A 54,361-nucleotide genomic window follows, 5' to 3' on the forward strand; every position below is an offset into this window, starting at 1 on the left:
GATAGGGAACCTTGCACAAGCGAGCGTCCTGCTGGAGCGGAATCCTAATGGGCTTGAAGAGGCAAAAGGCAGTTCACACTTTATCCTTGTCTCCTTGTCTCACAGACTACAGGGCAAGCCTGCATTCACACAACCCTTCTCTCCAGGGGTTGTATTGGCTTCAGTTTTCTAGCCTTGATATACGCCTAATGCACTTCAGTTGGCAATTCCAGTGAGAAACTTTGTTTAGCCTGTCCCACCCAGCTTCTCCTCCCCAGCACACTGCAGACTCTCTTGTGGGTGCAAGTCACTAGATCTCAATGTATTCTGCACCGGAGAGTCAGCGCTTGCTCTCCTGCCATCACAGCTCCTCAAGGAGTTGAACTGACCTTCCCTTTGGTAGTGGTTTAGCTGGAATATTTACTGCTGGATCTAACCCCACCACCTCTACTGAAATGTGAGTGCCATGATTTTAGAAGCACTTCTCAGAGGGATCTGGTAATCTTTCCACTGCAGACACTCAGACGGCAAGGAGAAGCTGCAAGTATGGCCAGGCGGACCTGGCCTGGCCAATGATTTTGGCTGGGGGCAAGTTGCTGGTCTTAACCCGGTGCTTAGGTTTTTGGAGTGCTATGCTCTGTGAACGCCTGGCGGATCTGAAGGATGCGTTGCCAGCCTCCAGGTGGTGGCTGGAGATCTCCTAGAAACAGAAATTAATTCCCCTGGAGAAAATGGCTACTTTGGAGGGTGAACTAAATGGCATTATGCACCACTGAGACTCCTCCCCTCCCTGAACTGCACCTTCTCTAGGCTCCACCCCCCAAATCTCCAGGAAATTCCTGACCCAGAGCTGACAACCCTAGATCATGTGTCTTAGCGGGGAACAGAGCAGGAGGGCAATGTGTGGATGCCCTGTCTGGGGCAGGTTGCACAGTATTAACTGGGAAATGCTTTACCAGGCAGGCAAGCAGGTGATAGGCATCCATGCCAAAGGTCCCAGCAACAGTTCAGCAGTCACCTTCTTGTTTAGGTGGAAGTAGAAGAAGGTGGCCAGAGGGAGGGGGTGGTCTGGAGTGAGCAGCTTCCTAAGGCTCATGGCCCACCTGCTGCTTTGCCCCACTCACACTCCCAAATCACCCATATACGAGGGTTCAGGCAAGTGCGAGCCTTTTTTTAACCACTAGCAGATTTATTTTTCATATGTTTCTATTAAATTTCTTAGCACAGAAAACCAAGCATATGGAAAGAGCCTTTGAATGCCATCCTTCTGTCAAAGCCGCCCACAACCCATTTGCTGACAACCCTCCTGGCTTCTTCGTTCACAGTTACGCAAGTCAAGTGTAGAATGTTTCTTCCATCTTTTTTTTTTAATGCAGGAAGCCCCTCTCCCCCGCCATCACACGCACATGTATGATTGGAGAGTGTCCCAAATGTACGTTACTGAGTGTCTGGGAGGTGATTTATTAACTTTTAAAGTTTGGATTGCCCCTTTGGTGGCAGGGTGCTCCTCTTCTGCACTCAACTTTCCATAATTTCTCTAGGATTCCCCTTTGAAATTTTTTTTATCGTGCAGGCTGCGTGCTGCTCCACTTTGCAAAGGCACAGTCTTTCTTCCTCAAGAAAACCCCAAAACTGGGACCAGCAGGATGGCTTCTCCCCTGTATTTAAAGAAAGGTTGCATCCTCTCACCCAGTCTCATCCCACCCCCATGCATGCAGACCATTGGGACTTGGGAGTTTCACACATGTGATTGGCCAGAAAGATCAGTGGCTCACCAACCCCTTCTGGCTACTTACAAAGCATGCTGGAAGGAAATGCAGCTGGGTTCAGCCAGAAAAGACCCTTCTTAGGCAAGAACAGAGCTCAGGATCCCGTAGTTGGGCATGAACTGTTTTGCGGACCAGCGTTGGTTCTCTGGCTTTATAAACCAACAAAAGCTGAGCAAAGAGGGACAAAAGGAAGGAAGGGAGGCTGATGATTCTGTAGCCAGCATTGTTTTCTTTGTTCTGTTGTTTGCTTTTTATTTTTTCTGTTTTGCACTAATAAAATAATAAAAATTAATTTTAAAAAAGGCTGATGTTAACATATTGTTGGAATATTCCAGACAACTGCCATGATCTGAGTGAAGAACTGACACACATGCCCTTTTTAGAGCCATGTGGCTGCGCCTGAAGCTCTCTTGTTTTGCTGCCTGAAGGTCCTTCTAATCCGCCCCAACAAATGCATCTAAACTGGGCACAAAGTAGGGTTGCCAGCCTCCAGGTAGTGCCTGGAGATCTCCCGGAATTACAACTGGTTTCCAGGCCACAGAGATCAGTTCACCTGGAGAAAATGGCTACTTTTGGGAGGGGACTCTATGGAATTATGCCATGCCAAGGTCCTTTCCCTCCCCAAACCCCACTTTTTCCAGGTCTCTCCAGGTTTCACCCCCCAGATCTCCAGGAATTTCCCAACTTGGAGCTGGCAACCCTGGCACAAAGTCTGCCTGTCTCTGTCAGTATCCATTTCTTGTCAGTGGTACAAAAGAAGGGCCAGCTGCCCTTGTCTGACATTTCTTGCAGCTCCACAAACATGGCTGAAATGCACAGGGGTCCGGTTTTGGTTTGCTGGCCTTGGTGGCTAGTTTCCATAGCCAGGAATCAGGGCTGGGGCAGGCAGCTGGGGGTGGTGGCTGAAGCTATTAGGCACTCCCATGCTACAAGTGGGAATATCTCTAACAACAATTTGACAACAATTTAGCTCTCCTTCCCCAAAAGATTTTGGCCCAGAAAGAGAGGAACATGTTGATTTGAGATGGTTGGGATGCTACCCAGAAATGGTCTACTATTTTTTTTCCCAATCAGAATAAAGTTCTGTAGAACTCTGATACTTGCTTCTCTGCTGATGCCATGTGCCCAGTTTGAGTCAGTGTGGTATAGTGGTTAGGACTAGGATCCCAGACAAGGATCTGGGAGACCCAGGTTCAAATCCCCACTCTGCCATGGAAGCTCAATAGGTAATTTTGGCTGAGGCACACATACTCAGTCTAACCTACCTCACAGGGTTGTTGTGATAAAACAGAGGAGGGGGAATGATGTAAGCTACTTTGGGTCCCCATTGGAGAGAGAGGCGGTGTATAAATGAAGCAATTAAAAGTTTTAAAAGATCATTTTCTGACCCACATTGGCTCCTATCCCAAGGCAGCAACTACTCTAAAAAGTAAGAAGGCAAGAAGTGTTTTATCAGGCTCTAGTTGGTTTCCAAATAATTCAAGATGGGTCGACATATTAGTCTGTAGCAGCAAAATAAAATAGCAGACCAGACACCTTAAAGACTGGAATGCATTCTATTAGTCTTTAAAGTGTCACTAGGCTTCCGTTTTTTGTTTTCAAAAATATAATGATTAAATTAAGTTATTCATATGAATTGATAGGAACTGAAGTTACATTATGTGTTACATTAAGAAGAGATTGATAATGCTTTCTACCTTTTTTTGTAAAGGCTCACATGCCTTTAACAGGGGTTGCATCTACTTATAATGTGTGACCTTCACCAAAGTGTCATCCTAACTTGGGGCTGCTCTATGCTTTCAAGTCCCTCTTAGAAGATAGGAAACCTGGTCTAGTAAGCAGATGTTAACAGACTAGCAGGCTAGTTTTGATGTCTTGGGTAACCTGGGCCGTTCCCACACTATTCACCTTCATCCGGTTCTAACTCGATAATGTGACAGTTTAGATTCTTGTATATGGTATTTTAAAATGTTTTGTTATTATAGTGTTGTTGTAACCAGCCCTGAGCCTGCTTGTGGGGAGGGTGGGTAAAAAATCAAATAAAATTTAACTAATGCTGCCTCAAAGCAGAAAATCCTGAAAGGCAAAGCCACAGAATGGCCTTTGCCTCCTAATCCTGTGGAAACAGACTCCTTAGTGTATGTGGAATCAGTGTGCCATTCAAAGCCTGTTTGGGGGGAGGCGGGATTGCTTTTGCTATTCATCATTCACAAGAAAAGCCCGTGAATTGTCTTTTGTTGTTGTTATTAACATCAATTTGATAAACTAAGCAAAAAAAATGATAGGATCCAATAGATACTGCTTTTTGTGAAGCAGAATGATTGTTTTTCAGCTGACCTAAATTCTTGTTCTACTCTTTCTTGCTGCCCCTGTATCTCTTTTAACATAATTTTGCAGCCCTGACAGTGGTTTGCTCCTGATTGTTTCTTTTAACAGCCTCTGAAAAAGAGAGACAGGGCAAAATATCAGGTGCAGGAACCTGCAGCCCTCTGGATGCTAGCCACAATTGATATAAATAGTGTTGCTGAACTTTAAGAAATCCGAATGCATTGTCATTCCACGGCTCTAAGACCTGTTAAAGAAATCTGAGCTGAACAAGAACAGCTGAATCCAAGATGTGGTCTTGAGGAAGGCTTTACTCTTCTGTGCTGGAGGAGTGGGGGACACAGAAGGGCTTGCTTCTGCATCTGCTTAAACCCAACTCCTTGCCAGACCATTTGACAAGCTTTGCAAAAATAGATTCTCAATGCTTGGTTCTATCCTTCATTTTCTTCTCTTAGAAACAAAAGCAGTCCCTCACCTGGGGGTTCCTCCTCCTGCTGTGGAGACCTCCTCTCATCACAGCTCTGTGGTGGTCACACTCGAGGATCTGGACCTCTGGAACAAGTTTCACCAAGTCGGAACTGAGATGATTATCACTAAGTCTGGACGGTGAGCTAACTCTTGACAAGGAGAGGAAGCTGAACCTCTCAAAAATGACAACGCTCTTCACTTTCCATCATAAGTCAAATTATCCTTGTTGGGGAGCAACATTATTTCCTCAGGCCATCTCTTAATATTCATCACCTTTGACTATAAATTCAGAATTTCTTAATGTAATTTTTAAAATTGTGTTTTAAGACACAAAGCCAGTGCCTAATCAAATGCCAGGAAAATGTTATGTATTAAAAATCCAAACATAATAATAATATTAATAACATTTGATTTATATACCACCCTTCAGGACAACTTAATGCTGCACTCAGAGCAGTTTACGAAGTGTGTTATTATTATCCTCACAACAATCACCCTGTGAGGTGGATGGGGCTGAGAGAACTCTGAGAGAGCTGTGACTGACCCAAGGTCACCTAGCTGGATTCAAGTGGAGAGGTGGGGAATCAAACCCAGCTCTGCAGATTAGAGTCCCACCACTCTTAACCGTTACACCAAACTGGCCCTGTCAATGGAAAAGTAAATTTAAAACAATAAACAAAATTCCAGTACAACAATAAACCCAAAGAAAGGAAAAACGAAATTATCCAGAAAAGCACTGATTAAGCAAGTTCCTCAGGTATCTCCACGGATGGTAAACACTGTAAAAGTAATCGTTTACAGTGTTTTTAAAAACTGGGAAAAAATCCGCAGGAGTGCATGCACAAAGAGAGCTGCTGTAGCATAGTGGTTAAGTAGTTAGGTTGCAAATCGGCTTTCTTCTGATGCGAATCCCACTACTGCCACAAGCTGACTCCTCTCAGCCCAGCTCCCCAGTTGTATTGTGAGGATAATAATAACACTGACCTGTTCACTGCTCTAGGTGGGACACTCAGGGCTTTTTTTCAGCTGGAACGCAGTGGAACGGAGTTCCGGAACCTCTTGAAAATGGTCACATGGCTGGTGGCCCCGCCCCCTGATCTCCAGACAGAGGGGAGTTTAGATTGCCTTCTGTGCCGCTGAAGCGGCGTGGAAGGCAATCTAAACTCCCCTGTCTGGAGATCAAGGGGCGGGGCCACCAGCCATGTGACCATTTTCTCCGAGGGCAACCTACTGAGTTCCACCACCTCTTTCCCCAGAAAAAAAGCCCTGGGGACACTAATCTGTCAAGAAGAGTGATATATAAGTGCGCTGTTATTGTTGTTGTTAGCAGTTTCACCTTTAGATGATCAAAAAATCATCTAAGGGGGACTAAAAACAGAAGTAGCCATATTGGTCTAAAGCAAAGTCCAATGCCCAAATCCCTCACCAAACCCTGCCCTCCCCAGGCACCACCCCCAAATCTATGGGAATTTTCCAACCTGGGGTTGGCAAGCCTACAGCACAGTGTGCAGGCTTTTGAGTTTTCCAGAACTCTTCATCAGGCTGGGTGTTAAGAAACAAAAAGGGGAGAGCAGAAAAAAAGATCTCTCATCTGGCCACGATCTTCACGTGTCCTTTTCAACCTCTATAGAATGCTGAGGTGGCTTTGGTGGACATGGTATCAGGATGCATCCTTGGCATATTGGGAACAAGATGCAAAAATCTGAAGCCCTCCAGCTGAAAACATAACATCCAACAGTTGACATCCAAACGTCTCTCTGATACCAAATGGTACAAACAGACAGGCCAGGAGGAAAGTATGATTCCTTATATTTACAGGATGCTGACAAAGAGGTCTTTTATTATTATTTTTTTGCAATTTAGGACTGAGAAATATTCCCCCCCCCCAAACATCCCGTCTGATGAAGAGTTTTGGAGAAAGCAAGCAATGAAAAGCTTGTATACTACATTATGGCCTTAATAAAAAGGTATTACATGGCTTCTGTTTTTGGATTAAGACAAAAGGGAATCCCCAGAGTTGTACTTCTTTCTCTGCTAAGATTAAGGTTAAAAAGAAATCAACAGCAGCTTCGGTTTCCTGTGATAAGTGTTTCTGATAAGTACAAAGTCTGGGAGGGAGATTAGTATTTTTAATTTCAGTCCCTGGAGAGAAATTGTGGGTATCTTCTCACTTTTTTGAGGTTAAACCATTTCCTCTCTGCAGTTTTGGAAGGGAAGTCTACCGTGGTTCTTAGACTGTAAAGAAGGGGCTGCTTTTGCTTCTACTTCTCTCTGTTTTCTTATTAGGCATTTTTAATAGTCCTGAGGACTAGAAACTTGTCTGAACAAAAACTAAAGCCATATTTTATGAGCCTGAAATCTGTGTGCAACAGCCATCTACTTTGTTTTTAAATACAGTTACATCGATCCAAAAGTAAGACAGATAAGAAAAATCTTGGCTAGTGTGTCTGTTAGGGGAAGTTGCCATCAACCTCTAGGGTCCCTTTTAAAAATCTAATACTGTTACTTCTGTCACTGTCTTTGCTTCCTTCTGCAGACGAATGTTTCCCCAATGCAAGATCAGAGTCTCTGGCTTGATCCCTTACGCCAAATATCTGATGCTGGTAGATTTTGTGCCAGTAGACAACTTCAGGTACAAGGTAAATTCGTTTCCTAGTTGGGTGAACATTGTGGCAGAAGCCACCAGCTAGCTACAAAGACAGAGGATCTGACCCCTCTTCATCCATTGGAGGGCTCAGCTTATTGGGGGAGCTTATTTCAAGCTGTGTGTGTGTGTGTGTGTGTGTGTGTGTGTGTGTGTGTGACTAGCAATTGGAATTAGTGATTAGTTGTTATCAGAGGAGGATTGTAAGCAAATTCTGAGTGGATTAACAACTAAAGCCCATGGTGTTTGCAGCACCCAAGTGAATGTGTGGGTATTGACCCTGAGGCTTTGTTTGTTCACCAAAATACTTTGCAAGTATTCTAATCTTTCTCAGGAGGCCTCTGGGAAGCATGAGTGAGTGTTATTGGGATGTAGTACTTCATGAGGCCAGTGACACTTCTTTTAAACCACAATTCCTCCTGCCCCCTGATCCCCTAGACAGAATTATTTCTCACATCTATGCTACTGAAGACACATTTTGTCTGCCTTCAATTCAGAGAGAGACAGAACTATTTCTTGTTTAGGAAAACCTGGGGTGACTTCCCTGGCTCCATGATTCCCTAAAACAGCCATCCATCACCTGGGTGATGGAGTCTGTATGAGGCCCACTGTCCAGATGAGCAGTGGCTTGAGAGCTAGGGTTACCATCCTCAAGGTGGTGCCTGGAGTTTTCCTGGCATTACAAATGATCTCCAGCTTTGAAGGGCAGCCTCTATGGCATCACATACCTGCTCAGCCCCCATCTTCAAACATCAGCCTCCCCAGGCACATACCACCACTACCTCCCAAATCTTCAGGGATTTTCCAAGCTGGAGTTGGCAACTCTAGGAGTTGGGAGGAGTTTCTCATGGGCCCCACACACCCTAGAGAGAAGCTTGGTAAAAGGCCATTAATTGTCTGTTCTGTAAGGAGCATTCTCCCTGTGTTTCTGTGTGAGTTGCTGGCTGAGGTTCTTCAGGGTTGGGTAGGCAAGTTTGCTGCATTTCTGTATCAGCAGTGGTAGAATGACCTAGCTGCATATAATGCAGAGCTGCAATTCATGGATGCAGACTGGGATGCATATGCAATGGGCAGCCTCTTTCGTAGGCAGTCACATTGCCGTTGAGGGCTTGCAAAGATGTAATTTGTTTGGGTCTCAGGCTTGGGAATAAATGGTGGCCTTGATTTCTCCTAACAACCTACTCGGTCTGCAGTCCTATCACTTCTTAGCTTTATGTTTCACAACACATCTTGGTGCTTTTCCTCAGTGGAACAAGGACCAGTGGGAAGTGGCTGGCAAAGCTGAGCCTCAGCTGCCCCGCCGGACATACGTGCACCCTGACTCTCCTGCCCTGGGCAGCCACTGGATGAAGGAGCCCATCTCCTTTCAGAAGCTCAAACTGACCAACAACACCTTGGACCAGCAGGGCCACGTAAGCTGAAGTCTGGAGTGAGGTGTTAGGTTAAATGGCGGGGGCTGGCCTCCTTCTCAAGCCCTTTTATTGTTTATTTACTTCATTTATATCTCATCTTTCTCCCCAATGAAGGCCCAAGGTGGCTTACATCATTCTTCTCTCCTCCACAACAACTCTGAGGTAGGTTAGGCCAAGAATATGTAACTGGCCCAGGGTCACCCAGCAAGCTCACTCCTCACCCATCCTACTGACCAGGTCTCTGTCTACTTGCAGACGGCAGATGCTAAACAAATGTGAAATATGAGTGGTTCTTTGATCCTAAAAATGGGAGAGCTGGCAGGCTCTACCAGCTCTTTCGAGAAATAAAAGGCCCCATTTTTCTCCTACCCCATCAGCAAACACGGCTGTTCTGTAGGCCTGGAAGACAATCCCAAAGTGAAGCTCTCTGTGTGCAGTGCCTTCTCTCTCTCTCACTTCCAGACGGTCCTTCACTCAATGCACCGTTACAAGCCTCGCTTCCACATCATGCAAGCAGATGACCCATTCAGCACTCGCTGGAGCTCCTTCCAGACATTTAGCTTCCCAGAGACAGTCTTCACCTCTGTCACTGCATACCAAAATGAGAAGGTGTGTGTGTATTTCTGTGCAAATATAACTCATGCTGGTCTTCCCTTCTTTAAAAAAAGGCCTGTAGCTAGCACCCTGTGAAAATCACTGGCAAACAGAATGGCCTTGTAATGCTTCCTAAAAACCTTTGGAGATACCCCACCACCCATATTCCTTAGGGAGCTCTTTCCATAGGAGGAGAGCTACGGGCTGCGATCAAGGCCAGATGGGCTTCCTTAAGCAGGGGAACAGGCTATAGGTGGCAATCTGAGGACTGTAGTTGGTGCACACGGACATATGGGTAGAGATGCTCTTTTAGGCTGCTTCTGCTGTGTTTCAAATGGACAGTGGGCATACTCTGTTGGAAACCTATGCTCAAAGCTCCAGCAATTTGAAACCCTGAGGATAGTCTCAGAGGCAGGGCTTTTTTTCAGCTGGAATATGGTGGAATGGAGTTCCGGAACCTCTTGAAAATGGTCACATGGCTGGTGGCCCCGCCCCCTGATCTCCAGACAGAGGCAAGTTTAGATCGCCCTCTGTGCCGCTGGCGTGGAGGGCAATCTAAACTCCCCTCTGTCTGGAGATCGGGGCGGGGCCACCAGCCATTTTCTCCGAGGGCAACCCACTGAGTTCCACCACCTCTTTTCCCAGAACAAAAGCCCTGCTCAGAGGTATCATTGTGCATGAACCATTGCTGATGTGGAAGTCATTCCTCCCCACCTCATGCAGCTGGAGGGGGCCTTACGACAAAAGTTCAACCCCTTCGGCCAGAAACAAGTGGCTCAGAGTATTACTTAAACACAGCTGCACAAGGCTTGGCCAGCTTCCCATAGAAGGGGGCAGAAAATTAGGGAAAATTAAGCACATCCGCTAGGAACTGAATAATGCAAAGTGTGAAAAAGTGAACAAGTGTGGGCAGGGGCAATAGATGGCATGCATTAATGAATGACAGCTCTGCCTGCAATTTGGTGGAGCACAGAAGCTGGCAAGGTAGGGAGGTGAGCTCTATTCTTAAACCAAGTTGTGCACACTGTGGGTGAGGGGAGGACACCAGCTCTATGGGGACTGATGCTTAGTGCTAGAGTACATGCAGATGGCCTCAGGTTCAATCCCTTTAAAACATCTTGATGTCATGCAAGACTTCCGCCTGAGACCCTGGAGAACTGTTGTCAATCCAAATAGACACCGCTGAGTTAGGAGGAGCAACAGACTGACTTGGTGAGGCAGCTTCCTGTATGTTCAACCTTCAAGCACAGAGATGCAGAGGAGTTAGCCGCGTTAGTCTGTGGTAGCAAAATCAAAAAGAGTCCAGTAGCACCTTTAAGACTAACCAATTTTATTTTAGCATAAGCTTTCGAGAATCAAGTTCTCTTTGTCAGATGCCTGATACAGAGACTGGTCAAATACAGAAGAGGAGGAGAGAGAAGAGGCAATTAGGGGGGGAGGGGGAGGGAGCAATCAAAACATTCCTTTGCTAGTATATGTAAACATCAAGCACAGAGATGCAAGTGGGTTCTGACTCAGTCTTATTCTTTCTTCAAGATTACAAAACTCAAGATCTACAACAACCCATTTGCAAAAGGCTTCCGAGAACATGGGAGGAACACACGCAGGTAACAGGCATCTCTGGGTGTGCTCCAGATGATGCAAACATGCTCATGTGCTGCTCCTGTTTGCTACCCTTCATGGTAGCAAAATCTTCCCTCTTATTTGCCTCTTGCTGAGCTACTTTTGGGGAGCCCTATCTGCTGCATCTCAGGGTCTAGTACACCCATTTGCTGGTTGCAAAGAGGCAGATTTTCCTACCCACACCCCTATGTAACAGTATGGCATACAGTGATGTTGGAAATGAACTCCTAGAGGGGGGAAATGCCCAGTCCTGTGGTAGCTTTACCTGTGTCCTGGATCACTTCCCTCTGCCCTTAAGCTATCAGGACCAGGGCTTTTTTTCAGCTGGAACGCGGTGGAACGGAGTTCCGGAACCTCTTGAAAATGGTCACATGGCTGGTGGCCCCGCCCCTTGATCTCCAGACAGAGGGGAGTTTAGATTGCCCTCTGCGCCTTAGCAGCATGGAGGGCAATCTAAACTCCCCTCTGTCTGGAGATCAGGGGGCGGGGCCACCAGCCATGTGACCATTTTCTCCAAGGGCAACCCACTGAGTTCCACCACCTCTTTTCCCAGAAAAAAAGCCCTGATCAGGACCATTGAGGTCCAGAACCCAGGCCTAAGCGTTTGGTGCTTTTTCCTCAGGGAGGGGAGAGGCCAGAAGAACAGTCCAGCCAAAGGTCAGAAGAGACCAGTGATGGAAGAACTCAAACCCGATGTGGAGGAACTGGGTAATATTATCAAGGCAACAAATGAGAGAGGCATTGGGTGGATGTGCAACATGTCCGAAGAGACACCTGCCCCCCCACCCCATTTCCATGACATCTGGCCCTAACCTTCGGATATAATGGTCAAGGCTAATATTGGTGCTGTTTGTTTGGTCTAATCCTGCATCTGGCCTGACTCCACTGAAGACTGGACTTGTGAATAATTGCACAGGGTGGGGAGAAGGGGGATGTGATTTTTTTAAAATGCATATAGAATCACAATTCTGTATAAGCTGTTTGAATACTGTCAATCCCCACTCCATGCTCAGTTCCTGCAGATAAATTATTTCATTGGCAAATGAATTTGTGTTTGTAAAATTGAGCCGGTTAACACAGATGAAACTGTAGTATTTCTCAGTCATTTTTTTCCGAAACGAAACCTAATTGGCATCCATTCTGGATCTGTATACTTGTATTGGGAATAGGACAGGGATCAAAGCTCCAAAGGCTGCACACCAGCAGCAAACGTGAGAGAAGCTAAGAAGGCTAGTCTAAGGGGCAGTGAGTGGCCTTGACAGCCCAAGGTGGTGGAAAGTGCCATCAAGTCACAGCAGACTTACGGCAACCCCCTGCTGGGATTTTCAAGGCAAGAGAGGTTCAGAGGTGGCTTGCTGTTGCCACTTTCTGCATAACAATCCTGGACTTGCCATTCAAAAGCTAACCAGGGCCTATCCTGCTTAGTTTTTCAGGGCTGAAGAGATCAGGCAAGTCTGGGCCATCCTAGTCAGAAAGCCAGGGATGTCCAGCCAATCCCTGCCCTCTGATGGATTAATTTCATTACCACATTAATTAGATTTTCTCTCTCTAACCTATACTGTGACTTAACAATGGGAGTCATTCCAAGTTTTGTTTCCATTACTGAAGTGATCCCATACTGTTTCTATTTGCCGAGGTAACCCAAATTCAGCTGTAAGAAAAACTGGATTGTTATGACTCCTGCATGTCTTACTTTGCATAATTAATTCTGCACCTGTACAGAGTGTCTAAACTATATCCCCACTCAAGTGGGAGGTTTCCAAGGAAAAGTAGCAGGAGATGAAACTTACCACCTGGAACTGGGAAAGGGAGTGTATAATTTATTAATACACAGTGTAGGTCTCTGCGGCTGTCGCTGCAAGCAGACTGGTTTCCTTCCTCTCCTGTTGTCCTCACTCATTTTTTGTCACTTTGTCTGCCAGACTTAGACAGAAGTGAAAACACGGTGGTGAAGGAAGAGAGCCTCATCATTCCAGTCGGTAACAGCTGCCCCTTCTGGGTCTCAGAGCAAAACAGCGCCCACACCATCCCTGCACAGTCTCCACCTCCAGGGGAGCACACAGAATCACCTGCCCAAGAACAACACACGCCAGCACCACCATCCTCCTCCCAGGCATACAGGCAAGAATCAGCATGGCACTGCTGGACACAGCAGGGGGCGGGCGATGTGGATGGAATCACCACCGTGGTTGACTTACAAGAATTTGGCCAGCCTTCTTTGCAAATACCAATTTTCTTAAAAACTTCACTTCTTGTTGTAGCATGTCGGGAAAAATATTGGGCAGAGACCTACCAACTGCCATTCTGCTTTCTATGACTTCAGGAGCCCTGGGGCTTCTTTGCAATAGGGTTCTTCCGATAGCTAGCTTTGTGGAGCCTATTTTGCAACAATAGGAGCTCAGTGATAAGAGACCCTTCTTCTTTTTTGCAACCCTCACCTGCTTTTCTTCCTCTTCCAACATCTTCTCCTATACCACCCCCAACTTGTCTCTTTACAACATGGCAAGATACAGCCCTCTCTTTACATTCCTTAGATGAAAATTCTGACCATCTTTAATCCTATTACTTCTTTCCCCTCAGCCACGTGACTGCTATCTAGTGCTCTGCTGCGAAAATCATTCGTCTTTGTTCTGGCCATTCAACCCCCCTCATTAAATCCTTACGTTGGCCTCCTGTCCACTCCCAGATCCAGCCCAAACTCTTCACTCTTTCAAAGCCTTCCATGACTCTTCTCATATCCTGATACACCCCTGTAATATGTGCTCCTCCACCCACACCCCCATCTGTCCAAAGGTCTCCTGCCCCTTCCAATGATTCTGCCATTTAAGCTTCAAATACCTATGCAATGCTTCCCTCTAATCCCTCTCAAATGCAACCTTTTCTGTTAGGTTTTTGACATACTAGAATTCCTTCTCAGCCTTACCTTCTGTAAAGCATCATGTACTTTGATGGTACTGTAGATATATAGTCATGTATAGTAAAGTCATATAAATGTATTAATAATAATCCTGGCAGATCTTTCCTACAAGAAGCAAAGCAAAAAGATTCGGGCTGAAAGAGTCAAGAGGACCCAGAAATGGTAGGGGGCATAAGTGAGTGGTTGACTGGAGCCATTGGAGACAGGATGAAGGGTAGAGTGGGAAAGGAACTGCCCTATTTGGAAGCCTCACCAGCCTAGAGCTCCAGTGTTCATCTTAGGTGTGATAAACAACATAGGATGTCACCAATATCTCAGACTGTCTTGTTCCAACCAGGCAACTGGCCCCAAAATTTCTAGCCTCAAGGACCCTCTGCTTCAGTTTTCTCACCCTGAGATACAAATGAACTCTTAACTTCTGTCTTTAATCCCATCTCCCTTCCCCTTTTCCATTTAGGTCCCATGAGATGGAGGATACTGCACTGCCAGGCCCTACCCAGGATGTCATTCCTCTGAATGAGTTTCGGGCCAGACCCCGCACATTGGACTTAGCTGTGGTTCCTGAGCAAGATGCCAAACAGCTTTCAGAAAGTTTCACCAATCTACCACCACTTTCCATTCCTTTTCCACCTCCACAGGATTATTCTGGGATGGTTGATCCTGCTGGGAAACCAGGACTCCATAGGCCTATGTACAGTCCCTATGGCCCTGATCAAAGCCTCAACCAGTGGATGGTTCCTCCACCTGCCCAATATAGGGCTGTTACCTATTCTGCATTTTCCACAGACTACAGTTCCCAGGGGGCCTCAGGACCTGCCCATGGCAGCATGGCAGACTGGGGCCAATACTCTTTGTTCCCCTATGCCTGCTGGTGAAGGCAAGGAGGCAAGTTCCTAGTATGGGAAATATCAAGGACCCAGCAACAGGAGCCATCCGGAAGGTGTTGCAGTTCACTTAAATTCACTGTATTGGCTCCACCCCACACACTGACAGGTGTTAATTTGAAATTTACAGCCAGTACATTTGTACTAAGAACCCCAATGTCACTTTTACCTATTCTCATTAAAATGATGGAATGCAGCAGTGCCCTCTTCCTTAGTTTTTGCAATGTGACAATGTGAGACAATAGACAAATTAATTTGTTTCCCTATTAGAATGGAGGCTTTTGCATCCTGCTTTTTTCTGATCCCTGTATTTTCTGCTCTCCTTACATATGACCCAAACAAGACAGTATAAATTTCAGTATTCTGCCTTAGAACTGGGGCTGCTATTCAGTAGATACAAGATCACATCTATTGTGTCTTTGCCCCATTGCTTTTGCCGCATACACCAGTGACTTGTAACCTGGTGTAATACATGAACGCATGTGTGAGACACTTTTGTGAGAGCATACCAGGAGCACAACTCAGAGTCAGCTGATGGAACAGAATTCTGAGCCACTTGTTGCTCCTCACGAAATGTAAGATTTAAGAAGGGCAGTTGTGGGTTGTCACACTTTCCTGCTTTCTTCTCACACGAACATACAAATCCCCAGCAATGGATGAACACTGGGATGCTCTGGATTAGAAAACCTTGGACACAGCATACTGTATCAGAATAGGATCTGGGAGACACAGGTGTGAATCCCCACTTTCTGCCATGGAAACTTGTTGGGTGGCCTTCTGCCAGTCACATATTCTAGTTTACACATTCACAGGGTTTCTATGATGATAAAATGGAAGAGAGGAGAATAATATAAGTTGCTTTGAAGCCCACTAGAGAGAAGGGAAGGATATAAACGAAGTAAGTAAAATGGAAAGTTCTGTAATTTATGATGTGAAATGTCCACATTGATTTCAAAGGGGAGGTGAAGAGTTGCCAGGTCCCGGAGAAATCTACAATGCAAGGGTTACATTACATGTAAACAGTCAGCCTTACCTTAATTCTGTAAAAAGCATATATTTTAAACAAAGTTGTAAGAACAGCACATATCTTAGTTTCCTAGCAGTAGAGCAGCAGCCTTAAGAGCTGGATCACCGACCATGGCAAAACAGTGCTTTGTGAACAGACACTTCCACTTCACGTCTCCACAGCAGCAACAACAAAATCTCATGTATTATTTGTTGGTTTAACATTCCTTTATGACAGGGATATTTAAAATGTATTTTGTCTAATCTCACCTTCTCTTTCTGCTCTCTCACCAATCCTAACCACAGTGCTGAAAAGCAGACCCAGCAATAGAAGCAGAAACCGTCTACTCCCTTAAATGTTCTCACCAGAGGCGAGTTTTGCCCCCTGCCCTTTTCTGTAGCCTTTGCTGCAGATCTTTGTACAGCCTACTGAACCCATGAGCACACCTAGGCTTCATTAGATTTTTATCCCACCCGTTCTCTGAAAACCCAGCATGGTGGTATGTCACACATACCCCATCCGAAGTTGGGCTGAAAGGTGACTTGCCCCAAGTCATCCTGACTTCAAGGCAGGGTGATGATTTAAAGCTGAGGCTCCTGGGTTCATTGTGTCCTTGTGTATGAATTTCCCTTAAGACCAAGATTCCTGCTGCTACAGCAAAGTTTCGGCACATGAAGAAAATGAGCACTAAAGACGACGACTGCTGCTGCAAGGTGATGTAGGTTTTATTGAGAATATACAAACTGGGCACTGAACACTGGATTGATGACAGGACCAACAGCAAAGTAAATTAAGTAAGACAATGAAAAGGCACTAATCTTAAGAAAGACACTTCATGTGTTCTAAGAATATAGTTAATACTGTTAAAATTTTGTAGCACAAGAAAACAAAACAAAACAAGCTATGATGATCCCCCAAATAAGACAAAGCATAATACATTATTGCCTGAAATTCAAATGATACCTCAATTACATACAACTGTTTGCACAGTAAAGACTGTTTTAAGTACAAGGCCACCTTTCCCTCTGTAAAAATAAAACATATTTCCTAGTTCCAGACATGCTTGCATTTAGTAACACAAAGTAGGAAAACAGGACAGTTTTAACAGCTAGGCAGAACCTTCTACTGGTCCCACAAAGGAAGCCTGCAGTCATGTGTCACTTTTTGTTGGAGATGCTGGACAACCCTACTACAAAACAGAAAGGACAGCCTACTCAGTCCCAGGATGTTAATTACACAATACAAAAAATTACTGTAGGCACATGAAATGGCACAGAGAATGCTTTCTATCCCTTTACAAAATAGGGGTTGCCCCCCCAAAACCCCAACCAAAACAGGATATTCCCTTTTACATATTCCTGCCTGATTTGTAAACAATCCTGATTTCTTTTAGCGCTTTAGCTAGTGGCACCAGTTCCCACTCCCCTCTTGCTTAGAGGCACCAACTGGTATTATAGGAGTGGCAAACTTTCCAAAGACTTTCTTTGAGAGCACGGATTTAAGCCAATTACCAATCTGAAACCAATCCTACATACACTTACTAGGGAGCAAGTCCCATTGATCTCAATGAGACCTGTTTTTGAGTAATCATGCTAAGGATTGCACTACAAGGCTTTTTACACCCATGTAATAATGCATAGACTGAAGAGCTCTCAGGATTACCCGAGACACAGCACAGGTGTACAAAAGAGCAAGGACAGCCTTAATTCCGTCCTTGGTAACCCTACAGACCAGAGCAAATGCAGCATTTATTTTTACTATTAAAACAGTGAAGAAAACAGTGATGTAAGTTTTGCCAGTGATCAACTTAGTGTGCTACACTTAAGCAGCACCGATTAGCCATGAAACAGACCATTCCCATTTAGGCTTCAGAGGGATGTGAGAGTCAACCTCTGAAAATCCTTGAGAACCCCCGACAACTGTGATCCTGGGAGTGGCTCAACACTTGCTTGCATAGATGCCTCTCTTTTTTTGCAATCCTAAAATGTGTTTAGTAGAGAATTCTGGATCAAGTATCTATATGGCAGAACGAAGGAAGCGTGTTTGGAAAGCACCAGGAGCAAGCAGGCAAGTTAAAAGCATCCACACAGTGTTCTTAAGAAGAGTCACACACATTCTTATCACCAGACAGTGTTAGGCCAGCTGTGTAGCAGGACTATCTTATGGCAGACTGATCTTTAGTGCAGCTTAAATATTCATAATGCAAAGCTCAGTAGTACTATTCTGCAGCAACAAAAGACAAATCAACAGGGACAACTGGGGATTCCACTGAATAGCTGCAGAACTTTCCATTACAGAAAGCAAGGGGTCTCTACCCCCAAGGTGGAAACACTTCCTGGAGCATTGAGGCTAGTCTAATTCACAGTATCTTTGTTTGGCAGTAAAATTGCTCTCTCCTTTTTTGCCAAGAGAGCTTTCTCTGGACAAGTAGCCATAGTTTTAAAAGTCAATGAATGAAAACACTTTTCTTGAGACTGAATACGTTCAGTCCTGAATTCTTTGCTGAAACTGCACGCCATCAGCGCCTTTCATTCTCAAATTAAGGCACTTTAACACTGAGTTGAACCTGGGGCTTCTCAAGTCCAAAATCCTTAAGATTTAAAAATGAGACTTTAGGGAGCCATTCCTCAATTGCCAATTCAACTTTCTGCATTTTCCACTCCTGGTTACACTGTTCAAAACCTAAAGCAGAGAAGCTACAGTTCAGTTAACACAGCAGGGCACAGAAGAATTAAAAATGTCTAAATGATATCTTTCAATTTACATTTGTATTCTCTATTAGTGATTATCAATGCTTGGTGAGGAGTTTTGTTTTTGTTTTTAAAGAGGCAGAAAGTGCCATTTCACCCAAGCTTGTGTGTATGGTGTGAGAACTAATGTGTTCTAAAATTTGTTTAAAAATCTAGGGACATTTGAAAGGTTATTTAAAAATTATCCTCAATAATTTTGCAAACAATCCCTAGATGCAAGTTTAAATGCTAGATTTTAGTTAGGGATGTGACAAACAGACACATCACACTTATAAATAAAAGCTTCTACTGCGATGCAATACTTTAAAATGGTTCTTTGCTGTCATCCCAAATTTGTTTCTAGGTCAATGACAAACTCACAAAGACGTGTCTTATTAACACAAACTCCGATTATACAGCCTAGAGGTTATTATTCCAAATGCACTGCTGCTTTAACAGTTTATTCTCTTTCAAATCAAGTCTTTCCTTCTCCAGAGGGAAAAATAAAATTGCATTTTTGTCACTGGTGCTCTGTGTTGGTAGAGATGCTTAGAATTCACTTCAGAGCAGAACGTTGTCTTTGGATGCCTCAGCAGCAAATGCTGATGTTTTGCCCCCCAGCTGCTCTGCTGGGGTGGCACCACTAATCTTCTGCCGCTGAAGGTCCAAAATCCTTCTAGGAGTGACTAAATTTTGAATTATGCAACTGTCCACATGAGCACCAACAAGCAACATCAGTTGTATGCATTCCAAACAAACAACAGGTCCATCATATCGTAGCAAGCTGGGAAACAGGCAACCGGCAATGCTTACCACATGCCATTAACAATTATCATTCCACTTCAAACGATGCTCATGATAGCCAGGAAAACGAAGCAGCAATGCAGAAAAGGGGCAATGCGCATCACTCATTTTCATCTGGATTCTGAGGGTCAATTATTTTGACGTGTGTGAAAGGGAAGAGACCTTTCCGACCGTTGACTTCACCTTCCCACTGACCATTTATATTCATCCTTGTGACCTTCACAATATCACCAACCTGCCAAATACAAAAAAAAAATTCAACTGAAAAAAAAAAGCTTAGGATTATTGAATTAAGAGAGAAAGGAATCTTCATTAGATTTTTACCATGGATCTGCATGTAGAAGTAAAGGCCTGAAAAAAATTAGGGAGAAAAAGCTTTCCTCGCTCTGTTCCTCCCTCCTTAGACCTGATTTTACTATTTTTTCCAGTGAAATTACAATACATTACTAAGAGTTCAGTGTTTTCAATGTTACAAAGTTTAACTTGGTATCTAAATATACTGGTAGTTCTATGTATTGCTACTGTGTGTGTTTTGGTACAATTAATGTTATTCTGTTTATTAGATAATTAATTTTCCACTTTCAACCTTTTTTCTCTACCTTCCCAGTTGAAAAAATTAAGGAACGTGCTAAGGTAGCACGTGGTGCAGCAGTTTTGCAACTGTCTCTCGTATACTTGCAATTTTTCTTATAGAAAATCGAAATAGGTATACTTTTAAATTCTGTAAATATGCCACATAGTACGATTTATATGTTAATTTTATATGCATGAAGTGGAGCCAGGGTGGATAAAAATCAATGATTTTTTTTAAAAATCATTTTTTTAATTTAAATCGTTTTTTTATTTAAATCGGATTTTTTTAAATAAAATGCTTTTTGAGGAAAATATATTACCATCCAAAGGTTATTCCATCATGAAATAAAGATTAGTTTTTAATTATGTAGAATAAGGCTGTATATGTTTAATTTTTTTGGTGAATAAATTCCATTAATCCATTCACAATGTCATGCTCTTCCAGAGGTTTTTGTAAGATTATTGGGCAGTTTCTCTGCCTACAAGATATTATCACAGGCTTGGTTTTGCAGTTCTCAAAACTGAATTTGTGTCAGCTCAGCAGAGATCACATGCCTCTTCTTCACAGCAAAAATGTTATAACATGAACAGAGTTGAGAAAAAGACCTTAATCCTATTGTTCTACAAACCTATGAAGACAGAATCAACCCCTCCAGTGCTAAGTTTCAAAAAGTTCAGTGAATAGAAACAATATTTTTCTGATTGTTTGGAGTGGAATAAATCTGCACAAGAAGAAACTAAGTGTGAGGAGGGAGGGGCAAGCAGTACAAAATGAAAGTGAAACTTTTTGAGCACAATACTGCACAAGTCTTTGGATCTTTTGTGTGTATGACCTGAGGTTTATCACATTCTTTCCTTGGAGGAAAAAACCTATAATGGCAGCAGGCCGTAAAAGAGACCCAGTTTGGGAATACTTTAATGAAGTTCCTTTACCTATCGGTAAGGCAGGCATCTACTTGCATATTAAAGTTATACCAGCAAGAATTAGTCTTTATGTAGAAAACTATGATTTAAATCAAGCCTTAATGACTAGTGATTTAAATCGCGATTTAAATCGTGATTTAAATCAGTTTGATTTAAATCAAATCCACCCTGAGTGGAGCCAACTACAAAATGTGAGGAACTGAGATTGTGCATAAATCTGATAGTAAGGCTTCAACAACATTTCAAACAGAAGCTCCATTCAACAAGACGCCTTTAAAATGAACAGAGTGTTTTAATTATTTTTTTTTGCATACACACAGTATAAGTATACACCTCAAGCTAGCTAAGAAATCCACAACTGGCAGTATCTCTTTATTCTGCAAGCACTTAACCTGGCTGTACCCTTTACGTGAGCTGGGCAAAAGCCCCACCCTAGACCTCCCATATTCTAAAAACACCGTTCCAAATGATCTATAAAGAGGATTGGAAGTGCATTATCCAACGTGCGCAGAATCACTCAAGATCAGAACTTTTACTCTAACTGGCAAACATTCTAGGTGACTTTCAATTTCCCGTACCAGTAAGCCTTTTAATTGGGGGGGGGGGTTGCTGTTTTTTAAAAAACCCTTTCCTGTAAAAATTGTCTAAGTTTGTTTCTCAAAGAAGAAATGGGGAATAAAAAGAGAAAGGAGAAATGGAACTGCATAATGATTAAGGCAAGCCTGGGTGCTTACCAGCCCTCTGGATCCTCCCATGGCTATGGCTTTTATTGCATTTGTTCAAAGTCCACTCATGTGGACTTTGGCTTACAATGGCTTCACCCACTTTTTGAAAAGCATAGTAGATGCCAAGAGAAGTACTAGCAGGTGCCATGGCTCCCACTGATGCCACATTGAGAACCTCTGGCTTAGATGGCCCTTTAAAACTACTAGAGACTAAAAAACAGTATCAGTATTCTAGAGCTCCTTGAGCTAAGTATGTTACAAAAGGGATGGATATCCTCAATTACACGACAACCATGGTACAGAGAGCAGTCAGTGAGACTTCAATCCATGCATATGACCAATGAAACCTGTTTAGAATTGGGCAGTCAGAGGGCTTCCTATTTAGAATGAACTGAAATAATTCCACAGCTATGTTATTTATGAGGACATCTGGCTATTGATGAAAGAACAAACTGGAGAAGTGCAATTTTTTTCCCTAGGAGTAAATGTGACACAGAGAACAATCAAGACTTATCTTTTGAGAATTTATCCAATGTTTCTCTTTTATTTTTGAGGTCAAATGTAGAATGGACAAAGCCTTGTTCTAAGCATTAGAACTATTCACATATATTGTGTGAAAAAGTCAGGCAGCTATTGCACTAGTTGGTGTATTAAGAAGCATGTTCTGCAGACCATCAACTTTCCCAACAATAAGCAATACCTATCTGATCCACAGAAGAGCTGCCTGAATACCAGCTTATTTTAAACCATTAGACCTGGCCTCAGTAATAAGCAACAAAATAAAGTGCAACAGACTGACTTGGATCTTTGTGTTAACAGTTGACAATGGCCACATTGGGAAAATGCCCTTAAAGACTGACCCCTGTGGAATATCTAGCAACATTTTCTTCAACCATTTCCTCTAAAAGGGCCAGAAAGGAAACAGGAAAGCTCAGAAGTCAAAGGACAACAGCCTTCACAGCAAGACCAAAACAACAGTCTTGCTGTAACAGCACCTGTCAAAAACTGCAAAGTTGTTTCTTCAGTGTGTAACACTTAGACATAGTATTCTGTTTTGGAAGAACAGCTTACCTTTAATTGGAAGAGTCTCAATGGCTTTCCAGATATTCAACTTATTAAAGTAAATTGTATCCCAAGCGAACATTTTATGAAGAGAATTGTAATGAGCTCTTTCAATGTCAAGCCAGATGAATACAATTTAAATTTGGGGTGGAGGAAGGGAAAATGGAAAATGCAACTGCAGTTTATTTGAGAAGACATCAATTGAAGAGATTGAATACCTTTGCTAGCATGTATGATATAGAGAACACAACACAGAATCCTAGTGTTCAGTCAGCTTGTCCCCACCCAAATGATAAAACTTTGGCACATTTGGGGCAATCTGCCCTTTTCATCAGGTGCCATACATGGATTTCAGAGTCCTGAAAGGAAGATTCTTGGAAAAGAGTCACTAGGTTACATGCACAGTCCACACATTGTCATTGTCCTGGATGAATGCTTAGTGCACACCATTTCCTCTGAAGCAAGGCTTGCTTGTTCACTGACAAGTCTCTTGCCCTCAGTCCCAACTTCCTGCCTGAACTGCAAAGACTAAGCTACAGCCACAAGCCCCACAGAAACAAATAGGAATAATGCAAGAAAATGGTTGTGCTCTAGCACAGTTCCCATTTATTTTAAAGGGGCTTGTGAAGGAGAAAATCACATTGGACTGTGCCCCAAACAACCAATTTGCTTTTAGAACTCCATGGAGGCATTGAAGTTCATACTTGCAGGCAGCAGCAAATATGATGAAAACACTCTTGACACAACTGAGCCCAAGGGCTGAAAAGTATTTACATACATTAGCTCTTCCAGCTACCTATTTAAATACTTTGATATTAATGGTCTATAGACAAAGGTGAAAAGGAATAAAATTGCTTACAATGGCATTAAACACAAAAATGCAAAAGGAACCACTTAAAAGGAGCTAGCCTCAACTCCCTGGAAGCTTGAGGCTTCTGATAGCACAATATGGGAGAACAGCACTGGAAGAATAACAGCTGCCTATTCAGACTATTAGAAAAATAAACCTAAAGTTACATAAATTTTGGATTCATAATTTGGAAAAAGAATGAATATTCTTTTTAAAAGGAGCCGCAGATGAGCCAAAATAGCATCAGACAAAAATGTTGCTTAGAATGACCTAGTCACAGTATCTCTGGTAATCTCCAAAATCTCCATGGGGCTGCCCTTGAAAAGTCATCCAAAACATCAACTAGTTCGTATTGTCTAGGAATAACTACTAAGATCCAGTTGCAATGACATTAGTTTCTGAGAACAATTCAAAAGTGCTACCTTTAAGCTTCAGCGTATTAACCTGTTTGGGACTAGGATACCTAAGGATAGTTCTCTCTGAAAGTAATGTATCATTCTGGACGGATTCCGTAGTAAGATCCTGCTTTATGTGCTATAAGCTTGACAGTCAGTAGCATGTAACAGAGTTTGGGGGTAGCAGCACCAATGTTATGGAACAGCTTCTCTCATCAAGTATTACTAGTGTCCTCCTTTACAGGTTTCAGGAAAGGCTGCTAAAACCAATTTGTCCTGTCAAGATTTTGGCTTAAATTATTTTGGTCAGTATTATATACTGTATGATTGTTTTTATATAATTGAGAGTTGCCTTGATGGCACTGCTCACTGAAAGGCAGAATACTAATGTTTTGACAAAACAACCAACATTACAGGTATCTGTAACTACCTGCACTGGCGTCCTCCCTAAAGAAAGCAACTGCAAGACAATCTGATATTTGACAGAATTAACCTAACTTTTTGCGCAACTGTGTCAAGAAGTGCTATATGTGGGCACATTCTGCTCTACTTGCAAGCTTAGACTTAATTGTTTTCTCTAAAATCTAATTGCTCTAAGCCCAGGAGAAATTTTGATGTCTTTCGTATAATTAAGGTGAAAGGTTTATTGCTTCATCCAAAAAAAGAAAAAAAAGCCCCGGTTAAAATTAGAAACTCACACCCACTTCCAAAAGAATGTTTTAGTTTGATAATGCCCACAACATACATGTATAGTAAAAACTGTCAGCTATGTTCTCACAGTGCTAACAAAAGAACTTCTAAAGAATTGTAGCTTAAATTGCTGCTTCTATGTTAATAAATTCCTGCAGATGGATAGTCAGTTTTCCACTATTTATTTACTTCATTTGTACCATATTTACGTTAATACAAGATTATATTTTTAAGGTTTCAGTGGCTTTTTAAGGGGAAATGATCTTAAATTTGGATACAAATACAAATACCAGGCCCCTGCAGAAAGAGGCAAGAAGGCATGCAGCTTAGTGATACACGCTGAAAGTACTGCTGGTACACTCTTTTCCTTAAAAGTTTTTTGGCCAAGCATGTAGCTGCCCCATTGGAATCATTTTTAAAAACATACAAGAAACTTTTGAAGAAATCTAACCAAGTCATCTGTCCAACTAATGACTTATTTATAGCCTCAAACATGCGGCCTCAATGTGAGCTTCTTAACTGAATTCCCACTCCACTTTAACCATCAAAACCAACCACAATACAGGCATAACAGAGCTGTCACTGTTCAGCCCAACACAGATGGATGAGATAGCCATATGAACACGGCTGGTTAAGACTGATATAAGATATCCAGCCCAAAACACCTCTTCAACAAATATATATTTAATAGGAATCTGCTTAGAGAAAACATTGCCTTTTGATGGCTGTTGGAACTGGTTGTGTATGGCATGGTATGTTATTTAGACTCTGTTTACACAATGCTATTTTTATTTCACTTGGCCTCTGGTTCCCCCATTCTATTTAATTCCTTAGCTTGTGAGACACATGGTGACAGAAGTATTTTCATTTGAAAAAAATGCTGAAAACCTCTGAATTCACAGAATATAAATCTAATATGTGAACAAAGTAAGAGTAAGGTCAGGCCCACCAAAATCAAAGACTAAATACAGAAATAGCTAAAGAAGTGACAAATTAATTGCTGCCATTAAATGTTGTACTAAGCAGCCTCAATAAAAAGCCAGCTGAAAAACTTACCTCTAATGCCAAGGCGGTTTTGTCATAAGCACATGGAACTCTCTTTTGAATCGCTTTGGCATAGACTGGTCCATTTTGTGTTGATGGAAGCGGATTGATCACTGCCCCAGGAGCACTAGATACATTGGGAAGAGGATTTGTGGTCTGAGGCTGAGCATAAGCATGGGCAGGTTCAGGAATCCCATAGCTGTTGGAATTCCTGTTCCCATGCTTCCCATGTGGAGACGATCTCACAAGCTTCTCAACATAAGGAACAGGAATCATCCCAACACGGCCATCTTTGTTTCTGGCACTCCACCACTGTTCTTCAGGCTTGTCTACAATGACCAGTATCTCTCCCTTTTTAAATGGCAAATCCTCTGCATCATTTCCAGGGAAGTCATAAAGAGTCCGAACGTATTCCACATTCTCTTCTGCAGCAGGCACAGTAGGGGCTGATCCAGATCCCATTAGTGGAGCTGGATACCTGAAGAGGACATGAGTATTAGCAGAAGGCATTTAATCTTTCAAATGATGTTTGAAATATGTTTGGGAAATTTCTTGTTGTCATCTCCTCCTCTTGCATGTAAGTCAATTTAGTTGTTGCCAATAATGTAAGATTTGCATATTCTATTAGGAATCAAATTTAATATGAAATCCTTAAGAACACCACAGTACCCAGAAAACAAAAGGATTTTGGAGAGAGACGATTACTTGAAATATAAACATTTTAGAATTCAGAGTAGTCCTCCTTATCTGTCTTACGTTTTGTCAGTTTGCACCAAATACAAAGTTCTGTGTTGCCTCTTGAAATCTAGGGAATACTTTCGATACAACAGGCACAAAGTGAAGTTGAGTAGCATTATGATTCACAGCAACGATTATGGAGCTGAAGGACCAGTTCAGAGTGGATTTTAGTTCACACGGATGATCTTCCACTCTTATTTTATATCCTCTAGTTTTATTTTATTTCTTCCAGCTATCTGAGCTTCACAATGCTTTCAGTTCTATTAGGAATATTTATGACTCCACCAACCAAATAGCAGGGATGTTAATGTACCAGCAGGCCTCGTACCTACCACCCATGCTTTTGGAAAGTCTGGAGTACTTGTTACTCAGAAATGTTCCACTTTGGTCAATCGGTTTCACTTCCAAAGAACTGTACACAGGATCACACACGCAAGCATTCCCAGAACATACTGCAGCTGATCTAAAAGTAACTTCAGCAAAAAAAAAAAAAACCCTCCAAAAGTAGACTCAAGCATGAAGCTGCTGAATTAAAAATGATTTGTTTTGACATCTCCACAGGACTTAGCAAGGACCTGAAATTCATCAGTCATTAAAGGTGTTAACCCACTTAGCAAACCCAGACAAATTATATTATCACCAATTACAGTTACTGCAACAGCCACTGTGCCTACTACTGATTACACTAGAATTTTACAGAATTCTATGTGCACTGTACTCCCTGCACTTTATGCCCCTTGACCCTGCTGTTTACAAGTTTTTTTTCCTTTACTGCCTCATTTTTATGTCTGTCACCTAAGCACCCACCACCTGCATCTGATGAAACAGGCTGTAGTGCATGAAAGCTTATGTTAGGACAAATATTTGCTAGTCTTTAAGGTGCCACAAGAGTCCTCTTTAATAGCCTTTCAAGTAAGCAATCTTGCCAAGTCCCTTGCATTGAGTAGAGAGCTAAGTAACATACAACCCTGTACCTGCTACTTTTCTTGCATGTCTTGTTTGCCTTCCTGCCCATAACTATTATAACTGAAAGACATGTATGAGGTAGCACCTGTGATTAGACAGGTTCTACTATCTTAAGTCACGTGTTCCCAATTACAGCTAAAAATAATGTTATAGTAAGACATTTTAGAGGAATAAAACACATTGAGAGGCATGGGAGACAAGGTCCCTGAGAACAAGATGAAAGTATGCTCCAAACAATTTATAAGGCTAGTGTTCAGCAAAGACACATTGGAGAACCTGTACGTTGATTAACTAGCACACAAGATAGAACAGCATGCAAGGACCATATCAGATAACTGGGAAAAGGGTACATAAGGCTCCAAATTTCAGAAAGACAGGCATAAGATAGCACATACTTAAGAATGCTTTTCATAATGGTGCATGCAGAAAAATAAGGTCGTATCGAGACATTAATGCTATCCACATAGTGCAAAGAAACAGAAGCCTTAAAGATGGTTTCCTGCGTAAGCAAGTTTGAAGTTTATAAAATAGAAGAAAAATATGGAAGTATATGCATTTCCAGGCACAGAAACAAAGAAATTTATTTACTGTGCTTGCTAGCTTCCACAGCAATAATATCAACTATAAACACCAGGGCCTTTCAGGTGACCACACAGTGCCATATGTACACCCATGGATACATTTTCACAGAGAGAGAGATGTGCAGAATTGTATTTGTTTTTTGTTTGGAAAGGGAAAAACTCTAACCCATGAACACTGACAAGGATTGTCAGCCTCAAACTATTTATTGTCTGGAGACTAAAAATACCTACATCCCTGTATACTCAGCAGGGAGACTGAATGATGGCGAGTATCCCAAGCAATAACTATGAGAACTCACACATCACATTATATCTGCCTCTTACAATACACAAAGGTGAGAAAAGTTATAATCTATTAGCTCCATTTAAATGCTGAAATTCTTCAATGACAGGGTGGTGAAGGTTTGGGTGTTCTTTAAATAGCAGGACAACACTTTCCCCCCAACCCTACCCTTCTACACTGCTGTAGCACACTGGTTAAGTGGCTAAGTTATGAATCAGCACTCAGATAGTTCAAATCTTGCTACTGCCATGAGCTCAACAGGTGGCCTTAGGTAAGCCACTCCTCAGTCCCAACTGTATTGTGAGGATAATGATAACACTGTACACAGTTCAGAGTGGGGCATTAAGCTGTTTAGAAGAGCTGTATATAAGCGCACATTATTATTGCATTTAACAGCAGCTTATTATATAGAATTATATAATAAGAACGTGCCCTTCTTCCTTTTCAGCATACGGTTAGGGAGCGATTCTGCCTTGCTATCCTAGAGCGCTAACCCGTCTTAAGACCGCAGAGAGAGACAGTTTGGGGTCGAGGGGGATTCCCCTCTTAGTTCCCAGGGTGATCAGGAAGGCAGGCTCCAGGCCGAGGCCTCTACCTGCTCGGACCCCTGAGGGAAGCGAGGATAGCACCTAGCCTTTCGCTGTCACCAGAGCAGGGAGCAGGCCGGCCAGAGGAGGAAGCGGGGAAGGAGCAGCCCTCCGAGGGGAAGCGGAAACGCCTGGCGCCCGGCGGCCATGGCAGCGGAGCCGCGAGCCTGACCTGGGCGCGGGCTCGATGAGGGTGGTGGTGTCCAGGTAGTGGATCTTGTAGAACTCGAGGAGGGCAGGCAGGTGCTCGAACTCCTGGTCGCCGATCTTGAAGCGCCGCCCGGGCAGCGAGTTGATGATGTAGTGCGAGACGCGGGAGTTCTCCGAGACCGACAGGACATAGTCGCCGGGACAGGTGGACGAGTCGCGCACCAGGAAGGTACCGTGGCGCTGGCCCTGAAGCCGCGATTGCGCCTCGGCCCTCGACAGCGGGCCCGCGTACCAGGCCGAGCGGTCCGACGCGTCAAAGCGGGCGGCCGACGACATGGCGGGCGGGCCTCACGAAGGGCGGCGGGCGGGCCTGGGCGCGTCCCCTCAGCGGCGGTGCATCTCCTCACGCTTCCTCCTTCAGGCAACGGCTGCAGGCTGGACCCGGCCCAGTTCGAGGAGCGCCGCCGCCCCAGCTCCGGGCTCCGCTTGCCAAACCTCAGCGCCAAAATGGCGGCGTAAGCTTGAAGGGAGGGGGGAAGGGACAGCCAGAGCCACGCCCCCCGCGCAGGCGCACAGCGAAAGCGACGCATCCCGCCGCCCGCCAAGCCTAGGAAGTAGATGTGGGCGGGACTCGGCTGCAGGAACCATAAAGCTGGAAGTGGTAGAACGGCTCGCACTTGACCAGTTTCCTCTTCGCGCGACTTAAAGATTGGCGTAGGCGGTCTCCGCCTGAAGTAACCGGTCTCTTTGAAAGGAGGCGCGGCCTAGACATCCCAGGAGTGAGCGCAAGACCCGCCTTCCCGCCCTGTGAATTAAACGGGGCGGCGCTCTGCTTATCCGCGCCTCGATGGCCTTAGACGAGCACGGAGGAGGGTCGCCCATTGGTAGCTTTATCTGTACCCTCCCCTCAGAGTTTTGTCGCGGCTGAATAGCTTCAAAAGTGCCCTCAGCCGAGGACTGGCTACTCCGTTAGCAGCCTTGCCTCGAGAGAGAAGGTGACTGACGGGCGAAGGTGGTAGGCAGAAGACGTACGGGAAGCAACAACCCGGGTAGAAGAAAGGCCCGTGAGGGACTCCGCTGTTCAGCCGCCCTCTGCAGGCCAGTAGCTAGGGTTGCCAGGTCCAGATTGGGAAATTCCTGGAGATTTGGGGGGGTGGAGCCTGGAAAGGATGGGGTTTGGAGAGAAGGGACCTCAGTGGGGTATAATGCCATAGAGGTCCACCCTTCAAAACAGCCATTTTCTCCAGGGGAACACATCTTTGACCCCTGGAGATCAGTTGTAATTCCTGGAGATCTCCAACCACCCCCTGGAGGCTGGCAACCGTAAGAACCTGGAGATCCCCCTAGAGAAAATGGTTGCTCTGGGTGTGTGTTGGGGGGAGTGGACGCCAGCATTCTACCCACCTGAGGCCCCTCTTATTCCCAGGATTTAACCCCAAATCACCAGAAATTTCCCAACTCGAAGTTGGCAACCATAGAAGACCCCCCCCCCCCGGTTGAAGGATGCTTAGGATCAGCTGCTTGGTCCTCCCAGACAGGGAGCTTAATGGAGCGCTGGGCTTTGCATCATGAAAGTGTGAGGTGGGCGTTGCGGCGCAAACGGCATCGCGGCTCATTCGCTGTCGAACTGCACGGACGGCACACAGACGGATCTTTGTTGCACTAACATCACAGATTTTCTCAAAAGAAAAAACTGGGAGGTAATGTGCGAGTCCCGACACCGACTACCAAACTGAGCGGGGCAACAGAGATTCTGGAGCTGTGGTTAGTTCCTTGACGAGTCGCAGGTAGTCCCGAAGCTTGTTTAGGCTGCACCTGAAACTATATTCCACTGTGCCCTGATACCAGAGGGTGAGCAGCAGCAAAGGGGTTAGAACCCTCCCTGATTGTGAAAGATGCAAAGACCACCGTGCTTGCTTAGAAGCTGTGGTATCCTGCTCACATACCTTCCATGGGGTTCCTTCCTAAATTAAGTGCAAAGGGGCATAAAGAGGTGTCTCGCATGTAGAACAACAGCTTATTTACTCATAAGTAAGCCATATTGATCAGAAAGGTACTTGTGTGAAAGCCTAATAGTATTATGGTTGTTGTGGGTTTTCCGGGCTGTATTGCCGTGGTCTTGGCATTGTAGTTCCTGACGTTTCGCCAGCAGCTGTGGCTGGCATCTTCAGAGGTGTAGCACCAAAAGACAGAGATCTCTCAGTGACACTGAGAGATCTCTGTCTTTTGGTGCTACACCTCTGAAGATGCCAGCCAGCCACAGCTGCTGGCGAAACGTCAGGAACTACAATGCCAAGACCACGGCAATACAGCCCGGAAAACCCACAACAACCATCGTTCTCCGGCCGTGAAAGCCTTCAACAATACACCTAATAGTATTGTTTGTATACTCTGTGCAGGGAATAGTTGGTATCAATCTCTAAATTGCTGCTTGGGGTAGCAACTAAATTACAAATAAGTTATAATTTAGAGATGTGAGTGATTGCATAGCTGTATTGGTGTAGAGACCAGCCAATATCATAAGATTCCCCCCCCCCCCCCCAGTTATTAGCAGTAGGACAGTGATCTCACACTCATTTCTGTGATCTGGTAATGGAAGTGGTAGCTGGTATGCACAGATGCAGAGCAGAAAAATTTCTAGCAGTTTATTTTTCCATGGAAAACGTTCAGTTTCTGGAGTCTTTTTCCCCATGAAATTTGTAACATTGAATTGACACCACTACAACATTAAGCAAGCTTGGTTGTTTCACAGTTGTAACTGTGAGAGAATACATGTATGTTTTAAAAAGGGGGAGGGTAAACAAAATCACAAATACATATTTTTTTAAATCAAGCTATAAATTCAGCTTTGGTTTCAATTTGTTAAGCACAGCCAAGTATCTTATTTGTGTTCCCTCACATAGTTGAAGGGATAGTCTTATCACCAACTAACAAATGATGCTATAGGGAGCAACAATAAGACTGAAGTACCCCCATGACCTCTGCTCAAATGGATGACTAGGCAATCATATCAAAGGCATTTCAAAGCTGGTATGGTGGAGTTGTTAAGAGTGTAATAGTGGGATCTGGTAGACCCAAGTTTGTATCTCTATACTTCCATGGAAGCTTTCTGGGTGAAATAACAGCCACTGACACACATTCAGCCTCCCCTACCTCCCCGGATGGTTGTAAGGATAAAATGAAAAACAAGAGAATAATGTAAGCTGCTTTGGGTTCCCACTGTGAAGGAAGGTGGGGTATAGAGAAAATAAGTTTTGAGCATAGAAAGAGTATATTTTTATATTGTCTTTAATTTTTAACCAGTCTTATACTGATAAAACTTTCAATAAATCATTTTGTTTGAACATTTAAATCACAGTTAAATCCCCCCCCCAATATTTCTGCTCAAATAGTTTTATGTCCTAACAACAACAAATAACATAGGAAACTTCACATTTTATTTACTAAGTCAAAACAAACATATTAAATTAGATCACACTTGATTTAGGGGATCACTGTTTTCTAATCTCCCCTCCCCAATTCTTTTTTTCCCAGAACCTCTCATCAATGCTGTTATACATTTGATGCTTCTGCTACTTTGGACAGAGTGGTTGTCTCAAACGTCCCTCTTTTCAATATTGCTGTTTGGCCTCTTTCACGTTGTTCTCATTTTAATGGATCTCAGTAGAGCTCTTGTTGATTCTGTCTCTGTTCCGAGGCAGGTCCCCTCCTCCCAGTCAGAGTTGCTTTGTACTGCTTTCTGTCCCAGGAGTTGGGACTTAAACCAGCTGAGAATGTACTTCTGATCTCTCCAAGAATTGCTGAGACAGACAGTAAGCTCAGCAGATACGTGTGACAGTTTCCTTCATTTTACCAGAACTCATTGGCACTGAGAAATTTCACCCTTAGAATGTGCCAAGCCCATGGCCAAGGATATATGCTGGTGAGAAGACAAGAGTAGACAACAGCAGTGCGCTCATGCACAGAACAGTATGCCACTAGTGTCTGTAGTAACTAGCCAGTCATTAAATGCAAATGGCATTTTAAGTAGTCACAAAGAACATGATACAAGTACTTCTCAAGAAAAACATTCCTAATTGACACACATTGCAACAATTTCCTTCTTTTAAAACCCTAGCTGTACAATATTGTCTTGTTTGCTGTATATTTCTTTTGCTGTTACTGTAGCTCTAATGAATTTTCCTGGTGTCTGGAGGTCTGAAAGAAAGCCAGCCATGACACCTGGGAGGGTGAAGTGGAAAAGCCAAATAGCACCTCGGTCCACCCCACCCATTAACTTCTCCACAAGACCCACTAAAATGAACAGCTATGCAGCTCCTGCTCATTTCAACAAGGTTTGTATAAGACAACTTCCTGCTGGACTGTGCCTTCTGGGGTAAAGCTGACTCCCCCCATTCTACTGACATCAATGGAACCTAAAATGTAACAGTTGATGTGGCTGCCTTACCATCAGGGCACCTACTTAACATCCCAAGAAGGCTGTGATCCATGGGTCAGGCCTGTCACTCATTCTCCTGCCTTTTATGGTGTCCATAGTTTGGTGCTTGAGCCAACCACCCCAGCTCTTGAGTGAAAAATAAAACGTTGCTGTGAAATAAGCTTATGTCTCAAGGAATTATAATAGAACACCAGGGAAGCAACCAAGCATAAGACTGCAGTTGTTGGGAAACATCTGATACAACAGCTGAGCATCCAATGATTGTCAGAACTGGTTCCTGGTAGGGGAATGCTGCTCAGTTCAATCATAGGTATCTTTTACCTTCATGGATACTGGTCATCTTGTGTTCTGCAAAACCACAGTCTTGTCCCTGTCAGTTGATAGGGCATAGTTGCCCTGGAACACCTCTGCTGATGCAAGTGGATTTATTTCATTAATACTTGTTTAATCTCTTTGCTATTCTTTGTCCCTTTGAATAAGATACACACTGAGCCCAGAGGAGTAGTTGCAAATTATTTTCTTGTGGCTCGGTTCTCTTGTCTACTACTTGAATCAGCAGGCTGGCATACCTACCTGAGCAGATAAGTTTTTTGAGAAGATGTCTGCCCATACAAGGAGCATTGTGGGATGGTCATTTTTAACATGGTGCTGATATTCTTTGAATGAAACCAGGAAGCAGAGCTCTAACAAGGTGTGGGCAGCAGCAGCTGCATTCTGAGGGTACACTAGAGCTTGAGCAGGTCTCGGGACAGTGGCATACACATTTTCTAAATAATTTGCAGGGAGTGTTGCTTTAAAAAAATCAACAATTTGAGATCCTACTTTTTGTGCAGGACTGAATTGCACTGTTGAAAACAGAATGGAGATGAAAAACTACTTGTGTTTGAGAAGGGATGGTGGGGGAGCAGATTACTAGGGCCTCTCATTTCTTTTCGACAGGTCACTATGCAGAAGAAGGCAATGTCAAACTACCTCTCTTTATCTCGCTCACCAGCTGGTCTCATGTGGCAGGCCAGTGGTCAAAGCCATCTTTGTACCAAATGCTTTTTCAAGTCAGTAAATAATTTAATATAAATTCACAGTTTACTGATAAAGAACACAGAAATCCTGTTCCTAAAAGCCTTTCCTTACCAGGGGTAGACTACTTGCCACCCCTTTGTGCAAAGTGCCCTCACACTGAAGGCCACCCAGCCCTTTCCTAGCCTTATTTTCAGTAGGCTCTGGCCAGCTCTTTCTGCAAGGACTGTCAATGCAACCAAACTGCCTCCTGTCACAAGGTGTAAAGGCAGCAAAGCTTGGTGACAACAGTGGGGCTTAGCAAAGTGAGAGTGGGTCACATTACTTGGCTCAGTTACAGCAAGGGGAAAAGCAAAAAAAGTCAGAAAAAGAGTCCAGTGCCTTGGGTTAATCTTCGTCCAAATTATCAAATTCCTCCCAATCAGATAGACTCATGACTGTGGAAGCAATATCCAGGGGATTCTGCAGTCTGCCACATTGCCACTCAGGGTCCCACCTCTCCACATCCATTAGGATGGACCTTGGCAGTGTGAGGACACAGGCAGCCATCCCAGAAATATCCTCTTCTAACTGTGGGCCTTCTTCCCAGTCATCTCTTTCAGCATCATAAATATGCACGTAGTCCATGCGGATGCCCCGGTTATGGGACCTGCCCCCTAAAACATAGATCTTGTGACCCAAAACAGCGATGCCAGGTTCTCCATGTCCTGCAGGCAGAGGGCGGACACAAGTCCACTGAGCAGTGCTCGGTGTATAGAAGGCGATCTGGAGGAAAGCAACATTAAAAACAAAGCGGCTTATCATAAAAGGAGTATCTCCTCAAACTAGAAGTAACCTGTGGAGTGCTGATGTTCTCCTCTTTTACTACATAGGCAACCACTACGCAGAACCAGAAAAGTTTGGGGCTGGTTCTGGTCAAATTCTAGGAATTTGCTTTATTATAACCAGCAGACTCACAATCAACACAGGCAGAGAACACTGTGTTTTGATGTAAGTCAGTACTAGTCGCACAGACCTATGGTTGACTCACCTGGTGAACGTCTCTTCGATAGCCAGAGTCATTGTTACTACCTCCAATCACATACAGCCTCCCCAGCAGTGCAGCCATCCCGTGCCAGGCCCGTCGGACTGGCCCATCAGGCAGGCTGTCCCAGCGATCAGCCGCTGGATCGTAACAATGCAGCTCTTTCAGGTAGTCCTCCCCTCGTCTCCCACAGGTGATGTACATCTTCCCTTCCAAAGTAGCTCCTGCATGTGCATATACCTGCATCAGAACATGAAAAAACTATCATGTATAAAAAGAGAAATCCATAAGACTTTGTAATACAGCACAAAAGGAAGCAGCCCAGAATGGTGGTGTTTTTATTCACTATCGTACATCTGCTGCCTGAACTGATTTGAATGTTTTGGCACAGAATGCACAAATTGTGCAATCAGAATTTTTTTTTAAATGAACAAACTATTCTTCCAAGATTGTCAGTACTTATTTTGGCATTGTAACGGTGACAAAGCAGGCTCTGGAACCCGCTTGCCCTGGAACCTTTTTGCAATCTCATCCTGGTTCTCTGCCCTCATTTATTTCCAGTTTTCATAATCATAAGAACTATTACTGTTCTCCCCCCCCCCCCCGCCCCAAGTTTTAAAACTTAAAACTGCATGCTTAGGAAGTTTACTGTTGCAGCAGACCTGCAAAATACCTGTGGCCCCAGCTGCTTGGTTTGCAGCTGTCTAGTAGTTATCCTCCAGTTGAAGAAACTAGAGAGGGACTGTGGGTTGGTGGTAGAGCATCTGGCTTTGTATGCAGAAGGCCTCCAGGTCCAATCCCTAAGATCTCCAGTTGAAGATCTCAGGTAGCAGGTTTTAGGAAAGACCTTGGAGGGATGTTGCCAGAGACACCATACAGAGCTTAGTGAAGCAATGCCCTGCTGACAGGGTAGCTTTATAATGGATCAAATAGGCACCTTCCCTAGTATAGATCTAGAAAAATCCCTAGCACCAAGCTGCCTTTGAAAAAAAAGAAACCCCAAAAAAGCTTTGACTCGGGACAAGATATCCCAGCCATTCCTCAGTGGCTGACTATCTCTGGCCCTGCAGTCTCTTGTGCCCCTAGCAGCCAGTGCAGAAAGCAAGAACAATGATGTAGAGAAGAAGCCTGTGCTATGAGCTCCATTTCCATGATAGTCAAGTATAGGATGGTAGTAAGCACAGCTGTGCCTTCAACTGTACACCCAGCCTGCAGGTGTGGCCTTAACTAAGAACAGTTAAGGCTTGGCCCCGAAATCCTCATTGCAGGACTGGCAGACAGATGTCCTTGGGAAGCTTGCCCGTGGAACAGGATAGAGGTAGCCTTCTATAAATATTCTGTGACTATCATATGATCAAGTGAGCAGGCATTTGAGGCCAAGGAGCCAGAGTGCTTTTTACAAAGCTCACCAGCATGTATACTCATGTATACCACAGTCCTTACCTCCTTTTTGAGGGGAGCCACATATTCCCAGGTGTTGGTTTGGGGGTTGTATCTTTCCACCTCCCGCAAGTCTTCATGGTAGTCCCGTCCTGCCACAGCATAGATGTACTCGCCCACAACACAGACACACAGGTCTGCGTGCTCTTGCTGAAGGGGTTGGATCTGGAACCATTTGTTGTGTCGTGGGTCATACCTTGCAAAGGAAGATGAAGCACTATTGCCAGATTGCAATAGCAGAAGTGTCTGGCACAGCCATAGGTGTCAACAGTAAGAAAGCTTTTTCTTGCTCTTTCTTTAGCAATTGCCTCCAGATGAGCAGCCAACAGGCAAACTTGGCCTGCACCCATCCTTCTACCTGCTGATACTCATTAGTCTCCATTGTTTTTCAAAGCTGAGCCAAACAGCTTCCGTAGGACAATGTCTCTTTCAAAAGTCCAATAATGGAACACTATGAGTAGCTGCTAAGAAGAATGATTGTACTCACAGTTTGAATGCTCACCTTAAATGGGCAGGCTGATAGCTGTCTTCTTCCAGATCCATATTCATTCAAGAGGGTGTCTGCTACAGATCTATTATCCAAGGTGAGGCAGAACCCATGTATTTTACTGGTTCCTCCCTCATGTAATTGGGGCAAAATTTTGTCTTCCATAGATTTATACTCTACAGAGGTATTTCCATCTTTATGCATTTATAAACACCAATCTACTTGCACTTTCATTTTACTAAGTCCTACATATATGGTCAGAACTATTCCCATTTTACAGATAAAAACACAACAACAGACCAAAGGAGAGTGCAAAAGATTTCTAGAGTTCACCAAAGCAACAGGCTAATACAGCCAAGTGTGGCACAATGGCCACGGTGTTGAATTTAGTTATGAAAAATCCATATTCCAATCCCTGCACAGCTACAGTGCTCACAGGGTAGTCCATTTGGGCAATGCTGATTCTCTTAGCATTGTCTACCCCCAAATATTGCAAGCACAAAACAGAATTCTGAGCTGCAGGAAGGGGGTACAAATGTCATAGTAGGATGATCAAGAATAACTATCAGAATTTGCTTACTCTAGGAACCTCTGAATACCAGTGTTTGGAGGCAACGGGGGGGGGGGGGGGGCTCTGTGCCCTGTGCCCTGTGTTGGCCCTCTACAGTAACTGGTTGGCTACTGTGTGGGACAGGACATTGGACTTAATGGACCCACTGGTCTAATCCAGCAGGGCTCTTTTTTGTACAAGTGAACAAGTTTCCCCCCCCCCCCCCCAAGAACTGGACAGTTGGCTGGATTTCCTCACTGGCAGGTTTCCTGTGCCACGAAAAGTGACTTCTTGATCAAAGAAAACTAAAACGTGCTAATTCAAAATGAAGAAGCAGCCTCTTTTACCTCCAACATCTGAAGTCTGCTCGAAAACCTCGCACGTTGTTATCTCCCCCAATTAAGTAGACAAAGTTGTTGAGAACTGCAATTCCCTGGTTGGACATTTTGCGGGACAGCGGTGCAGTGAAGTGCCTCCATTCACCCAACAGTGGGTTTAAGTACTTGGCTTTGTTGCTAAGAACTCTGGATGGAGTAGAATGCATACCCCCAAAGCCCACAACGCACTCAAACTCTGACCTCAGCTGTGTATGCATGTTCTGAAGCATTGGTTGAAGGCATTCATTCTTGTGGTACATCAATGCATTAGCCACTGTCTCTTTTAATGGACATGGGCTTAGTTTGTCATGGAGCCTCTGCAGAATATGGAATTCCATTAAGGGAAAACGGACTGTCTCCAGCAGCTTAGGAGGTTCCATCAAGGAGACCTGATCCGTCTCCAATTCCTCTGGTGTGTAATGGTAAAGGAGTGCCCCTTCGTAGACCTCATTCTCAGAGGTGACCTCTAATAAGTTGCTGCTGAGAAGGGCATAGACCTTTTCAAGGGGCAGCTGGCGGTACATTTCTGTCTTTGAGAATGTAACAAAATTTTTCAAGATGTAGGAGTCCAGCTGCTCACTCAGATGGCTCAGGTCAAAAAGGTCTGCTAATCTATACACATCCAAGATGTTCTCATCATCCACCCAAGACATGAGGAAGTCGCAGCAAAACTTGATCACCTCAGGGATCTGTAACAAGGAAAGCACAAGAACTCCATTGATCTGTGAAGGGATCCAATGATAATTTTGCAACAGGGTTGTAAACCTCTCTGAACCTGCGGAATGTTTAAAAATGACCCAAAGCCCACAATCAAATTTTGCAGTTAAAATAGATCAATATGTTCAATGGGCAAGTTTACTTAATTTGCAAGTTTCAGCATGGTTCCAAAACTTGCAGATATTTATTTATGGGATGAGGGAGAAACAAGAGGAGAAGACGGACAGAAAGCTGGTAGCCACAGGACACTGGTACAGGTGTTAGTTTGGGACACAGAGGAAGAGTCTCTCTTGAAAATAAAATGTTGCCCAGCCAACACAGTGATATGATTGGCAAGGTATAGCAATCAACTTGCCTGGAGCACAGCTGACTGCAAGGGTGGAATAATGGTGCAGGTCTAGGATAAGGGGGCAAAGTTTCCCCAGTGCAAGAATACAGTACTGTTTTGAAGTGTGCATATTCTGTAAGTGCTTATCCCCAGACTCCCAACCTGGATATTGTTAAGTAGGGGCCCAAAACAAAGAATGCTAAATCTGCCCACTGCTAAGTTGACAGGAGGTCATGGCTCAGCCCTTGGGAGGTGCTTCTTGTGTTCCTTTGCAAACACATTTTTTGGAACCACAAACTCTCACCTGAAGTTGACATGCTGCAGTGAGTATTTCCTGCACGTTGTGCAGGCCGAGCTCCAGCTCAGAAGTGTATATGAAGTTTAGGATTTTACACATGGCATTGTAAGATACACCCTGGATCTGGACCTCCTCTTGTTCCATTTCTCTTAGTCCACCTGCAAACATTCCCCTAAACAAAATAAGAGAGACGGTCTAATAATTCTTTTCAAAAAGAAAGTTTGTACTTTCACAGCACGTGCTGGATCCAACGTGAGTACATAGTTTCCTAATACCCCCTAAAGATTGAATTGTTTACCACATTTCCCACCACTTTTTTCCATGAAGCACAAGGCAGCTGATGCTGATAGATCTCATTTTATTTTCACAGAAACATCTCTGGCCAAGGAACTTTAGTGAATTTCACATCTGAGCTTTGAGAAGTGACTTCATTGGATACATGCTGCTGTTTGGGATTTGGCCATGAAACCTGGCATGCTTCAGTCTCATTCATCCCATAGGTAGGTCATTTATTTAAAAAACCTCATGTACAAATGTACTTGCTGCTATGACTGACTACAGGTTGGTGGGTGGTTGCTGAATGAGGTAATGGTGGATTGGATATCACCATGCCCCTTAGTGAGCATTAGATGATGCTTTATGATGCTTTGTAAAGATGTATGCACATTTTAGAGGACATTATGTAAACTGAAAACACATTTTACTACAGGAAAAGGAAAGGATGAAAGAAACTGGACATTATCCTAGATGTACCATTGGACTGATCCAGCATGTTGCTTCTTACGCCTGGCCCTTATTTATTGTTATAAAATAAATAGCTTGAGATCCCAGAAGCTACTTCTGCTATAACCAAGGCCTTGGACACACTCAGTGAAACTGCCACCTTTTCTCCCTTAAGCCATGGCCATCATATCACAAAGACAATGTTTAATCCTATCCCTCAGTTACAACTAACAGGCAGAAATATGCTACCTAAATTGCATGGGCAATGCCCATAGATACCCTAATTGAAGAAGGATAGTAGTGTGCTCAAGTTTGTGCACACTATTGCTGCAGTTCTAATGTGGGCACACCTGAAGTAATCACATGATGCAGCCAGGAGGATGCGGTGAGCTTCAATAGCCTTCCCCTCCACAAGCAAGATGACATCGAAGAGGATACCACTGTCTCGGAGAGCTACCAAGCCATTCAGCAAAGCCTGTGAGTGTTGAGCACTGCGATACGTGTTGCTGGTACACTTCTTGATCGAGGGCTCAAGAAGAGTCTTGCATGGCTGTGCTGGCTCCTGATCCTCCGCCATCCCTGGTGGATAGGCTCAGTGTTTCAAAGTACACCAGCACCCGGATTTCCTAGAGAGCAATTGATACAGAAGCTGGAATTTCTTACTCGGAACCATTGTTGCAACATGAATATTTGCAAACTGTCCCCTTAAGACAGAGAGGATGTGAAGAACACCAGGGCATCAAAGCACTTTCATTATGGTAAAGGAAGCTCACCTGATGCTGACAACTGAAATTGTTCACCTTTTGAGAGTTCTTCAACAAAGTCCCTCACCAAGGCAGACTCAGCAACCAGGAGGTTACAATGGCAAGACTTTCTATGGCTTGGAAATTAGGGTCAAGAATAACGAACAAGCCAATATATTTAGCTTTCCACTATTGTGCAAACAAGCAGCTCCCTGAAGAACGGTTATAGGTGATTTAAATTAGTCATGATTGAGCCAGGAGTAACATAAGCCAAATTCACAAATGATTCAGAATTATGCAACTGCAAGATGACTGTGAAGAGCAAAGCAATGTGAAATGCACCACAGGAACAAAAAAAAGTAACCATTGCATCTTCATGAGTCATGTGGCTGCCTTTGGAAAACAGAGAACAGAAAATGAAACTTCTGCAATTCGTTATCATGCGGTATTAAAAGCATGTGAGTGGTGGTAGCATGGGCTTCTGAAGCGCAATCAAATTATTTTTAAATCCTAAATTGACTCCTGCACTGTTGGACTATAAATCACCTGGGAAATAGATCTGGGTAGGAAGCACTAAATTTTACAGTACTGAGAAATGGGCAAGGTTGGCAGCAGGATTATTAGGAAAGCATCAGAACCCCCCCCCCCAAATCAAACTATGTTTGGCATGTGACTGACCAATTAGCTTGTCTGCTGGCCCTCGACCATGAGCTCTCATGGCAGCAAAGAGCAATGCAAGAGCAAGCTACAATAAAGAGGACTTTTACAAGGATAATTTTAGGCTGCCAAGTGTTGTATGCAACTTTAACAATCTGGCTGGGTTTTTAATGATTTTTATCATCATCACTCCTCCACTTGCAGCCAGCGGGGTGACCTTGGGCTAGTCATAGCTTTCTGGAGCTCTCTCTCTGCCCCACCCACCTCACAGGGTGTTTTGTTGTGGGGATAATAATGACATACTTTGTAAACCGTTCTGAAAGGGCATTAAGTTGTCCTGAAGGGTGGTATATAAATCAAATGTTGTTGTTGTTGTTATATCATCATCAACATCATTATTATAGCATCATCATCTACTACCTTTATTAGCATAACTGATTTTTTATCACATTTGGCTCTGTGAGCCACCTCGAGCATGTCTCTGGACAAGAGGCAGCATATATATTTTCCAAAATAACAGTAAAATTTGTTCACTCAATAAACATTTTAATATAAGAAATAAAAGCTAATGAAGCAAGTAGAAATAAAACCATATTTACACATGGAGAACAATCACATCACCACAAACCCTACACCACTCAAATGCTTAGACAAATATTTTGATTCCGTCCAGTGTCTAGACCTATATTAAATCAGGTGCAGGCAAATATGGGGGGAGGCGGGGAGGTGTTCCACAGCTGAAGAACCATCACAGAGAAGGCTCTCTCTCTCTCTCTCTGTTGCCACCCTCATATCTCCCCCAGCAGGCCAATCCACAGGCATGGAGCAATTACTAAGAGGGCTGCAGAACTTATCACAGTTGTGAACAAAGTGCCTCTAGCAGGTAGCAACATAGAGCTGGTGTGCACGTGTCTATGCATGGGGAGACTGTCTTTCAGCCAAGCAGTTCCCAGGTTATGAAGAGCTCTAAAAGTTAAAGCTAGAACCTTGAATCGTATCCAGAAACCAATACACAACCAGCATGATTGTTGTAAAACCAGACTTATGCACATGAGGTGTCCCACCCCAATCAGGAAGTAGATGAGTACCTGTATATTCTGCACAACGTTTCCAAGTTATTCAAGGGCAGCCCAACAAGGTATACTATAAATAACCCCATGTGGAGGTTAAAAAAACAGTCATCACTGGGGCAAGATTGGTGGAGTCAAGTAGAGGACACAACCGTCAGCTCAGATATAAATGATAAAAAGCATTCTTGGCAGCAAAGGTTGCCTGCTTCTCTAGAACAGGCCACCTCCAATATATTGTGTTCCAAGGAGACACATGTCAGCCAAAAGGCCTCTCCACTTGTGGCCAGACACACAGATGGCAAAGAATAAGGAATACGTATTAAAGTGAGATAGGGTAGGCATTAAGGTTATCTGGTGAACAGGACAGAGGAGAGGAATTAAGAATCCGATTTTCATTCAACTAACTGGGAATTACTTCCCCTTAGTGAACTTAGCTTTTCTAGCTTTGAGCTAACAATTTCCTGCAAATTATTTTTGTAATTTGAGGGTACATGTGTCAGAATAGGGCTAAAATGCCTCCCCCCATTCTCCTGATAGAAAAATCTGAAAATCAAGCAAGTTTGGGGAATTTTGGAATTTCTGACAAAGCTAGAAAGTCTGAAATCCTTAGAATTTTTGCAGAGGTTAACAAGAAAGTCAGAAATATTCTTAGAACACCAGAAGCACCCACCGCAAAAGAAGAACTGTGTGGTTTTCAACAGCTTGCTCAGAACATACACAGAAGCCTTCGAAAATTGCATAAGTACTTAATAGACATGCGCAGAAATATTGTTTACTTTACTGTATAAAAGAGTTTGCAGACTACTGCCTCTGACTATTCTAGTTGAATAAAGCTGAACTGTCTTTGGTCTCGGCCTTGTGTGATTGATTGGCTAAAGTCCCACCAAGGGAACTCATAGCAATATTTTTGCATCATGCCAACTGAAGATTGCCTATTTTGGAACCAAGAGGAACTGACCTAGCGAAGTCTTTCTAGTTTTGCTTTTGTTATTGCTGAAGCACACTTCTGGTTTTCTGATGTGGTCTAAACTACTCTCCTAATACTTGCTCTCCTTTTCACCTACGCTGGACCAATGAGAAGGACACTAAACACTGGCTTTTAAGGCTGCAGGGAACAGGGAATAGCACAGGCTGAGCTATTCCACAGGTCATACCTTAAGAGGAGGTTGCAAGCCAAGCTTCCTATAATGGAGGCAGCTGTTTCCAAATAGGTGCTCCCTGCAGGCCTAAAGAGGTGATGCCTCTTGGGTTTTTCTGAAGCACCGTAGGCTCAAATGAGGTGAAGGAAGGCCAGGACTGGCTCTTTGCTTTGGGAAGGGTTTCTTATCAAAGAAGCAAACAGGCAGCAGGAAATCCATTGGCAGGCATGATGTCACCCACACGATCAATGAGCTAAACTTTGGCCCAGCCAACTTTGGAACTTCCCTGAGCCGTTCTTAAACAGGCTACCCCAGGAAGTGCACAGTTCCCTGAAACATTCAAAATGATTAACCTTTAGAAGCTGTTACACAGCTTTATGCAAGCTGTGATTCATGTTTAGTACATAAGATAATAAGCATTTTTGATCTGATTTTTAAAAAGAAAAATGTGGCTTTGCATGTGCTGGCTTTGCTATACAATTAAAGGTTCCCCATTGAACATGAACAGAAATGTAAAATAATGGAACTTTAGCTGTTATTTAATGATCAGACATCCACAGCGTAATAAAATAAAATGCCAACCAAGAGTTGCAAACTAGATGAAGCCAAATATTAGGAAAATACCCCCCTCCCTTGACTTGCTTATGGATAGACAGGGCAATTTCCCCAAGGAAACTCATGGTTTCATTTTAAAATAAGATATAGTAAGCACTGGGTAAACATCCACAAGGAGAAGGAAGCAAATGTAACTCTTAAAGTAGCCAGTTTGGTGTAGTTGTTAAAAACAGCAGGACTCTAATCTGGAGAACCGGGTTTGAGTCCCCACTCCTTTGCTTGAAGCCAACTGGATGGCCTGAGGTCAGTCACAGCTCATTCAGAGCTCTCTCAGCCTCACCCACCTCACAAGGTGATTGTTGTGGGGATAATAATGGCATACTTTGTAAATTGCTCTAAGTGGGCCTTAAATTGTCATGAAGGGCGGTATATAAATCAAATGTTGTTGTTGTTGTTAATTAGTTGAACCTGGAGCCTGTTTGTTCCCAAGAGAAAGGTCCTTGGGCAGCAGGGAGTATCAGCTTCCAGCCACCCTCCCCAGTTTCTCATGCTAGCACTGCCAATCAGCCTAGTGTACCCTGATTGGCTAACAGCTCTTGAAAAGATGGCTGCACAAAGCACTGGGGAGCCTCTCTGTTCAGAATCATTCTACCAGCATGTGAGAGGTTCTTTGCTCCATGCCAGAATCCAAGAGGACCAGAACTGCCTGGCATGTATTGGACTTCCTTTTCTAAGCCTGTGGGTAAGAGCAACCTGTCTGAAAGCTACATCAGAGATGCAGTATATAAACTGAGTGTTTATTATTGTTATTATAAATGACCTCAATAAAGATGAGTCTATATGCAGTACCTGATAGATTAAGAGGAGAAAAAAATACAGACTGGATTCCATAAACAATGTCTATAAGCAAAATTAGGAACATAAGTGTGTGTGTGTGTGTGTGTATATGTAAAAACATACCACTCCATAGTATATACTTCCAATGAAATTTTCATCCATATATTACATTAATTTTGTACTATATACTTCCATTAATAATTCTAGTGGGGTGACCATGTAAGTGTGTTGGTAGCACCCCCCATTCTTTTATTCCACCATAAACTTTAATGAGTTAGTAATTACTTCATAATGCGAACATTCCTAGCAATTACTTATAGTTTGACTTACACGCAAAAGACAGGCAGTCTGAAACAACTACCAAAGAAAAATCAGACCACAGTGGTGTGTGGTTGTTTTCTATGAAATGGGTGTTTACTATTTAAAATGAGTTGAGTACAATAAACAAGATTGAATAACAGAAGGTGCAGCATAAAATATATGTGGAACTAGTTAATATGTGCAAAAGGGTGGGTCATGCTGACCTATTACAGTAAGCAACAAAACAACTTTAAAAGGAAATCAAATATGAAAGTGCTAAATAAGGATTCAGCAAGAGATTCAATACATCTGTCTCTCAAGCTTGAACACAGACTTGTTTCCTCATTCCTAGAGATTAAAACCTCAGCATGACTCACTCAATCTTTACAGATGTTAATTAGCTCTGTTTACATACTCCACATAGCACCTTCCCCAGTTCTGTTTATCCTGCTCTACTCATTTTCTATATCTCTATGCATTTCTCTCTTTGATTGGCTATTGTTTCAATCTGGCATCCCCTTGAAAATCTCCCCAAATTTGCCCTTGTTGTTTGTAACTTTAAGTATAAATAATGACTATAGATGTACAATTCATTCATCTGATGAAATGCACTATGTTGGAATAAATGCTATTTGTCTTTAAGGCACCGCTGGATTTGTTTTATTACACCTCCATTTACTTTTATATTAGATTCTGAATCTTTCAATGTCACCAGAGTCTTCTTTGCCCCAAATGAGGCAAAAGCATAAAAGTTATAGCTGCAGACAAACACATCCTAACCACACAGCACAAGAGATTGCAGATGACCCTTCAGCTTGAGAGTGCCAAGAGCTGCTCATGAACATTCTCCAGCTTGTAGCCCCGCTGTTTACTGTTAATACAGTCTGCCATGCAGGGCTGTTGTGAAAAGTGTGAGGGGGAACCTTGGTCTTTCCTTGAGTGAAAGACAGCAGCGAATTCTCAGAGTGCAGCATAGCATAGTGGGTAAGTGGTTGGATACAAGCCAGCATTCTGTTGGTTCAGATCCCACTACTGCCATGAGCTCAGTAGACAGCCTTGGGTAAGCTACTCCTCTCATCCCCAGCTGTATTGTGAGGAGAACAACAACACTGACTTTGCTCACAGCTCTAAGTGGGGCACTAATCTGTCTAGAAGGGCGGTATATAAGTACACACCTGTTGTTGTCATTACTACTATATCACAGCCGAATGGAAGAAGCCTCTTCCTACTGATGGAAGAGGGCCGGCCATTGCGCAGTCGGGGTTGCGGGGAGAGAAACGGCGCAGCTCCATGCCTCACACCAGCCTCTACCAGCACGTCTCGAGACAGCCAGGAGAGAAGCGGCACTCTGCACGTGCTTAGGAGCATACAGGCGAGCACAGCACACGGGGCTGCCCAGCCGCTCTTCTCCTGCGCCAGGCTACGCTTTCCCTGCCTCCCTCCTTCCCTTCTAGACTCACCAGCCCGAAATCTCCGACAGGCTCACCGTCGCTTGCAAAGCGCCCACCAACAAGCTTGTCAAAACTTAATTGGCACTTTGGGAAACTGTGGGCGGGATTTCCGGGCCACTCAGAGCCCCGCCCCACGATGCTTTCCGAACGAGGTCTCCTTCCGGACGCCATTTGGGGCGCCTTTCCGCCCTCAGTCTCCCACAGGAGTGGGCGTGGCCTCACTGACAGGACTTCCCATCAGCGCCGCTGTAGGCGGAGGCCTGGAGCATCGGGGATCTCCCCCGTTTAGATCCTCGGCTCCGCCCTGGAAGATCGGCGGGATGAGCTTCTTCAGCCTTCCCGATTCTACAGGCTCCTGGAGCTGAGGCGCTGCTCCTTAAAAGGGACACGCGTCCCTTTTCGCACCTAGTGGCCAGGACTGCCGCCGCGGGCAGGGGGAAAGAGTGCAAGGACGACAGAAGGCGTTGGAAGCGCCGGCGGGCCTCGTCCCCCGGCAACGCCTCCCTGCGCCTGGATTCACTCGCGCCCTGTCGGTGAGGGAATGCTGGGCCGCAGCTGGTGCTGCTTGGAGCTTCGCCTCCCGACCGCGCGGGGCCCTGGGGCTGCCTAGGCGTGTCACGCTACCCTGGGCCCACCCGAAACGACATTTCCCAGCACCTGTTTCCCTGAGCGAGGACGCCCGACGGGTCGCGTTTCGCCCCTAGATCAGTTTGCCCGGACCTGCGTCTGTTCTCAGTCAGGCTCCGGAGGCTGCGCTGGAGCTGCCTGGATGGATCAAAATTACTGGTGTAACAACAGTTTCAGGCAGAAGCTGGTCAGACAGATGTATGGAGGCAGATATGGGTCAGAAAAACGTAGGAAAGCGATTCCCGGCCTTTTCTGCTAGCAGGCCACTTTAACTTTGAAAAATTCCTCCCCCCTCCCCCCCTGATAGTAGTAGTACTTTTAGTATTCGTTGCTGGAGAAAAAAAAGTAATACTTTCAAATGCATTTTTATTCTATTAATCGCAATAGCATCTACATATTTTTGAAAATACATATATGTACAAGAGGGATATGCAACAGTATATCCAATCCAAATGTGTACCCAAAAATACCTTGTTGGTATCAAATTCAGGTATTGGCTTCCCAGGGCCTTTTCAGTCCTGGCCCCAGCCTGGTGGAACGCTCTGTCAATGGAAACCCGGGCCCAGCGGGACATATTATCGTTCCGCCGGGCCTGTAAGACAGAGCTGTTCCGCCAGGCGTTTGGTGATTGAAGGGGGCGGTGCCATGTCGGCCTCCCACCTTTGGGGTGGGGAAGGTTCTCCCCACCACTGCACCTTGTTAATGTGTTTTATTATTTGTATATTGATTTTAGTTTTTGTTTTTATCGATTTTAACTGTTCACTGCCCAGAGCCCCTGGGGATGGGCGGTATATAAATTGAATAAATAAATAAAATAAATAAAAATATATTCCAAATATATTCTAATTAACAGGGTATGTTATTCCCTATGAGGGAATCTTTCTGGGAGATTGGATTGTTTCTTTTTAAACTGAACTACACCAAAATTGCTGCATAGTGAGGGCTGCCCCACCCCCAAGTTTCAGGTGAATTGGACTAAGAGGTCTGATTCTATGCACCCCTGAACAAATTAATTGTTACTGATAATGCTGTAAAATAGTTCAATTGCCTTTTAAAAAAATTTATCCTGAATGACCAAGGCCAGTCCAGTTTGCTAACTTGCTTCATTTATAGGTTGCCTTTCTCACTGAGACTTGAGGCAGATTACAAAATATAAAACCAGTGCAGTAAGATACCCATCGAATAATGCAATAGAACCAGGCTTTTAAACAATAGTGCAGAAAAAAATTAACACATGACATTCCATAAGCAATGCAGAAAATGGGTCACAAAAGTAGAAGACAAGTCAGCAAAAGCAAGAAAATAGATTCATCAAACATGACAACAGAGCTACAATCCTTTTCCCTTTATAAAACCAACTTCTCTAACCATTCCATTCTATTATAAGCCTATTTCTGTCACAAAAATGACCTCCTTAACATTTCCCTTTTACACATTCGGTGGAATGATGGAATTGTGGGAGCCTTCCTCACCTCACTGGGAAGGCCATTCCACACGGTGGAGGCCACAAAGAAGCTTTACATTTCTAATTCTTAAAACAGCAGGGCAGGGGAAAAAGTAACTGCATTGAAAAAAATTAAAATACAGTTGTACTGTAGGAGATTCTTGGCTACTCTTTTCAGTGTACCTGATTCCACTAGGGTTAGGGGTGAGCAGCCCTGTCCTTGTTAAAGTGAAATGGCAAGTTACGGCCTCCCCAGCTGATAGCCTTGGTTTAATGGAATAGTTCGCAATACTTGACTAGCATGTCATAACAAGATGGGTCCCATCAGGGCTCATTTTGAGGAGGAACGTGCAGGAACGCAGTTCCGGTAGTTCTCTAAAGAGGTCTCATGTCAGGTGGCCCCACCCACCGGATTTTTGGCCGTTTTGGCCTGGATTGGGCCCAAAACAGCCAGGATTGGTCCCAAAATGGCCAGCATTAGGCTTCTTATGGGTGGTGGATCACTCTCCTGCTCAGCAGCGGCCCAATTCTAACCATTTTGGGCCCCTTTGCAGCCATTTTCAGCCCCTTTTTGCCATTTTGGGCCCAATTTCAGCCCTGAATGGCCACGATTGGGTCCAAAACAGCCAGGATAGGTGAGGTCAGGGGGTGTGGCATATGCAAATCAGCTATGCCAATGATGCACTTCTGGTGGTGGCAATGGGCATGGCATATGCTAATGAGTTCCTGAAGCTCTTTTTCTAGGAAATGACCCCTGGGTCCTATTTAAGTTACAGTGGAGCCAGCATGCTGTTTCTTGAAGCAAATGTTATAGATCAGCATTTAATGGAGATTTTAGCAGAAAGCTGGTAAGTGCTGAACTTCTGTTATTGGGCAGTTCCTCCATGGCTGATGATTGAAACGCTCTTCGGGGAGTTTAGATTATTTAACAGAGGTGGGGAAAGGAAAATAGCAAAACTATGTTTGTACTTTTAAAAAAATAATTGCCGGAGAAGATATTATCATGCACATCTTGCAAACAACTTTTATGAGTCTGATGCTTAAAGGAACATCATTGCTATAATGCCTCTTCCACTTTAATTTAATTTAATTTATTGCATTTCTAGCCCACCATCCCCGTGAGCGGGCTCAGGGTGAGTAACAACATTAATACTATTACAATGACATAAAGTACAATATGAATTCAATAATACAGTATACAATATAAAATTAAAACCAAATTCAAGCAGCAATGTGTAGGGGTGCCAGACCCTGGTGGTGGGGGGGGATCCCCCGCCCTCACTTACCTGGCCAGCGGGGGGGGGCGTGCACCCTCTGTGCGTGCTCCCCTGCGGAGCTGTGCGCTCCCGCGGATCGGGCCCTTTTGAGCCGCGCTCCGCAGCGCCTCAAAACAGCCCTGTTTGGGCCCAGACTGGGCCCATTTTGAGCCACTGCAGAGTGCAGGAGTGCGCCTGCGCACCACAGCACCCCAAAAGGGGCCCAATCCGTGCCAAAACGGCCGCGGATTGGGCCCATTTTAGCCTGAATCAGGCCTGTTTTGGGACGCTGCAACACACAGGAGCGCTCCCGCGCTCCACAACGGCTCAAAATAGGCCCAATCCGGGCTAAAATGGGGCTGTTTTGAGGCTCTGCGGAGCGCTCCTGCGCTCCGCAGCGCCTCAAAATGGGCCTGATCCGCGGGCTCATTTTGGGCCGCTGTGGAGTGCACGAGCATTCCTGCACTCCACAGCAGCCTCCAATGCAAACCCCTGCGGAGTGTGGCTGCGCTGTGTGCACACGTGCAGCATGATGATGTCACTTCCTGGAAATGACATCATGCTTTGCGGGACTGCACTTAGCGCGTGCACCCCTCTCCCCTCAGAACAGAGGTAAGAGCCAGGCCGCAATCCCCCACGGAGAGATTGAGGGGGCCTGGCAACCCTAGCAATGTGTGATGTTAATACATCTCATCAGGAATTCATTAGGGTAGAGAGGGAAAGTTGTAGATATCTCAGCTAAATAGTAAACCCAGACCACAGCAGAGAGGCCAACCAAGTCGCCCGCCAAACCTCAACCACTATCATAGACCTGGTGGACCATCTCCATCTTACAGACCCAGTGGAACTGTAACAAGTTTCACAGGGCCCTAATCTTGACGAAGAGGGAGTTCCACCAGCCTGGTGCCAGGGTTGAAAAGGCCCTGGTTGAGGCTAGGCAAACGTTCTTGGGGTCAGGGACCACCAGAAGATGTTAGTCAGCCAAGTGATGGGCCCTCTGGGGAATATATGGTGAGAGGCAGTCCCATAGATATGTAGGTTCCAGTTCATTTAGGGCTTTGAATGTCATAGTCAAAACTTCACCCAGAATTTAATTGGTAACTAGTGCAACTAGTCCGAACCAGCATCCCAGTGAGGATGTGTACTGCTGTGTTCTGGGCCAACTGTAACTTCCGGGTCAACCTCAAGAGCAGCCCTGTTTAGAGCGAGTCTAATCTGGAGATGAACATTGCTTGGATCACTGTAGTCAAGTCGCTGATTGAAAGGTAGGGAGCAAGCTGCCTGATTTGCTGTTTTATTTGATAGCAATTGTATGCAAATTAAAGAGACAATGCCTCCCTCCAGCAAGGGAGTCACAGGCAATTAACCTTTAACGTATATTTGGCATCTAGTTCCTTTTCATCTTGCATGTGCTTGAATAATTTCATTTTAGCTTTACTTTATAGTTTGACCTTGGACTGGATGATCCTCTGATCCAGCCTTAGAAAGCTGCTTGAGCCTTCCCTGATGTAGCTAGATGGTATCGTCTGCTCTGTGAACAACAGTTAAAAAGAATAAGATCTACAGAAAAGATAAAAGCCACCCATAGAGTCCCTATCAAAACCGTTGGCCACCCTTCAATCACAGTGCTAGTCTTAAGGATGCCCCCCCTCCCGACAGTGCCTGTGTTTTGGAAGATCTCGGTTTGGGAAGGGGCCAAGTAAACTTTCAGATAACAGTATTATTGGTCAAGTTTACTAATTGTGATCTAAATGAAATAAAATATGATTGGTGGCCTTAGTGATGGCAAAGTAGCTTCAAGTAAGCACAATTGTAATGTTTTGCCATATAACACAGTAAATACAACAAACAAACGGAAGAGAAACAAATGTGAGATCGGGCTCCTGCTACTGTTGAAAACTTCAGCTACTTCCAGGCTCCCCACCATGTGCTTACACTGGCACACCAGTCCCATCACCAGTACCACAACCTCTATTTTTCCATTGCCTTTATTGGTGTATTGGTGTGGCAAAGGGGTAAGGACAGAGAGATTCTGGAAAAAAGAAGGGGTCAAAACCAGCTCTTAAAATCCTATATACATATGCATGGCTTTGGTTCAGGATTGTTAAGTTTCCACAGGCCTAGCTCAGCCTGGTTCCTGAGAAAGAATGTAAGTGCCTCTTAAGTTTGGTGTAGTGGTTAAGACAGGCAAGATTCTAATCTAGAGAACTGGGTTTGATTCCCTATTCCTCCACCTGAAGCCAGCTGGGTGACCTTGGGTCACTCACAGCTCTCAGCCCCTCACCTCACAGGGCCATTGCTGTGGGAATAATAATGACCTACTTTGTAAACTGCTCTGAGTGGGTGTTAAGTTGCCCTGAAGGATAGTATATAAATCAAATGTTATTATTGTTGTTATTATTAATTAGTTGTACCTGGAGACAGGCAAGAGCAACCAGTCTGAAAGCTACATCAGAGATGCAAGTCAGCAAGCTTTTAATGTCTAGTCAGTTAGTCCTAGCCAGCATAGACAAGTGTCCATTATTTTCCTTTGCCTATTGCTTGTACTTAAATAGCGTGGTTCCTTCCCACCATACACTATTCATAATCTGAATTACTTAATCAAGCTACATATATTTTACCTTCTAGTGTCAAAGAGTTTTTGACTGAATGTATGCCTATAATCTCAGAAATGAACTCAGAGGCTGAAGAGTCTCAAGCTAAGGGCCAGACCCCTGTAAGGCTACGAGAGGTTTCAGGTGGCTGTTGGTTCAGTACCTAGAAATGGTAGCAAGGGCTCTCTAGGTCTAGATAGACAGCAAAGAATATGAAATGTGAAAAAGAGTCAAAGAGGAGGTGCAGAATAAGAGGACAAACAACAGCATGTTTGCAAAGGGCTCAGGAAGGAGTTCATAAGGGATTGGAAAGCAGGGAAGAGAGTGGGTGCCAGGAAACGTATTAAGGAGTGCCATGTTGGGGACCATTGCTCTGGATTGAAGAAAGAGCCATTTTGCATCCATGTTGTGAACAGCCGCTTTCGTGATGGCTTGAGTGGAGTGAGAGTTGCTTGTAATCTGCTAAATACAGCAGAGTATGGACGCTTTACTTCTTTCAGGCTATCTGGAGTCAGCATTGAAAGCACAGGGTTCTGTGAATCAGTGCACTGTGGAAAGATTGGGGACGGGGCTTGTTAGCAGGGCTATGCTAGTGCCTCAGTGATATAAAACTGTCCTGCATACTTGTTACAACCCCTTTCTTTCTCTTGGGTAGATTTGGTCTTTAAGCCTTTTTATTCTTGCCCCCTCTTGGTAGATTGCTGCCACCAGGAATTAAATTCCAGAATAACTTAAATTTCTCTTTTTAGTAACGTGCCCAAGGGTTAGGCTTTTCATGGTGCTATGTGGCCCTGAGGAAAGGAATGGGATGTAGAAGTAACTCTAGGATTAAAAAACCCAAACTTTTATTTTTATTGGAAGCGAATTGGTTTTAATTATTTCTAAAAACTTGATGGTTTCGAAAGAGTAGTTCTCAATTCTTAAAGTTACTTTACTTAAACCCAGTCACATAGATCTTCTCTCAGGCTTCACACACAGATTGCCTGCTTTTGATATTAATTTCTCTTTCAATTACAAGTAAGACCTTTTCTCAGGCGCACACACAGTTTGCCAGCTTTCTCCTGACTGAATGTTCTTTCACAAACACACAGTTCAGGCTTCCACACAGGTTATATTTTCTGCACACAGCTCGCCTGCTTATACCAGACTCGAATTTTTTCTCAGAAATCCTTAAACATGCTAAGGCTGCACACAGCTTGCCTCTCTTGCCCTGACTGAATCTTTTTTCTCCACTCTCAGTCTAAAATTGCATTCACTCCGCCCACACTCTCAGTCACCAGCCAATCATATCACTCACTCATTCCTCTTTTGCCCCCCTTCATCTATACCACACCAAGCATTTAAAGACACACAATTTACTTAAAATCAGTACAATACTTTCTTCAAAAGAAGAAAAATCATCAGAAAAAAGCAAGAACTGCCCGTCCTCTTGCATTCATGAGACCTAAACTGTGCTGTTCTGACTGAGGTTCCTTGTGTTTGCTTCTTGCAGTGAAGATACAATGAGGAAAGCTGGTGTTGTCAAACCTGTGACAAATAGAGAATGAGGCTTACATGGGTCGCCATG

General features: G+C 44.0%; 3 protein-coding genes across 4 annotated transcripts; 1 reads left to right on the top strand and 2 right to left on the bottom strand.

Annotated features, from left to right (window-relative positions):
* The first annotated feature begins 1,073 nt into the window (after positions 1 to 1,073).
* LOC129340956 (T-box-containing protein TBX6L-like) lies at positions 1,074 to 14,606 on the top strand. The gene is made up of 9 exons (XM_054995853.1): positions 1,074 to 1,134; positions 4,529 to 4,679; positions 7,078 to 7,180; positions 8,433 to 8,597; positions 9,060 to 9,206; positions 10,728 to 10,798; positions 11,437 to 11,522; positions 12,737 to 12,935; positions 14,189 to 14,606. The coding sequence occupies exons 1-9, from the start codon at positions 1,074 to 1,076 to the stop codon at positions 14,604 to 14,606; spliced, it is 1,401 nt and encodes a 466-aa protein (XP_054851828.1).
* A 1,716-nt stretch (positions 14,607 to 16,322) lies between these two features.
* On the bottom strand, positions 16,323 to 29,237 carry CRKL (CRK like proto-oncogene, adaptor protein). The gene is made up of 3 exons (XM_054996441.1): positions 28,745 to 29,237; positions 25,430 to 25,895; positions 16,323 to 19,389 (listed from the first exon to the last, which is right to left on the bottom strand). Exons 1-3 carry the CDS (start codon positions 29,056 to 29,058, stop codon positions 19,255 to 19,257), a joined length of 915 nt encoding a protein of 304 aa, XP_054852416.1. The 5' UTR covers positions 29,059 to 29,237; the 3' UTR covers positions 16,323 to 19,254.
* A 2,905-nt stretch (positions 29,238 to 32,142) lies between these two features.
* KLHL22 (kelch like family member 22) lies at positions 32,143 to 46,964 on the bottom strand. 2 transcript variants are annotated; one of them, XM_054996681.1, is made up of 7 exons: positions 46,883 to 46,964; positions 40,472 to 40,747; positions 39,405 to 39,570; positions 38,026 to 38,744; positions 36,645 to 36,837; positions 35,208 to 35,441; positions 32,143 to 34,942 (listed from the first exon to the last, which is right to left on the bottom strand). In XM_054996681.1, the coding sequence occupies exons 2-7, from the start codon at positions 40,696 to 40,698 to the stop codon at positions 34,565 to 34,567; spliced, it is 1,917 nt and encodes a 638-aa protein (XP_054852656.1). In that variant the 5' UTR covers positions 40,699 to 40,747; positions 46,883 to 46,964; the 3' UTR covers positions 32,143 to 34,564. The 2 variants fall into 2 exon arrangements, with proteins under 2 accessions (XP_054852656.1, XP_054852657.1); XM_054996682.1 differs by lacking the exon at positions 46,883 to 46,964 and adding an exon at positions 46,598 to 46,841.
* Between the last annotated feature and the right edge of the window lie 7,397 nt (positions 46,965 to 54,361).

This window comes from Eublepharis macularius, chromosome 13 (assembly GCF_028583425.1).
Source record: "Eublepharis macularius isolate TG4126 chromosome 13, MPM_Emac_v1.0, whole genome shotgun sequence".
Taxonomy (NCBI): Eukaryota; Metazoa; Chordata; class Lepidosauria; order Squamata; family Eublepharidae; genus Eublepharis; species Eublepharis macularius.

Coding starts and splice junctions, on each gene's coding strand:
- CRKL (XM_054996441.1), bottom strand. CDS start 29,058: ATGTCGTCGGCCGCCCGCTTTGACGCGTCGGACCGCTCGGCCTGGTAC. Junction 25,896..28,744: donor CTCATCGAGCCCGCGCCCAG/GTCAGGCTCGCG, acceptor TGTCCTCTTCAG/GTATCCAGCTCCACTAATGG. Junction 19,390..25,429: donor AAACCGCCTTGGCATTAGAG/GTAAGTTTTTCA, acceptor TGTATTTGGCAG/GTTGGTGATATTGTGAAGGT.
- LOC129340956 (XM_054995853.1), top strand. CDS start 1,074: ATGGCCCACCTGCTGCTTTGCCCCACTCACACTCCCAAATCACCCATA. Junction 1,135..4,528: donor ACCCATATACGAGGGTTCAG/GCAAGTGCGAGC, acceptor TTCTTCTCTTAG/AAACAAAAGCAGTCCCTCAC. Junction 4,680..7,077: donor ATTATCACTAAGTCTGGACG/GTGAGCTAACTC, acceptor TTCCTTCTGCAG/ACGAATGTTTCCCCAATGCA.
- KLHL22 (XM_054996681.1), bottom strand. CDS start 40,698: ATGGCGGAGGATCAGGAGCCAGCACAGCCATGCAAGACTCTTCTTGAG. Junction 38,745..39,404: donor CTGCAGCATGTCAACTTCAG/GTGAGAGTTTGT, acceptor TCCTTGTTACAG/ATCCCTGAGGTGATCAAGTT. Junction 36,838..38,025: donor GCAGACTTCAGATGTTGGAG/GTAAAAGAGGCT, acceptor TTCCTTTGCAAG/GTATGACCCACGACACAACA.